The sequence below is a fragment of the Oncorhynchus keta genome, chromosome 7 (assembly GCF_023373465.1).
Source record: "Oncorhynchus keta strain PuntledgeMale-10-30-2019 chromosome 7, Oket_V2, whole genome shotgun sequence".
In the NCBI taxonomy this organism is placed as follows: Eukaryota; Metazoa; Chordata; class Actinopteri; order Salmoniformes; family Salmonidae; genus Oncorhynchus; species Oncorhynchus keta.
This window is the reverse complement of record NC_068427.1, coordinates 31,367,044-31,439,132: the sequence shown is the minus strand read 5'-3', so window position 1 is coordinate 31,439,132 and position 72,089 is coordinate 31,367,044. Positions and strand designations below refer to the sequence as shown.

Genomic DNA, 72,089 nt, shown 5'->3' with positions numbered 1-72,089 from the left:
TCTGCTGCCATATGTCTGGGTTTTCTGTTTAACAAAAATATTGAGTGGAGGGGGAGCCAGGCCATTAAGGATCTTGAATACAAGACATGCGTCGGTGTATTGCACAAGATTTTCCCAACTCAAGAGCTCATGTTTTCTAAGGATGTGACAATGATGATGGCTATTGGGCTTCCTATCAAGCACTTTGAGAGCCTGTTTGTAGACAGACTGAATAGGTTTTAATGTTGTACAGCAAGCTTGGGCCCAACTAGTCAAGCAGTATGTTAAGTGGGGGAGTATCATAGATTTGAAGTACAGTTTTGCTACCTCTGTAGTCAAACAATTTCGTATAAATCGGAAATTAGCTAGATTGAATTTAGTTATTTGAATGACCTTTTTCACATGCTTTTTAAAACATTAGGAACTAACTGATTTGAACTAAGTGATTGGATTAGTTTAGAAAAATGTATGTAGTTTATCTTTGTGTAGTATACGATAAATCAGTCAATGTACGTGCACAAACATAGATATTGAAACAAACAATTCTAAAATGTCAACTTGTAATAGAGAATGCTGGGAAGTAATAATCAACGTAGTTTTGGTTCAAAGTGATGTGTATGTGTTTCAGGCCCCTGTATTAGAGTAAAACTAGGCCCTCAAAATAAGGTCTTAAAGACGTATAGTATGATGATAAATATATATACATTTATGATAGCATTCACTTAGGATCTCAATGTCTACTGTGGAATGGCACCGGAGAGGATGGTTGATGTTTTACGTGCTCCTAACCAACTGTGTTATTTTGTTCATTTTTTTGCGTTGTTTGTAACTTATTTTGTACATAATGTTGCTGCTACTGTCTCTTATGACCGAAAATAACTTCTGGACATCAGAACAGCGATTACTCACCACGAACTGGTAGAAGCTTTTTCCTTTAACGATTCCGACTAGAAGGATATACTGCTTTCCCGGGAACAGGCCCAAATCCCCATCATTTGCGTGAAGAGGTAGGTGAGCGAGTAAACCCCCACTGCCATCCATTCTATTGGTAATCATGCAATCATTGGAAAATAAAAATCGATGACCTACGAGCAAGATCAAACTACCAACGGGACATTAAAAACTGAAATATCTTATGTTTCACTGAGTCGTGGCTGAACGACGACATGAACAACATACAGCCGGCAGGTTTTACACTGTATCGGCAGGATAGAACAGCAGCCGATGGTAAGACATTATATCCTGTTGTCGGAATACAACAGGATATAATGAGGACTGCATGAAATATGTCTTGTATGTAATGAACATTTTAAAAAAGGGACTGATCTTGCGATATATTTTGGTTGTTTTCTCTTTTTTTTCATAAAAAAATTAATACATTTAACAAACAATTGAATCCCATGAACTGAGCAGGCTGGTCTGACTAAGATTGTGCTGTTATTATTTATATTAATATTATCTATTATTGTTACTATACATATTTTTTCCTGACTGTTTTCCATGTACCAAGTTTTTTTTTTTTTACGTGTTATTCTTAGGTTTCATTACATACAGTCGAGAAGAACTACTGAATATAAGATCAGCGTCAACTCACCATCAGTACGACCAAGAATATGATTTTCGCGACGCGGATCCTGTGTTCTGCCTTTCAAACAGGACAACGGAATGGATCCCATGCAGCGACCCAAAAAAACGACTGAGAAAAAGAGGGAAACGAGGCGGTCTTCTGGTCAGACTCCGGAGACGGGCACATCGTGCACCACTCCCTAGCATTCTTCTCGCCAATGTCCAGTCTCTTGACAACAAGGTTGATGAAATCCGAGCAAGGGTAGCATTCCAGAGGGACATCAGAGACTAACGTTCTTTGCTTCACGGAAACATGGCTCACTGGAGAGACGCTATCGGAGGCGGAGCAGCCAGCGGGTTTCTCCACGCATCGCGCCGACAGAAACAAACATCTTTCTGGTAAGAAGAGGGGAGGGGGCGTATGCCTTATGGCTAACGAGACATAGTGTGATGAAAGAAACATACAGGAACTCAAATCCTTCTGTTCACCTGATTTAGAATTCCTCACAATCAAATGTCGACCACATTATCTACCAAGAGAATTCTCTTCGATTATAATCACAGCCGTATATATAACCCCCCCCCCCAAGCAGACACATCGATGGCTCTGAACGAACTTTATTTGATTCTTTGCAAACTGGAATCCATTTATCCGGAGGCTGCATTCATTGTAGCTGGGGATTTTAACAAGGCTAATCTGAAAACAAGACTCCCTAAATTTTATCAGCATATCGATTTCGCAACCAGGGGTGGAAAAACTGTTACTCTAACTTCCGCGACGCATATAAGGCCCTGCCCCGCCCTCCTTTCGGAAAGGCTGACCACGACTCCATTTTGTTGATCCCTGCCTACAGACAGAAACTAAAAAAAGAAGCTCCCACGCTGAGGTCTGTCCAACGCTGGTCCGACCAAGCTGACTCCACACTCCAAGACTGCTTCCATCACGTGGACTGGGATATGTTTCGTATTGCGTCAGATAACAATATTGACGAATACGCTGATTCGGTGTGCGAGTTCATTAGAACGTGCGTTGAAGATGTCGTTCCCATAGCAACGATTAAAACATTCCCTAACCAGAAACCATGGATTGATGGCAGCATTCGCGTGAAACTGAAAGCGCGAACCACTGCTTTTAATCAGGGCAAGGTGACTGGTAACATGACCGAATACAAACAGTGCAGCTATTCCCTCCGCAAGGCTATCAAACAAGCTAAGCATCAGTACAGAGACAAAGTAGAATCTCAATTCAATGGCTCAGACACAAGAGGCATGTGGCAGGGTCTACAGTCAATCACGGACTACAAGAAGAAAACCAGCCCAGTCACGGACCAGGATGTCTTGCTCCCAGGCAGACTAAATAACTTTTTTGCCCGCTTTGAGGACAATACAGTGCCACTGACACGGCCTGCAACGAAAACATGCACACTCTCCTTCACTTCAGTCGAGGTGAGTAAGACATTTAAACGTGTTAACCCTCGCAAGGCTGCAGGCCCAGACGTCATCCCCAGCCGCACCCTCAGAGCATGCGCAGACCAGCTGGCCGGTGTGTTTACGGACATATTCAATCAATCCCTATACCAGTCTGCTGTTCCCACATGCTTCAAGAGGGCCACCATTGTTCCTGTTTCCAAGAAAGCTAAGGTAACTGAGCTAAACGACTACCGCCCCGTAGCACTCACTTCCGTCATCATGAAGTGCTTTGAGAGACTAGTCAAGGACCATATCACCTCCACCCTACCTGACACCCTAGACCCACTCCAATTTGCCTACCGCCCAAATAGGTCCACAGACGATGCAATCTCAACCACACTGCACACTGCCCTAACCCATCTGGACAAGAGGAATACCTATGTGAGAATGCTGTTCATCGACTACAGCTCGGCATTCAACACCATAGTACCCTCCAAGCTCGTCATCAAGCTCGACACCTGGGTCTCCACCCCGCCCTGTGCAACTGGGTACTGGACTTCCTGACGGGCCGCCCCCAGGTGGTGAGGGTAGGCAACAACATCTCCACCCCGCTGATCCTCAACACGGGGGCCCCACAAGGGTGCGTTCTGAGCCCTCTCCTGTACTCCCTGTTCACCCACGACTGCGTGGCCACGCACGCCTCCAACTCAATCATCAAGTTTGCGGATGACACAACAGTGGTAGGCTTGATTACCAACAACGACGAGACGGCCTACAGGGAGGAGGTGAGGGCCCTCGGAGTGTGGTGTCAGGAAAATAACCTCACACTCAACGTCAACAAAACTAAGGAGATGATTGTGGACTTCAGGAAACAGCAGAGGGAACACCCCCCTATCCACATCGACGGAACAGCAGTGGAGAGGGTAGCAAGTTAAGTAATATATAAGTTCCTCGGCATACACATCACAGACACATCACAGACAAACTGAATTGGTCCACTCACACAGACAGCATCGTGAAGAAGGTGCAGCAGCGCCTCTTCAACCTCAGAAGGCTGAAGAAATTTGGCTTGTCACGAAAAGCACAAGCTTCTACAGATGCACAATCGAGAGCTTCCTGGCGGGCTGTATCACCGCCTGGTACGGCAACTGCTCCGCCCACAACCGTAAGGCTCTCCAGAGGGTAGTGAGGTCTGCACAACGCATCACCGGGGGCAAACTCCCTGCCCTCCAGGACACCTACACCACCCGATGTTACAGGAAGGCCATAAAGATCATCAAGGACATCAACCACCCGAGCCAATGCCTGTTCACCCCGCTATCATCCAGAAGGCGAGGTCAGTACAGGTGCATCAAAGCTGGGACCGAGAGACTGAAAAACAGCTTCTATCTCAAGGCCATCAGACTGTTAAACAGCCACCACTAACATTGAGTGGCTGCTGCCAACACACTGACACTGACTCAACTCCAGCCACTTTAATAATGGGAATTGATGGGAAATGATGTAAAATATATCACTAGCCACTTTACACAATGCTACCTTATATAATGTTACATACCCTACATTATTCATCTCATATGCATACGTATATACTGTACTCTACATCATCGACTGCATCCTTATGTAATACATGTATCACTAGCCACTTTAACTATGTCACTTTGTTTACATACTCATCTCATATGTATATACTGTACTCGATACCATCTACTGTATCTTGCCCATGCTGCTCTGTACCATCACTCATTCATGTATCCCCTTACACTGTGTATAAGACAGTAGTTTTGGAATTGTTAGTTAGATTACTTGTTGGTTATTACTGCATTGTCGGAACTAGAAGCACAAGCATTTCACTACACTCACATTAACATCTGCTAACCATGTGTATGTGACAAATACAATTTTATTTTATTTGTTATCAATTGGAGGCCAAGGGTTTGCATTAGGACGCAAAGGTGTGTCATGAGTCAGGGAGATGGTCTGATGGTCTTAGTGACAACAGACCTAGATATGGGGGAGGTTTTAGCTGGTGGAATATTAGGACAATTGGAAATTTACAAAGTTGCAGCTACAGTATGCTAAACAGTGCAAATTATTATGGTACAGCTATACATACGGACACTTAATAATCATGGTGCTTTTTAATGGTAAGATTACAAACATTGGTTGTGGTAAGTATAATTAAACTTGTGTATCATTACGGTAAGTGGGAAAATAAGTATAGCAAGTTATAATTGTAATGGCTTAGCAGATCATAAAAAGAATATACATTTTTACATGGCTAAAAGAGAAACATTATAATATCTATTGTTTACAGGAAACTCATTCTACAAATATAGATGAAGTTGGGTGGAAAAGGGACTGGGAGGTAGAAATATATTTTTGTCATGGTCAAAATAACTCAAAAGGGGTGATTATACTAATTAATACAAATTTTGATCCGATTGTGCAAACAGATCCGCAAGGAAGATGGATTCTTTTAAATATGCTATTGGACCAAAAACAGATCTCATTCTAAAAACAAAAATCATTCTACAAACTATCACTCTCAAGCACTTAAGGAGCTTACAAAGTTCATGGATACATTAGAACTACTGGATATATGGAGGTTTAAAAACCCAGAACTAGAGAGATATACATGGAGGAGGCTTTATCAAGCTATCCGTCTTGATTACTTCCTCGTCTCATTCCTGTTGGCATCAAAAGTTTTTTTAAAGTATTAATAGGAGACTGAATGCGATCGGACCACCATCGAATTGGCCTCCATATAACTCTTACAGAATTTCCACGTGGACGGGGATATTGAAAATTTAATCAAAGCCTATTGGATGACAATTTGTTCTTAACTAAGACAAAATAATGTTTGTACAACATAGGTACAGCAGATCCCCTTGTTGTATGGGACACTTTCAAATGTACTTTTAGAGGCCATTCAATATAATGCTCATCATTAAAACCTGGGTTAATGCCTGGTTATTGTTTTTAAATGCCTTCCTAACCATCTTCAATAAGCATGCCCCATTCAAGAAATTTAGAACCAGGAACAGATATAGCCCTTGGTAAAGGTGAAATAAATAAAATAAATAAAGAACAAAAGCAGTTTAGGTCAAAAGAGATTAGACTAATAAAGGAAATAGAGGAAGTAACAGAGCAGGTAGATGGTAATGGAAACTGTACTATAGAGACACAAAATAGGTTGGAGGAAAAACAAAATGGAGGTACTTATTCAAGAACGATCAAGTGTAATGTATTACAAAAATAAAGCAAATTGGATGGAAAATGGGGAAAGATGCATTTTTGAATCTTCAACACAGAAATTCTACCAAAGAGAATTTACAGAAACTCGTTACAAATGATTGTTATCCATGATTCACAAAATGATATTATGTAAGATGACTAGTTTTTTCTTAAGTCCGCAATCTGGATCCCTGCACAGTCTCATTGAAGATTTTGATCACTTTTCTAGCCTCTCTGGATTAAAACCTAATTATGACAAGTGTACCATATTACGTATTGAATCATTAAAAAAGACAGTGTTTCCACTACCTTGTAGTAGTAAATTGTAAATATAAATGAACTTACCTCAATTAATTTCAATAGAAAGTTAGCAAAAATAGATACGATTTTGTAACCATGGAGAGGTAAATACTTGTCTATTTATGGAAAAATGACATTGATGAACTCTTTCGTCACAGTTTACTTACTTACTAATGGCACTGCCAACTCCAGATGATTTGTTTTTAAAATTATATGAGCAAAGAATATTGCATTTGATTTAGAATGCTAAGCCAGACAAAATTAAACGTGCCTATTAATATAATAAATTATTTTGGGGGGCTAAAATGATTAAATATTAAAGCTTTAAACCTCTCACTTAAAGCTTCACTCATACATAAGATATACTTTGGAGAACCATTTTGGGTTTTCCAGTAGATTGTTAAGTAAAGTTCATCCTTTGTTAAAACATTTTTTTTTTCCGTCATACAGATTAGAACTTCACATTGCAAAGTAATTGAAAATTAAATTCTTTAAAGTATCACCCTTTCTTAAACAAGCCATATAAAACTGGTTACAATTTCAGTTTTATCCTCCAGAAAAGATAGAACAAATATTAGAACAAATATTACAACAAATGTTATGGTTGAACTCAAATATATTGATGAATAAAAAACATTATTTATGGAAAAAACGTTTTAAAATGGTATTATATTTATTAATGATATTATGAGTAGAATTTGAGGAGTTATATCACAAATGCATTTATCGAAAATATATGGGAATATCTGCTCAATCCAAATTTACAAACAACTGATTGCAGCAGTTGGAAGGCAAGTGGAAAAGGGAGAAGGTAGGGAACTTGTTTGCCCGCCATATATTAAAGATACAAATTGGCTGAAAGGAATTGGCAGAAATAGAAAAATATACCAGTTTCATCTGAGGACAAAAATGTTGACAGATGCAATATAAATGGGATGAGATTTGCGATGTACCAATTCCATGGCACATAGTTTATGAGCTGATACAAAAAAATTACACTTGACTCAACACTTAAGAGTTTTTCAATTTAAACGATTGTATAAAATTCTCCTCATGACACAAGGTGAGACCCAGATGCTGACACAGGAGGCAAATAGTTGGAGTCTAACAATGTTTATTAATCCAAAAGGAGAAGGCAAGAGAATGGTCGTGGACAGGCAAAAGGTCAAAACCAGATCAGAGTCCATGAGGTACAGAGTGGCAGACAGGCTCGTGGTCAAGGCAGGCAGAATGGTCAGGGTCCCGAAACAGGCAAGGGTCAATAGATCATTTGTTCTGGTATTGCCCCTATGTAGCTTGTTTCTAGTCACAGGTTCAGGAATGGTAAAACATTTTTTTTTTTAAATCACAACATGCTCTTAAAATTAACCTTACAAATAACAGTAGGGTGATCTGGAAAGCCATAACCAGTCAATAAATAATTTAATAATACTTGTAGGAAAGGTTTTCATCTTTAGCTCACAATCTGTAGATAATATCCGATGAGAAAGATTCAAACATTTTGTAAAACATCAAAGCACAATTGAAAAATATATGGCACATGGAAACAAAACAAGGGTGGTCTATGGTGATAGGTGGGATGGGCTGAGAGTGGCAGAGGGTTGGGATTAAAGATTATATAATGTATTGTTGTTATACATAAAAGTACCATGTATGTCAAATGTATAGGTAAAATGTATGTTTTTGTAGCAAAAAAAGCAGTAAAAAAAACTAAGATATTTGTCCTCCGAAGAGAGGTGGTGGAGGGGTTAGAAAAAAGACAAGGGGTGATGGTCTATGTGTATTTGTAAACAACAGCTGGTGCACGATATCTAAGAAAGTCTCAAGGTTTAGCTCGCCTGAGGTAGAGTATCTCATGATAAGCTGTAGACCATACTATCTACCTAGAGAGTTTTCATCTGTATTTTTTGTAGCTGTCTACATACCACCACAGATCGATGCTGGCTCTAAGGCCGTATACAGCCATAAGCAAACAGGAAAACGCTCATCCAGAGGCGGCGCTCATAGTGGCTGGGGACTTTAATGTAGGGAAACTTAAATACGTTTTAGCAAATTTACACCGGCATGTTAAATGTGCATCCAGAAGGAAAAAAACTCTACACCACCTTTACTCCACACACAGAGACCCATACAAAGCTCCCTCTTGCCCTCCATTTGTCAAACCTGACCATAATTCTATCCTCCTGATTCCTGCTTACAAGCAAAAATTAAAGCAGGATGCAACAGTGACTCGGTCAACAAAAAAGTGGTCAGATGAAGCAGATGCTAAACTACAGGACTAATTCTTCCGATGGCATTGAGGAGTACACCACATATGTCACTGGCTTCATTAATAAGTGCATCGATGATGTCATCCCCACAGTGACTGTACGTACATACCCCAACCAGAAGCCATGGACTACAGGCAACAACCGCGCTGAGCTAAAGGGTAGAGCTGCCGCTTTCAAGGAGTGGGACTCTAACCCGGAAGCTTATAAGAAATTGCGCAATGCCCTCCAACGAACCAACAAACAGGCAAAGCGTCAATACAGGACTAAGATCAAATCGGACTACAATGGCTCTGACGCTCTTCGGATGTGGCAGGGCTTGCAAACTATTACAGACTACAAAGAGAAGCACAGCCGCGAGCTGCCAAGTGACACGAACCTACCAGATGAGCTAAATTACTTCTATGCTCACTTCGAGGCAAGTAACACTGAAACGTGCATGAGTGCATCAGCTGTTCCGGACGACTGTGTTATAACGCTCTCCGCAGCCAATGTAAGACCTTTAGGAAGTGTCTTCACTGACATTTTCAACCTCTCCCTGTCTGAGTCTGTAATACCAACATGTTTCAAGCAGACCACTATAGTCCCTGTGCCCAAGAACACTAAGGTAACCTGCCTAAATGACTACCGACCCGTGGCACTCACGTCTGTAGCCATGAAGTGCTTTGAAAGGCTGGTCATGGCCCTAGACCCACTCCAATTTGCATACCGCCCTAACAAATCCACAGATGATGCAATCTCTATTGCACTCCACACTGCCCTTTCCCACCTGGACAAAAGGAACACCTACAGCTGAAGTCGGAAGTTTACTTACACTTAGGTTGGAGTCATTAAAACTTGTTTTTCAACCACTCCACAAAATTCTTGTTAACAAACTATAGTTTTGGTAAGTCGATTAGGGCATCTACTTTGTGCATGACACAAGTTATTTTTCCAACAATTGTTTACAGATTATTTCACTTCTAATTCACTGTATCACAATGCCAGTGGGTCAGAAGTTTACATACACTAAGTTGACTGTGCCTTTAAAGAGCTTGGAAAATTCCAGAAAATTATGCCATGGCTTCAGAAGCTTCTGATAGGCGAATTGACATAATTTGAGTCAATTGGAGGTGTATTTGTGGATGTATTTCAAGGCCTACCTTCAAATTCAGTGTCTCTTTGCTTGACATCATGGGAAAATCAAAAGAAATCAGCCAAGACATCAGAAAATAAATTGTGGACCTCCACAAATCTGGTTCATCGTTGGGAGCAATTTCCAAATGCCTGAAGGTACTACGTTCATCTGTACAAACAATAGTATGCAAGTATAAACACCATGGGACCACGCAGCCGTCATACCACTCAGGAAGGAGACGCGTTCTGTCTCCTAGAGATGATCGTGTTTTGTTGCAAAAAGTACAAATCAATCCCAGAACAACAGCAAAGCATCTTTGGAAGATGCTGGAGGAAACAGGTACAAAAGTATCTATATCCACAGTAAAACAAGTCCTAGATCGACCTAACCTGAATGGCCGCTCAGCAAGGAAGAAGCCACTGCTCCAAAGCCGCCATAAAAAAGCCAGACTACAGTTTGCAACTGCACATGGAGACAAAGATCATACTTTTTGGGAGAAATGTCCTCTGGTCTGATGAAACAAAAATCTAACTGTTTGGCCATAATGAACTTCCTGGTAGGGTAGCCATGAGATAAAAAGTACTTTTCAGAATGACCGTTCAGGAACTTTAAAGCTGTGTTTTTTGACACAGGAGAATTTGCTCTGTGCTATACCTTTGAGAACACAAGAAACATGCACACAAATATTTTCCAGGTTGCTGTATCAAAGGATATAATTCCATCAACACCCACCAGAGGTCAGACTTAAGTAATGACAAAGTGAAGGACCATGTTTCCGGATATAGAGCTGTTAACTTGATCCAGTTTAATTCAATCAGTACGTTTAGCTGTCCTCCTAACATAGTTGATTGATTTGTTGATTGATTGATTGATAGCTGATGAATTCTGTGGGTAAAGTTCATCCTACTTACCTCCTACTGCCTTGGAGTTGCCAGTGAGACAGAGGAGTGAGAAGAGCAAGAGCTGCAACCTCTGACTCCAACCCATAGCTTAAACAAAGAGACACACAGAATCACTTGTGAGTTTTAGTGTAACGGCGTTCTTCGTTTGTTGAAAGAGAGTCGGACCGAAATGCAGTGTGGTGGTTACTCATGTCTTTAATGAATGAATCGCGGTTCATGAAATAACTGATACAAATACAAAACAACAAACGGAACGTGCAAACTAATTACAGCCTATCTGGTGAAACTACACAGAGACAGGAACAATCACCCACGAAATACACAGTGAAACCCCGGCTACCTAAATACGGTTCCCAATCAGAGACAACGAGAATCACCTGACTCTGATTGAGAACCGCCTCAGGCAGCCAACCTATTCTACACCCCTACTCAGCCGCAATCCCAATACCTACAAAACCCCCAATACGAAACACCACATTTAAACCCATGTCACACCCTGGCCTGACCAAATATATAATGAAAACACAAAACACTATGACCAAGGCGTGACATTTAGTCACACATTTACATAATAGACTCAAACAAACTATCAGAATCTTCAGCAAGTGAAGTGATCAGACACACAAAAGTACCATGCTTCTTTCTGACCATCCACTTAATCCCTTACTTGTCAACTGAATGTCTGTCTCCCACACAAACACACTCCACCACTACACAGATTATCCAGTGTTAAATCAACACAGAGAGTGTTAAATTAACACCCTATAGACATTGGAAAGTGTTAAATTAACACACTGCTTAGTGTAAAGAATATATATATATATATATTTATTTAATACCCCAGTGTCTATCCTGTCAAGTGAATTGTAGTTACAGCACTATCCATGACTGTATCTGTTAGTGACAGAGACATAGTTGTTGCATTCATCCATTTTCAGTCCAATAGCCTTCACCAAATGAGATCCTTAGTGAATATGTCATCATAAATTGTTTTATGTTTAACTGCAAGTCAGTTAAGAACAAATTCTTATTTTCAACAACAGCCTAGGAAAAGTGGGTTAACTACCTTGTTCAGGGGTAGAACAACAGATTTCTACCTTGCCAGCTCAAGGATTTGATCTTTCAACCTTTCGGTTACTAGTCCAACGCTCTAACCACTAGGCTACCTGCCGCCCATTTAATGTTAAGGGCCTACACTCTGAACATAACAATTAAATGTTGAATTAACACTCATTGTTGTAAAATAACCCCAGTGTTGGTGTTAATAACCAGAGTTGAACCAAAACCACGCCCATCATAATCACATTTCACAGCGTGCTCTATTTCAGGTTGATTTTAAGATTTTTCTCAATATCTATGTTTTTTTAATGTACATTGATTAATTGATGTTATGCTTCTCAAATACAAATGTCATATATTTTCTAAACTAATCCGATATGTTACTGAAATGATTGTTCCAATTTAGATGCATTAGGTAGTCTCATATTTCAGTTTTCCCACCCTGGCAGTCATTCTGAATGCAGGTTGTGGGTGATATAAAATTCAGAAGGTTGGATATCCCCATTCCGGCTTTATTTCTACCAGAATTAGACATCATTTTGCAAGCCAGCATAATGTGACAGGTTATGTGATTATCTAAACATGGGTTAATTTAACCATCAGATGGGTTTTTATTCACTTTCTTTCTGGGTTGACCAAGCAGCCTGGTCTTTTTATTGAAATTATGGGCAAATGGGTTAAGTGCCTTGCTTAAGGGCACATCGACAGGTTTTTATCTAGTCGGCTAGGGGATACGAACCAGCGATCTTTCAGTTACAGCGATAAGGCTGTGCCTTGACAGAAGCACTACAGGATGTGGAGTCAAGAGTGCTAGTAGGCGCCAGAATCAAATCTACATCTGTGCTCCCATTTGCCCATGTTTCTTGGAGATCATTTGAATGGTAACATTTTGTGATATTCAACTCGACCTGTGGTATAAGCACATTCATACAGTAACTGTTTCATAACACCTCAAATGAAAGTCACTATACTGAAGGTGTTTGTGCACACACTATAAAGCCATATGACAAGGTTATGACGTCCGTCATTCCATTCAATTTAATAATGTGACACAGAGGTTGGTAAAATGACAAAACACCCTGTTATAACATCTGGTATGTAGACTCTTATGTAGCATGTAATAACATATGACAAAAGTTGTCTTGCAGACTGTATAATAGCAGTTGTTACTAACAGTTGACATTAGAGAATATGACAACAGGATGAACAGTCATCTATAAAACCCATTATTAACTAGTTGTATTACATCTTATGCCGTTACTCACTACTATTCAAAAATACTTATGACAGCTTTTGACATTTGGCATAATGTGTAATATAGCTGTTATAAAGGCTTCATCAATAAGGACACATACAGTAAAGTGTTGACCGAAATGTCTGATTAACGGTTTTAGTCAACCAGCTACAGTAACAATTTCAACCCATTGAAATGGATGGTGAAAAAGCACTCTAGTGAGAGAAGTACAGCATTATGATGGTTGTAGTAAGTCATTTCTTTACTGGACGATCGCCAAAACCGGCATAGGGGAAAATGAATCAATGGTGTCACCCACACGGTGTCAATGTAATTATTCATATCTGACATGATTGACCTCTCACAATGAATCTGATGACTGATGTTCAAGACGTGAATGACTTGAGACAAAACAAAGTGAAGATTTGGAGTGATAAACTCAGCAGAGTGCAAATCAAAATAATGCAACTCACAAAAGACCATAACAGAGAAGAACATCAAGACAGTACAAAATATACAATTCAAAAAACACAAAATGTCAATTAACTGACTGAACCCTAGTCAACACTTTACTCAGATGTCAACCACACACACCACGAAGACATACTTTTTAGCAGGTTACTCTTTAGTCATCATGCAAGGCCACAGCTCTGCACGCTGTCTCTGCAACACGTGCATGGTCCATGCTTTTTACTCCATGATCACACAGAGTACTAACCAACAACAACTATCACATTCCTAGCACTATAGCAACGCACATGGTAAGACAAGATAAGGTTCATCTTCTGTCACTTGCACACATAGCACAACAGTAATTCATTTGTGGATGGTGTCCAAACCTAACGCAAGTATCTCCAAGCATATAAATGACAACATGAAGCATGCCGTTTATGATAAGAGTTATAAAACCAGGAGGGAGTTCCTCAAAATCCTGAAACTTCAAAGGATGTATTTGTTGGATCCTGTGTTTTACATTATAGCCATTACCATATATATGATTGAATATTATCTGCTGTTGGCTTGTGTGGATGTATGTATGTGTTATGCAACATAGCTGACTTGAAACATTGTTAAAAGCTTCAGGGCCATGGGCCTTTCTCATGATGGAAAATTACAGAAGACAGGACCTATGCAATGAGTTCAGAGCGTGGGGTTGCAGAACAAGCAGTGTTTTGTTAGATAACAGGAGCCAGGTGCGAGATAACGGTATCGAGCATAAGCGCATGGATGTTCTTCACAGCAACATTTACATCTATCAACAGAAGCGCCAAGAGGCGGGGACCCGTCTGATCGCCTGCAATAGGCTGAGCAAGTTTAAACCACGCCCAGTCTCTACTCTGACAGGCCGGCTCGGAAGCCGGAACTACTACTGCCATCAGGGTATATTATAATATCTTTGTCAGGAACAAGTCAGTTCTCTGTTTTGCCCTGCGAGGTGGGACAGAGAGCCCGTATATATGAAAATTGCATTTACCACTTATTGTTTACATTTACATTTACATTTAAGTCATTTAGCAGACGCTCTTATCCAGAGCGACTTACAAATTGGTGCATACACCTTATGACAACCAGTGGAACAGCCACTTGCATCTAAATCTTGTTGGGGGGAGAAGGATTACCTACCCTTACTTACCCTATCCTAGGTATTCCTTGAAGAGGTGGGGTTTCAGGTGTCTCCGGAAGGTGGTGATTGACTCCGCTGTCCTGGCGTCGTGAGGGAGTTTGTTCCACCATTGGGGGGCCAGAGCAGCGAACAGTTTTGACTGGGCTGAGCGGGAACTGTACTTCCTCAGTGGTAGGGAGGCGAGCAGGCCAGAGGTGGATGAACGCAGTGCCCTTGTTTGGGTGTAGGGCCTGATCAGAGCCTGGAGGTACTGAGGTGCCGTAGCTAATAAAAAATACATAGTAAACAATCGGTGACTCATTGTCATATTTATCCTGATACCAGATTCGAATTGACGCAACTCTATCAGATCTAACAAGAAACTAATGGTTAAAGCTGGAATCCTTAGACGCTACATCCATTTTTGAACTTGTATATGAATGATATACTGTATACCCATTGACTCTTATAGGATATAACTTATGAATCCTACATGAGCTTAGTTCAACTGTCGTACACCATCAGAACCAAAATACAAGCTTGTTTTACTCCAATGTTCGTAAACAATGTAAATGGAAACATCGTGGATGGTCAGTGCTTGCATCCATAGCGGTGTCTATGAATTTGAGAGTCTATATTTCTCCAGGCCCATCCCTCAGGTGCGGGGACCACTTTGTTTTTGATTCAATCAAGGATTCTAGCTTTAAAGTAGGATTTTGGGATTGTAATTTGAGAAAATGTCCATAATATATCTGCAGTAATAGTGGAACGATAGTGTTTCACAGTATAACTTACTCGCCATTGTTGTGACTGGCTGTGATATTCGCCTATTGTTTTCTCCCGCCGGAACGACATCTGTTGTCAAAATGGGAAAGCTGTTCTGACTTTGTGGCTATGTTATCTAGTAGAAATCCCTCTGTCAATTCCTGGTTGTAAAGATACACTGTTCGCTCAATTTCTGTTCATGTGAGAAAACAAACACGAAAATAGTGTAGGGGATCTATAGATATCTACTAGCACAATAGCAGATACCCATAGACTTCCACTAATTGCCTTAACGCAAGTGAGCATTGGCTTACCTCTTACCTCTATCTTCCTTCATACTGGACACATAAAAATGGTATCCACGAGTTCATCTGCCTCTGGGGAAGTAGATAAAGGACCTCATTGCCAAAATATAAAAGTATCCTTTTAAGGCCTGCAGTGTGAACAAGACTTGAGAGCCTCCAGGCAGAGCTGCATAAATGGGGACTAGCTAATGAGCCATTGCAATTTAGACACACGAGCCCCATGGTGGAGTTGCTTCTCCGTGAGGACCACAAACTTTACTGAAGACACTGTGTTGTGGTAGCCAGGTGGACCTCATGACATCGCTGCAGGACCATTCAAAAATCTATAAAGTTTCACTTTTTATCAGAACTTTTAACATGCTGTTAATCCTTCCTCATGTCTACCTTCATGCTACATAAGCCCAAGTGTACCAATAGTTTGCAGTAACAATTGCAATACTTACATGAATCCATGTATTTTAGAAATGATAAACCCAAGGTCCTCCTCTTCACTTTGTTTCACACTGAGTGGTTTCAGGCTCGCGGAAGTGTGATTTTAAGTTAGATTCTTCAGTTTGGCAAGACAATGCTGGAGAATGTTTTCTTGAGGTGTGAAACAACCTCAGCTGGAATTTCCCCCATTGGATTTTAGAGTCCCCAGTACTCCTAACCACACTTTCTTTGAAATGGCCTACGATCACATTGGATTACAGTAAAGCAGGTTACCAGTCACAGCCAGTCTACCTGTATGTAAACTAGACATAACAGAAGAGCTTGGACGCAACCAACTTGTGCAAATCGCCACACCATTTCTGGGAAGTTTCAGGACTGTGCTTTAATTAATAAATCATAAGGTGTTTGTTAATAGTCAGCTCACCATTTAGAAAACATTTAATATTAAATGCCAGTAAGCTGTTCATAAATACTTTGGCCTCATAACAAATAACTGCTTCCATAAATATTAGTTTAAACACATAGCTTCTCATTGGAGGATTAACAAATCTGAAAAAAATATTTAAAAAATCCGAAATAAAGGAACATTGGTGGGAACATTTTTTAAGTGTAACGACGTTCGTCTGTTGAAGGAGAGTCGGACCAAAATGCAGCGTGGTGGTTACTCATGTTCTTTAATAAAGAATAGACGATACATGAAATAACTAATATATACAAAACAACAAACGGAACATGAAAACTTATACAGCCTGTCTGCTGAACAACTACACAGAGACAGGAACAATCACCCACGAAAACACTCACAGAATATGGCTGCCTAAATATGGTTCCCAATCAGAGACAACGAGAATCACCTGACTCTGATTGAGAACCGCCTCAGGCAGCCATAGACTACGTCGACGCCCCACAAAACCCCAAGACAAAAAACACACCACAATAACCCATGTCACACCCTGGCCTGACCAAATATATAAAGAAAACACAAAATACTAAGACCAAGGCGTGACATTAAGTAGACAAATAAAGACATCAAATACATTGTATAAAATGTACTGGGCTCTCTTTATTAAAGCTCTCTCACAGATGTGGTGTGTATGTACAACAGTGGTAAATTGTGTGTGTGGTGTGTGTGTTTGAGTGGCTCTGCCAATATGTTCAGAATAAATACTCTTAACTGTGCATTTTACAACATTAATCGGCAGGATGATCAATCATCATCCCAGAGGATCAGTCTTCCAAAGTCTGATTCAAGAATATTTCATGGAAATGTGTTGTGAGAGGCAGATACAACATTTATACTCTCCATGGTATCAGAAGTCCTTTCATTCAACATATTTCCTCCTTATGTCTATCACTGTCCTCCAAAGCCCATCAATCCCATCACAAGTTCAACAGGCTGTTCTTCTCTGGGCACCTCGTCCTCATGCCCCTCACTGGCATATAATACCTCAACTCCTTCCAGAAGGGTGAGGACAAGAAAAGAGAGGGTGAGGAGAGAGGGGGCGAAGCCTGCTCCCCTCTCTTCTCCGCCACCTCTTTTCTCCACCTCCCACACCTCAACCCTTTGGTCCTCCTTGTCCTGCTACTCTTCCACCAGCAGACGGCACCCTGGCGCTCCCGGAGGTGGCGCACCGACTCAGGGAAGAGGGCCAGCTGTGTAGGAGTGACCTCCTCCAGCTCCACAAGGACCACCTTAAGGGAGCCCTCCAGCAGGGCATGGTGCATGGCCGTCTGCCTCTCGAAGCTATGCCAGGCCTCCAGGACACCGCTGCTGTCACTGCAGAATGTAGAGCCAGAGTAGACCAGGAGGAGACACCGGCTGGCCAGCATGCTCTCCTCTACAGCATCTAATACGGCTAGAGGGAGAGGGGGTCAGGGAGGAGAGGAGGGAAAGGGGGGTCAGGGAGGAGAAGAGGGAGAGGGGGGTCAGGGAGAAGAGGGAGAAGGGGGTCAGGGAGGAGAAGAGGGAGAGGGGGGGTCAGGGAGGAGAAGAGGGAGAAGGGGGTCAGGGAGGAGAAGAGGGAGAGGGGGGGTCAGGGAGGAGGGAGGAGAAGAGGAAGAGGGGGCAGGGAGAAGAAAAGGGGGAGGGGAAAAGAGAGGAGGGAGGAGAAGAGGAAGAAAGGGAGCAGGGAAAATAGTTATTAAAACATTGTTTAACCATTAAGATGGTTTCATAAGGTCTTTATGACTTCAAAAAGATTCCACATGTTTCATCATCATGCTACATGTGTACTAATGCCAATGCTAAGATCATCTTGTGGAACCTGGAGCCCCAGGGTCGAACCGAGATGTCTTACCTTCCCCTGGTAGGCTGTCCCGGCCCAGTATGAAGAGCCTGTAGCCACACCTCCCCTCCAGAACCTGGGGCAACGTGTGGAGGGCAAACATCTCTGCCTCTCCACAGGCCCTGCCCCCATCCCCAAACAGACGGGGGTACGCCACGTACGCATCATACAGCTTCCCATCAGAGTCTGCCACATGCAGGACAGACACAGGTAAAACAAAATAGGTGTGTTAGTGCTGGGCTGGAGCAAATGTCTCCACAAACCTGCCTAACAGAGGAGGCTTGGTTATTAATGACATCATAGCCTATTCAGTGCCTCGTTTGAATCTTCCTCTGTTTCCTCTGTTATGGAAAATGCAGTGCTTGCATACTGCAGCTGTGGGATGTGCTACAGTACCTTGCTACATTTAATACTGATTTTACTTGTGGTCAGGTGGGGAGTGGGAAACAAGCAATGCAACATTCATGTGTGTGGGTTTAAGTGTGGGCCTGGGGGTTTGTGGGGAGACATGCTGTATGTGCATGACTGTCTGTATCTGGTGTAGAATGTATGTTTATGCAAGTTTCCATTTTGTGAATGCACAGTATGCAATGAGTCTGCAGATAGTGTGTATGTGTCCGTGCGTGTGTGCGCATGTCTGCGTGTGCGTTCTCAGGTATGTTTCTATTCATCTTTCCTTGAGTGTACTTGGGCAGTATATGTGCGATAAACTGTCTCTCATTGTGTACCTGTGTTTGGGTAGAGAAGCGGGAACACCCTCCTTAGCGACAGCACAATGTCAATCTTGAAGCGATGGTAAATCACAACACTAACAGTAAACACCAATACCAGACTAGTCAGTAGTACCCCAATAGGGAACAGGTTGTTTGGATCTGTGCAGAAAAAGAGAGAAGATAGCATTTATAACAGTTTTTACCCAAGGTCAAGCTGACTGGCTTTAATTCTTCAAACAGTTTTCAAAAGTGGTGAGGTTGCAGTTGTTATAATACACTATCAAAACAAGAGTAAATGGCCAGAATAATATGTGTGTGATCTCTTTTGAAAATTGTTTATGTTATCTTCCAGAAAGTGTTGTGTTACCTGTAGGCTGTAGTGTGAAGGAGGCAGAAGGACTGCCTCTGTCGCTGGAAACCTTACACGTGTAATGGATGGAAAAGTCTTCCTCTTCCACCGTCAAGAAATTCAAATTACGCTCCAACCATACACCCTTCTCTTCTCTCCACTCCCTGGTTTAGGGGGAGGGGAAGAGAGGGAGAGAAGACAGACAAGTTCCCCCTTGTGAACGCACACTCAAACCATCACGGCCACAGTTCACAAAATAGCAGTGTGTGTTATCTTAAGTTCCATTCAAAGCAAGCACTACTGTGTGTTCAGGTATATGGGTCCTATTGTAATCTTAGCGCTGTACCTGATATGGTACCAACAGTTTAGATACTATATAGTAGAACATCTATCTGGATGAAACAGAATACATGTAAAGACCAACGTCAGAGTAGAGAAGCAGGTACGGGGAGTAAACATTAAATAAGGAACAGACATGGACCAGCATCAACACACAGATAACATAACAATATATGACAGGGGAAAAGAGCTGGGGGACTGACAGATATAGGGGAGGTCATAACACAGGTGATTGAATCCAGGTGAGTCCAATAATTTGCTGATGTGCGCGATGAGGTAAGCAGGTGTGCGTAAGGATGGTGGCAGGAGTGCACAGTGCTGGGCAGCCTGGCGCGAGAGAGTGGCAGCAGGCGTGACAAGTGCCATGAAAAAGTATTTCAGATTTTCTCTATTTTTGCATATTTTTTATACTGAATATTATCAGGTCTTCAAACAAAACCTAATATTAGATAAAGAGAACCTGAGTGTACAAAAATAATATATATACTTATTTCATTTATTTAATTAAAGTTATGCAAGTGTGAAAAAGTAATTGCTCCCTTACACTCTATAACTCATTGTGCCATCTTTAGCTGCAATGACTGCAACCAAATGCTTCCTGTAGTTGTTGATCAGTCTCTCACACCGCTGTGGAGGGATTTTGGCCCACTCTTGCATGCAGAATTGCTTTAACTCAGCGACATTTGTGAGTTTTTAAGCATGAACTGCTCGTTTCAAGTCCTGCCACAACATCTCAACTGGGACAGGTTTGGAATTTGACTTGGCCATTACATAACTTCACATTTGTTGCATTTGAACCATTTTCATGTAGACTTGACTGTGTGTTTAGGATCATTGTCTTGCTGCATGACCCAGCTGCGCCTCAGCTTCAACTCACAGACAGATGGACAGAAAGTTGTTCAGGTTCTGAGGCACAGGGGAATTGGGTGGTGCATAACTTTGATCATATTTGTAACTTTTATTTGTAAACTCAAGTTCCCTTTATCTAATATTAGGTTTTGGTTGAATATCTGATAACATTCGGTATCAAAAATATACAAAAAAAGAGCAAATCAGAAAGGGGGCAAATACTTCTTCATGGAACTGTCGAATTATTACATTGTGTATTGTGATGCTGTTGTGTTGTCTCAACCTACCTTTCTGATTCCTGAAAGATGCGCTTTGAGACCATTTTGGAAATTGAGTTCTCTCTAGAAATCCAATTCAAATTTGCACAGTGTTTATTCCCCACACTCGGGACAAACACCCGACACATCTTACTGAAGGAAGAACCTAGGGGACAAACATTGAATTCTTTATTTGCATCATGAATTAAAAGAACTCTACAAACTCATGCACACACACACACACACACACACACACACACACACACACACACACACACACACACACACACACACACACACACACACACACACACACACACACACACACACACACACACACACACACACACACACACACACACACAAAGATATGCACACACATATACAGTACATGTTCTATAGTGGCTTACTCACCCAAATCTGCTTTGATGATCTCATTGGCAGGTTCAACCACTTTGGGCTCCAGGCAATACTCCACTGAAATGATGACAATGATTCAAAAACATCATAGACAGACAGAAATATGCAGTCACATGACCCTATTGAAAAGTGCCCTTTCTAAGCTCTCACAGAGCAAAGTTTCAAAGCAGCCTCTATGAAATCATAACCTCTGATTCAGGGGCATGTACTGTACAGTGTCTTCAGAAAGTATCCACACTGCTTTACCTTTTCCACAATTTGTTGTAGTACAGCTTGAATTTAAAATGTATTACATTTAAATATTTGTATCACTGGCCAACACAGTATCCCATAATGTGAAAGTGGAGTTATGTTTTTCAAAGTGTTTACAAATTAATAAAATATTTAAAGCTGAAATGTCTTCAGCCAATAAGTATTCAATGCCTTTCTTATGGCAAGCTGTTGCATGGACTAAGTTCTCTAAGTTGCATGGACTAAGTTCTCTAAGTTGCATGGACTAAGTTCTCTAAGTTGCATGGACTAAGTTATCTAAGTTGCATGGACTAAGTTCTCTAAGTTGCATGGACTAAGTTCTCTAAGTTGCATGGACTAAGTTCTCTAAGTTGCATGGACTAAGTTCTCTAAGTTGCATGGACTAAGTTCTCTAAGTTGCATGGACTAAGTTCTCTAAGTTGCATGGACTAAGTTCTCTAAGTTGCATGGACTAAGTTCTCTAAGTTGCATGGACTAAGTTCTCTAAGTTGCATGGACTAAGTTCTTTAAGTTGCATGGACTAAGTTCTCTAAGTTGCATGGACTAAGTTCTCTAAGTTGCATGGACTAAGTTCTCTAAATTGCATGGACTCACTCTGTGTGCAATAATAGTGTTGATCATGAATTTTGAATGACTACCTGAAATCTTGACCCCACATATACAGCACAATTACATGTAAGGTCCCTCAGTTGAGCAGTGAATTTCAAACACAGGTTCTACCACAAAGACCAGGGAGGTTTCCCAATGCCTTGCAAAGAAGGGAAACTATTGTTAGATGGGTCAAGTAAAAATAAAGCAGACAGTGAATATCCCTTTGAGCATGGTGAAATAAGTTCAGGAGTAAAATTAATTACACTTTGGATGGTTACAGTTTGGATGGTGTTTCAATGCCTCCTTCTGTAGCACAGTTGGTAGAGCACGGCGCTTGTAACGCCAGGGTAGTGGGTTCGATTCCCGGGACCACCCATACGTAGAATGTATGCACACATGACTGTAAGTCGCTTTGGATAAAAGCGTCTGCTAAATGGCATATATATATATATATTATTCAATACACCCATTCACTGCAAAGATACAGGTGTCCTTCTTAACTCAGTTGTCAGAGGCAGGAAACTGCTTAGGGATTTCACAATGAGGCCAATGGTGACTTTAAAACAGTTATGGACTTTAATGGATGTGATAGGAAGAAACTGAGGATGGATCAACAACATTGTAGTTACTCCACAATTACTGACCTGATTGACAGAGTGAAAGGGTGGAAGCCTATACAGAATAAAAATATTCTAAAACATGCATCCTGTTTGCAATAAGGCACTAAAGTAAATCTGCAAAGAAAGTGGCAGAGCAATCCACTTTTTGTCCTGAATACAAAGTCTTAGGTTTGTGGAAAATCCAATGCAACACACAACTGACTACCACTCTCCCTATTTTCAAGCATAGTGGTGGCTGCATCGTGTTATGGAAATGCTTGTAATCGTTAAGGACTGGGGAGTTTTACATTATAAAAAAGAAATGGAATTCAGCTAAACACAGGCAAAATCGCGGAGGAAAACCTGGTTCCGTCTGCTTTCCAACAGGCACTAGGAGATCAATTCACCATTCAGCAGGTCAATAACCTTAAACACAAGGCCAAATCTACACTGAAGTTGTTTACAGTGAATGTTCCTGAGGAGCCGATTTACAGTTTAGACTTAAATCTGCTTGAAAATATATGGCAGGACCTGACAAGGTTGTCTAGCAATCATCTGTAACCAGTTTGACTTTCACTGTCTCTGTAATGGCTGTGGTAAGGATTGGGGGTATATGGTAATAATCTGATCCTAGATCTGTGGTTAAGGACAACTTTTATGAGCTGTGCCAACAATACTCACCGTCCACCATGCTGTTGATGGTCTCTGAGATCCTGCCGCTGAACCCTTCCAAGTTAAAGGTCATGGTGCAGGTGTAGAACACATGATCCTCAAGGGTGACCACTTCTACTCGGAGAAACTCCATAGTTCTGTCACGGACATAACTAAACCTGTTCCACAAGGGATCATCTTCCACAATGGGTTCACAGCCCTGACAGGGTTAAAATAGAAATGTACACTGAAAGGTAGTGGTAATGGAATATGGCTTATTGTACAAAATTAATACACAATTCAATTACAGATAAGTTCTGATAATGTCTTACCTTAGAAGACCAACTCTCATAACAATTCAATGCAGTACAATGTGTGAGAGAAATGAACAATGAAAGTGTATATAGTGTGTCTGAAGTAACATTGTCTGAAACGTAGTCACTAGTAGTAATAACCCTACATTCCTATAGTTTTAAACACAAATTAAGCATACATAGAAATGGACTGAATGACAGAAAATAAAGATTTCAAACAGGCTTTCCAGCATTGTCAAGCATGAGACCAGAAATCCGCCATGGCATTTCTGACACATCAGACCCTTTTTCCATTGAGGCCCCGACATTGGCCCAATTTCTTTCCTTGAGGCCCCCAAAAGGCCCGTTTTTTGTCTCTGTGGCCCCCATTCTTAGACAGATAATTCTAATTCTGTACAAAAAAAACAAAAAAAGTTAGGCGATCCCATTGGACCAGCCCATTCGGTATTTTCTCAAAATGCCAGATGGCTAGTCCGCCCCTGCTGTCAGGCGTCCCCTCTCAACACTCTCCTATTGCACTGCACTGTCTGTTTACCCCATTGGACTCACCTTGTACCACTGGATGGAGTAGGTGTCTACTTCCCTGATATGGTCACTCAATGGGCAGTTCAGGAAAGAGGTGGCTGTGTTGGTCAGGACCTGTTGGGCCTTTTCTGGTCGACCGCATTCTTCTGGGTTGGTGTGGTTCACAATCAGTAAGGCAACCTTCTTGTAGCACTCAGAGGGTAGTCTGTTATCAAAGGTAACATGAAAGATTTACACCACACACTCATATACACACATATACACACACAGCAGACAAATGTATAGCCCCTACCTCACAACACACTCATAGTCTCCAGCATCTTCCATCGTGATGTTAAAAATCCAAAGTGTCTTCCCCCGCACCAGAGTCTTTCCTGTCTCCCTGGTCAGCTCTGTCCTAGTCCTTAGGTAATACCATGATATGTTAAAGGGGATGCTGCGGTTGTCAGACACGTTGAGGTCCAACAGGGTGGATGTCAACATGGCAGCATCACCGGAAACTGAAAATACCCACTCAGTTTCTCGTCCTTTGTCCACACAGAGCTCTGCACACAAAGAGTATATAGAGTAAAGACAAACATGCAGTACAGGGACTGTTTGAGGACCACCATCTTATTTAACGAGTCCACGTCTTAAAGAACAGAATATGTTGGGGAAATGATGCACACCAAAAAAGTTTGCAATTATTACGCGAGTCATGTAGCATGCATAGACAGAGTTTTTACAGAGATGGTCTTTCAAAATATATCTCTTCACAACAAATTCTCCAGTGTTCATTTTTTTATTAACACTATAATGGTGTTAAATCAATACTGAAATGTTTTGAGTCTATGGACCCATAGACACCAGAGTAGTGTTAAATGAACACACTGATTAGTGTAAAGCCTTATTCAAATATTTCCCACAGTGCCTTGCCTTTCGAGCAAATTGTTGAGTTACCACCCGTGACTGTATTTTTTTGTGACAGAGACATAATTGTTGCATTCATCCATTTTTTGTCCTGTAGACTTCAAAAAGTAAGATCCTAAATTAATATGTTGTCATAATTTTTTTTATATTTAACACAATGGCATATGTATTTCATAAGGCCTTATTTTGAAGGCATAGTTTTAACCAGATACAGGGGCCTGAAACTCATACACGTCACTTTGAACAAAAACCATGCCCATCATCATATTTCTCAGCATGCTCTATTGCAGGAATTGTTTGTTTCAATATCTGTTTGTGCAGGTACATTGGTACATTGATTGATTACGTGTTTGTAGCCCATTAGCAACAAACGTAAACCTTTTATTCTGAGAGTGTAATACAAGGGCCTGAAATCCATGTTTTTACAAGCCACATCAGGCCTGCAAATCACAGTATGCTGGCTTACAATGTGATGTGTAATTCCTATTGAAATCCAATCAGTGGGTGGAGATCCAACAGTTGGAAAATGAATTCACCTGCAACCTGCATTCAGAATGACTGTCAGGTTTAGGAACATTAGGAACTAACTGATTTGAACTAAGTGATTGGAATAGTTTAGAAAAATGTATGTAGTTTATCTTTGTGTAGTATACGATAAATCAGTCAATCAATGTACGTGCACAAACATAGATATTGAAACAAACCATTCTAAAATATCAACCTGCAAAAAACAGCATACGCCGGTGATAGTTTTGGTTCAAAGTGATGTGTATGAGTTTCAGGCCTCTGTATTAGGGTAAAACTAGGTCCTCAAAATAAGGCCTTACGAAAGACATATGGTATTGTGTTAAATCTATATATTTTATGATAACATTCACTAAGGATCTCATTTAATACTGGGTGAACTCCATATGACTGAAAATGGATGAATGCAACAACCATGTCTCTGTTAATAACAAATATTGTCATGGGTGGTAACTACAATTTACTCAGAAGGCAAGACAATCTGGGAAATATTTGAATAAGGCTTTACACTAAGCAGAAAGTTGATTTAACACGGTTCCGGTTTTTATATGGGGTCCACAGACAACACTTTCAGTGTTGATTTAAAGGTCATGAATAGTTCAAAGGAAGTTTTTCATGAAATTGGATGATATTTGAAGGAAACCAGATCAAATTATGATGATCAAGGTATGAAAAATGACTTTAGATTCTACATTGATAAAGTTTGATCATAAAGTTACTGGTCCCCTCCCCCACGTCAAACACAGATGAATTATTTAGGTAACAACATGCCATCATGTTAACTTATTTTAATACACCAATGGTACTCTACCATGATATTCTCTTACCTAATTTAAATAACTATAATCTTTTAACCAACATCGGAGAAGACATGTTTGCAGAGGGGCATGGTTTATATAGCTAGATAGCTAATCTACTGGTGCCAAAATGTGACTGAATGGTGTCAGAAAATATAATTACACGTTTACCCTATTAATCTATGGCAAATATTCTTATATTTTTCCCCTTTCATGTTTGTCTGATATTAGCTAGTTACTGGCTAGCCAGGTCTTCAGCCAGTATGGAACAAATGGGGGAAGGGTAGTTTAAAACTGCACGCAGATATTTGCAGTGTCGCTTTATAAAATTATATAATTCCATTTACACCCACCAGAGGTCAGACTTAAATCAAGACAAAGTGAAGGACCATGTTTCCGGATATAGAGTTGTTAACTTGATCCAGTTTAATTCAATCAGTACTTCTAGCTGTCCTCGTAACATGGTTGATTGATTTGTTGATTGATTGATGGCTGATGAATTCTGTGGGTAAAGTTCATCCTACTTACCTCCTACTACCTTGGAGTTGCCAGTGAGACAGAGGAGTGAGAAGAGCAAGAGCTGCAACCTCTGACTCCAATCCATAGCTGAAACAAAGAGACACACAGAATCACTTGTGAGTTTTAGTCACACATTGACATAATAGACTCAAACAAACTATCAGAATCTTCAGCAAGTGAAATGATCAGACACACAAAAGCACCATGCTTCTTTCTGACCAACCACTTAATCTGTCAACTGAATGTCTGTCTCCCACACAAACACACTCCACAGCTACACAGATTATCCAGTGTTAAATCAACACAGAGAGTGTTAAATTAACACTGAAAGTGTGTACCCCGATAGAGACGGGAACATTTTAAATAAACACACTGCTAGGTATAAAGCCTTATTTTTTATTTGTTTTTACTTTTTCCTCGAGTGCATTGCCTTTCAAGTGAATTGTAGAGATACAGTACTATCCGAGACTGTATTTGTTAGTGACAGAGACATGGTTGTTGCATTCATCAGCTTTCCGAGCAGCTAACCGATCGCTGCAGCTGTACATAGCACATCTGTAAATAGCCATCCAATCTACCTACTTCATCCCCATAATGTTTTTATTTACTTGTCTGCTCTTTTGCACACCAGTATTTCTACTTGCACATCATCATCTGCACATCTATCACTCCAGTGTTAATTTGCTAAATTGTAATTACTTGCTACTGTGGCCTATTTGTTGGCTTACTTCCTCACGCCATTTGCACACATTGTATATAGACTTTGTTTTCTTTCTATTGTGTTATTGACTGTACGCTTGTTTATTCCATGTGTAACTCTGTGTTGTTGTTTGTGTCGCACTGCTTTGCTTTATTGTGGCCAGGTAGCAGTTGTAAATTAGAACTTGTTCTCAACTAGCCTACCTGGTTAAATAAAGGTTAACTAAAAATATATATATTTTTTCAGTCCAAGGGACTACACCAAGTGAGATCCTGAGCAAATATGTTATCATAAATTGTTTATTATTTATCACAATACAAAACATTATTCATATGGCATAATGTTAAGGGCCTACTCTGAACATAACTAAATGTTGAATTAACACTCAGTGTTGTAAAATAACCCCATCGTTGGTCTTAATAACCAGAGTTGAACCAAAACCACACCCATCATAATCATATTTTACAGCGTGCTCTATTTCAGGTTGATTTATTAAAAATTGCAAGTACAATAATTAATTCATGTTATGCATCTCAAATATATATGTGATACATTTTCCAAACTAAGCCGACGTGTTACTTGGATTTATTGCGCCAGTTACTGAAATGGTTGTTCCAGTTTAGATGGTTTAGGTCAGGTATTCCCAAACTGGGGTATGTACCATGCCATTGGGGGTATGCCAAATATAAATGTGATTCACATTTTCAAACAGTCCGTTTATATTTTCCAACGGGGCTGTGCATTTGGGTGAGGTTTGTTTCTCACCTTAGTAGCCTTGATTTCACTGCCAAAAATCAAAAGCGAAATAACAACACAATGTCAAATACAGGTAGCCTAGTCAAATAATTAACATCCAATCACATGAACCTTTACTCTCTCGCGGGAATTCCGATAACGGTCCGTATGCAGCCAACTGCGCTGGTGCTCATTCTGTTTGCTAGAAAATGGATAAATGGTTAAAAAAACAAGGTCCGCGTCCATAGAGACACATACCAGCATTACTACACCTGCACCTGTCGACAACACAAGTTGTTCTGCTTCCACGAGCACATCCAATGCTAGCATCAGTAGTTCTCCATTTGTTGTTAGCCCAGCTAGCATGGACACTGACAGTTGTGAATCTGATGCAGCCGAAGATACTGTCTGCACGGAGCAACAGACAGGGACGTTGGACCATTGAAGAGGCGCAAATATGATGGGAACTACATTGATTTGGGGTTCACTTATATTGGGAGTAGTGCCTTTCCTCAGCCACAGTGTGTCATATGTGCAAAAGTACTATCTCACAACTCGATGAAACCTTCACTCTTGCACAGACATTTAGAAACAGAACATGCCAAACTTAAAAAATAAGCCACGGGAGGTTTTGAGCGAAAATTAAGATGACTTTCGAGTAGTAAGACATGTATAAAAGCAACAGATATCATTAATAAGAATTTGTTCTTAACTGACTTGCCTAGTTAAACAAAGGTTAAATAAATTAAAACATTTAATTGACAGTGTGGGAGAGTAACCTTCATTCACTTTCCTCTATGCCAGATGTGGTGATCGTCTACTAATGACTATAATAAGCTTAATACTGTACTTCTCTCGGTGCATTCCCACCATCCATTTGAATAGGCAGACATTGTTACTGCAGCTGGTTGGCTGAAGTCGTTAATTGTCCATTTCGGGAACACTTTACTGTAGGTGTCCTTACGAATGCATTCATGAAGCCTTTTTAACAGCTGTGTTACACATTATAATATTTGTCATAAGCTGTCATGAACAGTTTTAAATGGAAATGAGTTGCGGCATTAGATTATATAAAACTAGTTATAATTGGTGTCAAAGAGGACTGTTCATCCTGTCATATGCTCTAATGTCAACTGCTACACAGTCTGCATGACAACTTTTGTCATATGTTATTACATGCTACATAAGAGTCTACATACCAGATGTTATAACAGGGTGTTTTGTCATTTACCAACCTCTGTGTCACATTATTAAATTGAATGGAATGACGGACGTCATAACCTTGTCATATGGCTTATAGTGTGTGCACAAACACCTTCAGTATAGTGACTTTCATTTGAGGTGTTATGAAACAGTTACTGTATGAATGTGCTTATACCACAGGTCGAGTTGAATATCACAAAATGTTACCATTCAAATGATCTCCAAGAAACATGGGCAAATGGGAGCACAGATGTAGATTTGATTCTGGCGCCAACTAGCACTCTTGACTCCACATCCTGTTGTGCTTCTGTCAAGGCACAGCCTTATCGCTGTAGCCTAGCAGTTAACAGCGCTGGGCCAGTAATTGAAAGATTGCAGGTTCGAATCCCCAAGCTGGTGAAAAATTTGTTTGTTCTCTTGAGCAAGGAACTTAACCCTAATCACTCTGGATAAGAGCGTCTACTAAATTACTAAAATCTAAAAATGTAAATGCATATTGCCAATGGCACATCAACCAGAATAGACATTATGTTGTTACACAATATAAAGCAAAGATAATGAAATTCTACTCCATGTAGACGCAGAATGTACATTTGATATCACTCTCATTACAAGTGGACATAAGTAGTCTGACACCACAGAGTTGATAACTTAGTTAAGTACAGTCGGGAAGTACAGTTCCCGCTCAGCCCAGTCAAAACTGTTCGCTGCTCTGGCTCCCCAATGGTGGAACACACTCCCTCACGACGCCAGGACAGCGGAGTCAATCACCACCTTCCGGAGACACCTGAAACCACACCTCTTTAAGGAATACCTAGGATAGGATAAAGTAATCCTTCTCACCCCCCCCCCTTAAAAGATTTAGATGCACTATTGTAAAGTGGCTGTTCCACTGGATGTCATAAGGTGAATGCACCAATTTGTAAGTCGCTCTGGATAAGAGCGTCTGCTAAATGACTTAAATGTAAATGTAAATGTAAATAATAACAGCTGTTATACAGTTATACACCTCCACTGTGAAGTGTGTCTGTCAGATTTAGTATAATCTGGCCAGTCAACCAAACATCCCCCTTGATAAAAAGTCAAGCTTGTATTGAAGGAGGGAATTGAAAAGTCCAAGAGACCATCATGTTTCAGGAGAAGACCCAGATGCAGACAGTGTCAAAGTAACAAAAGTTTATTACTAGAACAGGGGGCAGGCAAAACGACAGGTCAAGGGCAGGCAGAGGTCAGTAATCCAGATCAGAGTCCATAAGGCACAGAACGGCAGGCAGTCGCGGGGTCAGGGCAGGCAGAGTGGTCAAAAAACGGGAAAACAGAAACTAGAACAAGACAGGAGCAAGGGAAAAACACTGGTAGGCTTGATGAACAAAACGAACTGGCAACAGAGAACACAGGTATAAATACACTGAGGATAATGGGGAAGATGGGTGACACCTGGAGGGGGATGGAGACAAGGACAAAGACAGGTGAAACAGATCAGGGTGTGACAGAGTCAAGGCATGCAGTGAGACCAGCTGAGAACAGGAAGCTTAGCTTTCACAACCCTGACCTCATGACTCTTACGCCTCACAGGATCATCACTCCAGGGATAGCCAACCCTGTTGCTGGACAGCAACTGGGGTTGCAGGCTTTTGCTAAATCACACCTGATGTTTGACATTTTACTGCACTATAAGGATCTAATAACGCAAGCAATTCGCTGCACCCACTTTAACAACTACTAAACTGTCTATGTGAGCAATAAACTTTGATTCGATTTTTGATTAAACTAATCAGTCCTAGTGAGCAGCTAGCAGAATCATGTGTTCTTGTGAAGGGTTTGAGTGCAGCAAGGTAGTTCTCCCAGGTTAGGTTTGTTCACCCCTGGTGATCATTTTCATTCAACTAATAGCAGTCTTTCTGTGGTGGAATGTGTCTGGCCCTGCTCCAGGTATGAGGTATTAGCTCGCCTACCTGCGTGTCACGGGCTGTGGTGGTTGACTACCGTCACGGGCTGTGGTGGTTGACTACCGTGGTGACTCCTGTAGTCAAATATTTTTTGTTTTCCGTGAAGGCCTGCCCCAAATTGTCTCTACACAGAAATTCCTCTATGGACTTCACCAAGTGAGATCCTAAGTGAATATGTTATCATTCAAATTGATCTATTTAAAGGTATTGGACAGTCAAAATCATGTTTTCCATGAAACTGGATGACATTTGAAGGAAACCAGATCAAAGTATGATGACCGAAGTATGAAAAATGACAATTGATTCTAGATTGATAATGTTTGATCATAAAGTTACTGGTCACCTCCCCCATGTCAAACACTTGGATTCATTATTAACGGGACAAGGTGACATCGCCTTCAGTCTCATTTTAATGAACCAATTGCAACATTTAAAAAAATGCTGCCTTGTAACCAACTTTGGAGAAGGCATGTTTACATAGGGATGTGGTATATAGCTAGATACCTACTCTACTCGTGCCAAAATGTGACTTTAGGGTGTCATCAAATATAAAAGTTTACCCTGTTCATCAATGGCAACAATTCTTATATGTTTCCCCTTTCATCTCTGTCTGGTGTTAGCTAGTTACTGGCTAGCTAGGTCTTCAGCTAGCATGGAACAAAGGGTGTAGGTGTCATTCAAAACTCATGTCTTTTAAAAAAGAGCAAGTTTGGTTTTGGGGACTCTGGGTTACTGAGATATGACCGAGCGGGTCAAATCAGAAGACTGGAGGCTTGACCTAGTAGGGGTGTGGTTTCAGGAAGTTATTATTGGCCACCCGTGAGAGTAAATGTAATTTCAGTTAATCTGTTCTGTTGAATTGCTAACTATTTTTTAGCTTTAATTAAGCCTACATAAGTATATGAGTTCCTTAAAAGCCTATGCAAATCATAATTGGATATCCCCAATGGGATAGTAATAATAATGTTTTTAAAAATGTATTAGATTATGTGATGTGGAATAACTTTCAAGTAAAATGTTAAGTTGCAGTGTACAAAATTAACATGTCCAACAGGAATGACATTTACTCTCACGGGTGGCCAAAAATAACTATCTAAAAGCCACATCCCTAATAAGCCACACCTCCTGAAAATAATCTATGGATTATGTTAAAAAAGACCGAGCTGCTTGGGCAACCAGAAAGAAAGTGAATAAAAACGAATTTGATAACCCATGTTTGGATCATTTGAAAAACCCAACAAAGTGGGTTATTCAGGCAATCTGTCACATTATGCTGGCTTGCAAAGTGATGTGTAAATCTGATAAATATCCAGCAATAATGGGGATATCCAACCTGAATTTTAGATCACCAGCAACCTGCATTCAGAATGACTGCCAGGGTTGGGAAAACTGAAATATGACACTACCTAAAGCAGTGGTTCCCAACCTTTTTATAGTACCGTACCCCTTAAAACATTCAAACTCCAGTTGCATCCCCTCTAGCACCAGGGTCAGTGCACTGCGATCATTGTAAGTCTGCCATACGCACACTATATGATACATTTATTAAATATAAGAATGAGTGAGAGTTTTGTTACAACCCGGCTCATGGGAAGTGACAACGAGCTCTTATAGGACCAGGGCACAAATAATAATGTAATAATAATCAATAATTTTATTGAACCATCTTACATATACAACCTTATTTGTTCATTGAAAATGGTGAGTAACTCACCACAGGTTAATGAGAAGGGTGTGCTTGAAAGGATGCACATAACTCTGCAATGTTGTGTTGTATTGGAGAGAGTCTCAGTCTTAAATCATTTTCCACACACAGTCTGTGCCTGTATTTAGTTTTTATGCTAGAGAGGGCCGAGAATCCACTCTCACACAAGTACGTGGTTGCAAAGGGCATCAGTGTCTTAACAGCGCTATTTGCCAAGGCAGAATACTCAGAGCAAAGTCCAATCCAGAAATCTGGCAGTGACTTCTAATTAAATTAAATTTTCACAGAACCGCTTGTTGCAATTTCGATGAGGTTCTCTTGTTTAGATATCGGTAAGTGGACTGGAGGCAGGGCATGAAAGGGATAATGAATCCAGTTGCCTGTGTTGTCCATTTTGGGAAAGTACCTGCGTAATTTCACACCCAGCTCACTCAGGTGCTTCGCATTTGACATTTGACATTGTTCGTAAGCTTGAGTTGATTTGCACACAAAAAAAACATACAATGATGAAAAGACCTGTGTGTTGTCCTTGTTAATGCAGACAGAAAAGAGCTCCAACTTCCTAATCATAGCCTCAATTTTGTCCGACACATTGAATATAGTTGTGGAGAGTCCCTGTAATCCTAGATTCAGATCATTCAGGCGAGAAAAATCATCATGCAAGTGGTCAAACAAGTGAAAATTATGGTCATTAAAGAAAACTTTACTCTCATCTCTCAATTATAAAACGTGTCAATACTTTCCCCCTTGATAAGCAGCACAATTCTGTATGTTGTAAAAGCGTTACATGGTCGCTGCCGATATCAGGGGCCTTGCTATAACAAAGTCAACCATTTTCACTGTAGTGTCCAAAACGTCTTTCAAGCTGTCAGGTATTCCCTTGGCAGTTAGAGCCTCTTGGTGGATGCTGCAGTGTACCCAAGTGGCATCGGGAGAAACTGCTTGTTTAACCCCTTACCGCTCCACTATGTCTCCCTGTCATTACTTTTGCGCCATTAGTACAGATACCAACACTTCTTGACCACCAAAGTCCATTTGATGTCACTAAGCTTTCCAGTACATAAAAAAGATTATCTTCTGTTGTCCTGGTTTTCAGTGGTTTGCAGAAGAGGATGTCTTCCTTCACTAACCCTCCATAAACGTAAAGGACTTGTACCAGGAGCTGTGCCAGGCCCGCCACATCTGTTGAGTCATCCAGCTGTAACGCATAGAATTCACTGTCTGGTATGCGAAGCAATAATTGTTTCAAAACATCTCCTGCCATGTCACTGATGCGTCGTGAAACAGTGTTGTTTGATGCAGGCATTGTCTGTATAGTTTTTTGGGCCATTTCCCCCCAGCATTGTCCCAACCATATCCGCGACAGCAAGAATAATTAAGTCTTCCACAATATGGGGCTGTGCCTGTGCTAGCCACCATATAGGATGCTTCTAGCTCCTTCTTATTTTTTTTAATTTTACCTTTATTTAACTAGGCAAGTCAGTTAAGAACACATTCTTATTTACAATGATGTCCTACCCCAGACAACGCTGGGCCTATGGGACTGCAAATCATGACCGGTTGTGATACAGCCTGGAATCAAACCAGGGTCTGTAGTGATGCCTCTAGCACTGAGATGCGGTGCCTTAGACCACTGTGCCACTCGGGTCCCTCATATCTGACATGATTGACCTCTCACAATGAATCTGATAACTGATGTCAGAGAGGTGAAGCCAAAACAAAGTGAAGATTGAGTGTAAAATAAGATAACACAACTCATAAAAGAACATAACAGAGAAGAACATCAAGACAGTATAGAGAAGAACATCAAGGTGCAACAAAATATACAATTAAAAAAACACAAAATGTCAACTAACTGATTGAAACATAGTCAACACTTTACTCCGAAGTCAACCACACAAGACCAAAAATTCCACCTACTTTTTAGCAGGTTACTCTTTAGTCCTCATGCAAGGCCACAGCTCTGTAAGCTCTCTCTGCAACACGTGCATGGTCCATTGTTTTTACTCCATGATTATACAGAGTACTAACCAGCAACAACTATCACATTCCTAGCACTTAGCAACACACATTTTTCTACCTTTATTTAACTAGGCAAGTCAGTTAAGAACAAATTCTTATTTTCAATGACTGCCTATGAACAGTGGGTTAACTGCCTGTTCAGGGGCAGAACGACAGATAGTAAGACAGATAATGTTAATCTTTCTGTCACTTGCACCCACAGCACAACTTCTTGACTGAGGAAAAGAGGAATTAATTTGTGGTGGGTGTCCAAGTCTTCAAAACAATGTTCTCTAAGTCCTGTCTGTCAAACACCTCAATTTCCTCGATAATAATCATATTTGCTTGTAAATACAACTCCTCAACCACTAGAGGTTGTGTATACGTGTGGTCTAAGATTTGCTTGGTGACACTCAAACTTTGCTGTCAAATTCAAATTTGATAAACACCAACTTTTGCGGGAAAATTCTGCACAGGCAATGTTTATAATATTTTTTGTGCATATGCACCATTCATAAATGAGGCCCCAGAACAGGGAGTTCCTCAAACTCCTAATAAGTTAAAGAATATGGATTTTAGAATAAAATAATGTTTAAACTTGGAATCTTTAGTTGCTATGTATAAATTCAAAATATATACCCACTGATTGTTATAGAATATAACTTATGAATCCCTCATAAGCTTAGTTAAATTGTTGTACGCCATCAGAATCCAAAATAAAAGCTTGCTTTATTCCAATGTTTGTAAACAATGTAAATGTAAACAAACACTATATAGCCTCAAAACATGGTTAAAACTATAATTGTACTATGATGGATGGTCAGTCTTCGCCTGCATAGCTCTGTCTATAGCTCTGGATAAGAGCGTCTGCTAAATGACTTAAATGTAATGTAAATGTATAAATTTGATAGTGTTTACATTTCTCCAGGCCAATCCCTCATCTTTTTACAAAAACACGGGTTGGGTTACCACTTTGTTATTGTTTCAGTTAAGGATTCTAGCTTTAAAGTTATATCTCAAGTTATCACTGGTTAACCTCTGCAGGATAGTTTACTGCCATTATTTTTTGCATTTGACGCTTCAGTCACAAGAACAGAGATTTTGTCCTCAGCTATCTTCCCCGCAGGGACCCGCACGGTAGCAGTTGAAAAATTGAGGAAAGCTGAGTGCCCTCCAAACTCATCACCAAGCTGGGGATCCTGGGACTGATAACCTCCCTCTGCAACTGGATCCTGGACTTCGTAATGGGACAGCCCCAGACCCCAGGTGGTGAGGGTAGGCAACAACACTTCCGCCATGCTGACCATCAACACAGGGGCCCCTCATGGGTATGTGTTTAATCTCCTACTGTATATCTTGTTCACCCACGACTGCATGGCCACGCACAACTCCAACACCATCATCAAGTTTGATGGCGATGAGACAACCTACCGGGATTAAGACAGAGACTTGGCATTGTGGTGCCAGGACAACAATCTATCCCTTAACCTCTTGAGACTCTAGGGGCAGTATTTCATTATTGGATAAAAAAAACGTGCCCGTTTTAAGCCCAATATTTTGTCACGAAAAGATGCTCGAAAATGCATATAATTGGCAGCTTTGGAAAGAAAACACTCTGACGTTTCCAAAACTGCAAAGATATTATCTGTGAGTGCCACAGAACTCATGCTACAGGCGAAATCAAGATGAAACCTCAAACAGGAAATGAGCAGAATTTTTGAGGCTCTGTTTTCCATTGTCTCCTTATATGGCTGTGAATGTGCCATGAACGAGCCTAAGCTCTCTGACGTTTGTCCAAGGTGTCTGCAGCATTGTGACGTATTTGTAGGCATATCATTGGAAGATTGGCCATAAGAGACTACATTTGCCAGGGGTCCGCCCGGTGTCCTTTGTCTAAATTGGTGCGTAATCTTCAACTGGAGACATTTTCCATTGAGATTCAGAGGAGAACGCACACTTCCACGAACGATATATCATCGAAGAGATATGTGAAAAACATGTTGAGGATTGATTCTAAACAACGTTTACCATGTTTCAGTCGATACTGTGGAGTTAATTTGGAAAAAAGTTTGGCGTTTTGACGAATGAATTTTCGTTTTTTTTGGTAGCCAAACATGACGCAGAAAACGGACCGATTTCTCCTGCACAAATAATCTTTGTGGTGGAAATTTCCTCTATTTACCAAATCATGGGAGCAAACCACACACACACGTCAGAGTTAGTTATAAAAGTCCATCTTTAATTATATGAGCTCTATCACAATCCTGTGACTCTCAGATAAATTCAGTGTCTCTCAGTGAATTCTCTGAGAGCCCCCTTACAATGCAACTGAGTTCCTTTAATAGCAAAGACACACATAGTCAGACAGCATAGACATAATTCATCGTTCAGCTTTGTCACCTTTCCCAAACCCCAGAACCATAAACCAAATCCTCCATATCAACAGGCATATATCAAATTGTCATTTAGATACAACCAACCTAAAATACAACCTCCTGGACAAACTCACGGAGAGGAGAATGAGGCTATAGGTTAAGATAGAAACAACATTGGAGGGAGCATAGAATGATTCCAGACACTGCCACCCTTCTTTCCCCACAATAAAAAGGTACATTTACACATGATGACACTTTGACCTCTCCCCTCTCAGTGGCCCATGCAACTTAGTTTTGACATTGAACAGATAACTGCAACCTCGCCACAGTATTATACAAAAATACCATTCTGATGAGAAGTAACTTACACACATTTGATGAATATTAAACATCTTACAAATGTTACCAACAAATTCTGATCCTTCCACGACATCTTTCAGGAAAAACGGAACATTTGCTATCTAACTGAGAGTCTCCTCATTGAAAACATCCAAAGTTCTTCAAAGGCAAATGATTTTATTTGAATGGTTTTCTGGTTTTTGTGAAAATGTTGCCTGCTGAATGCTAACGCTAAATGCTAACACTGGCTATCAATAGCTATCAATACTGTTACACAAATGCTTGTTTTGCTATGGTTGAGAAGCATATTTTTGAAAATCTGAGATGACAGTGTTGTTAACAAAAGGCTAAGCTTGAGAGCTAGCATATTTATTTCATTTCATTTGCGATTTTCATGAATAATTAACATTGCTTTATGGTAATGAGCTTGAGGCTGTATTCACGATCCCAGATCAGGGATGGCTCGACGCAAGAAGTTAACGTCAGTAAGACCAAGGAGCTGATCGTGGACTACAGCATAAAGAGGGGAGAACACGGCCACATCCACATGGATTCGGCTGTAGTGGAGCGGATTGAGAGCTTCAACTTTCTTGGTGTCCACATCACTAAGGACTTACACTCAAACACCCTCACAGTCGTGAAGAGGGAAAGACAGCGTCTCTTCCCCCTCAAGAGGCTGAAAAGATTGGTCATGGGCCCTCGGATCCTCAAAAAGTTCTATAGCTGCACCATCGAGAGCATCTTGACTGGCTGCATCACAGCTCTGTAAGGCAAATACACCGCCCTCGAACGCAAATCGCAACAGAGGTCCTGCCATCCAGGACCTCTACAGTATATCAGGCAGTGTCAGAGGAAGGCCCGAAATATTGCCAAAGATTCCAGTCACCAAAGCCATAAACTGTTCACTCTGATACCGTCCAGCAAACAGTGGTCGAACCAACAGATTCCGAGACAGCTTCTACACCCAAGACTTAAGACCATGAAATAGCCATAAGATTGCTAAATAGTTAATTAAATGGTTACCCGTTTGGATATCCACACTTACCCTATCTTGCTCTGACTCTATGAACACTTAGGCCGTGTCTACATTTGACACTTACATGTGACTTCTGCAATCAGAATACGAGATCCCATTGAAAAGATGTGTCTAGATGCACAAAAGATGCATTGTGATGTGATTGTGTTCAGATCTGTCTGACCACCTCAGGAGGAAGTCAGGGATGCATTGTGTGTGGATTTCTCCTCAGTCTGGACAAATTCATGCTACCGAAAGTGCATACAGTGGGCAACATCATCAGCACGTGCCCACAAGTCTCCATAAAACGTGTGTTTTGTGACTGAGAGGTAGCTTTTCATTATAACGTTGGAGGAAATACATTCCAAGCGTATGTTTGCTGGCATCATCAATGCTAGCCAGCAAGCTAATATTTAGAAAAACATTTTTCTGTTTCGCTACAATTATGCTAACCTGTTTGCAATCCCTTTAGCATTGCTTGCTAGCTAGCTACAGAGGTTAGCAAAGCTTGTCACCTACATCAGTTACAGTTGAAGTCGGAAGTTTACATACACTCAGGTTGGATTCATTAAAACTTGTTTTTCAATCACTCCACAAATGTCTTGTTAACAAACTATAGTTTTGGCAAGTCGGTTAGGACATCTACTCTGTGCATGGCACAAGTAATTTTTCCAACAATTGTTTACAGACAGACTATTTCACTTGTAATTCACTGTATCACAATTCCAGTGGGTCAGAAGTTTATATACACTAAGTTGACTGTGCCTTTAACCTGTTAAGTCGACCCTCTACTTTTTCGAACATTCTGTTAAAAATCGCGCAACATTTCAGCGCCCTGCTACTCAGGCCAGGGATATAGTATATGCATATGATTAGTATGTGTGGATAGAAAACACTGTGACTATAACAGAACGTGCGTTTCATCGAAAAGTGCAGGAAAATCTGATCACTGAAAATGGAAATAAATATCCTTGCGCTACTTCCAGGAATTGTTCAAAGTGAACCAAATTAAATGAGGCTGAGGTTGCAGTGCCTACAGCTTCCACACGTTGTCTAGAGTCTTGTCATTTGATTCAGCTTTGATTCTTGGTCAAACCGAATCAAGGGAACCGATTCCCTCCGGTCTCCGACCGGATGTTTTGGTCGAGCTCTCTCCAGACATTTTTTCGAGACGGACACCTATAGAATTGACATCGCCTCCTGATGAATTTTATCGCTTATTAACGTGTACTAATACCTAAGGTTGCATTACAAAAGTATTTCGAAGTGTTTTGTGAAAGTTTATCGTCAACTTTTTGAATGTTAAAAAATTACGTTACGTTATGAAACGCTATTTTTTTCCGTTTATCACACAGTCTTCATAGATCGATATCTAGGCTATATATGGACCGATTTAATCGGAAAAAAGACCCAATAGTGATTATGGGACATCTAGGAGTGCCAACAAAGAAGATGGTCAAAGGTAATGAATGTTTTATATTTTATTTGTGCGGTTTGTGTAGCGATGACTATGCTAATTATTTTGTTTACGTCCCCTGCGGGTCTTTTGGGGTGTTACATGCTATCAGATAATAGCTTCTCATGCTTTCGCCGAAAAGCATTTAAAAAATCTGACTTGTTGCCTGGATTCACAACGAGTGTAGCTTTAATTCAATACCCTGCATGTGTATTTTAATGAACGTTTGAGTTTTAACTAATACTATTAGCATTTAGCGTAGCGCATTTGCATTTCCAGAGCTCTAGATGGGACGCCTGCGTGCCAGGTAGGAGCAAGAGGTTAAACAGCTTCTGGAAAATTCCAGAAAATGATGTCATAGCTGTAGAAGCTTCTGACAGGCTAATTAACATAATTTGAGTCAATTGGAGGTGTACTTGTGGATGTATTTCAAGGCTACCTTCAAACGCAGTGCCTCTTTGCTTGACATCATGGGAAAATCTAAAGAAATCAGCTAAGACCTCAGAAAGAAAATTGTAGACCTCCACAAGTCTGGTTCATCCTTGGGAGCAATTTCCAAACGCCTGAAGGTTCCATGTTCATCTGTACAAACAATTGTACGCAAGTATAAACACCATGGGACCACGCAGCTGTCATACCGCACACGAAGGAGACGCGTTCTGTCTCCTAGAGATGAATGTATTTTGGTGCAAAAAGTGCAAATCAATCCCAGAACAACAGCAAAGGACCCATTGAAGATGCTGGACGAAACAGGTGCAAAAGTATCTATATCCACAGTAAAAAGAGTCCTATATCGACAAAATCTTGAAAGGCTGCTAAAGCAAGGAGAAGCCACAGCTCCAAAACCGCCATAAAAAGCCAAACTATGGTTTTCAACTGCACATGGGGACAAAGATCGTACTTTTTGGAGAAATGTCCTCTGGTCTGATGAAACAAAAATAGAACTGTTTGGCCCTAATGACCATCATTGTGTTTGGAGGAAAAAGGGGGAGGCTTGCAAGCCGAAGAACACCATCCTAACCGTGAAACATCATGTTGTGGGGGTGCTTTGCTGCAGGAGGGACTGGCGCACTTCACAAAATAAATGGCATCATGAGGTTGGAACATTATGTGGATATATTGAAGCAACATCTCAAGACATCAGTCAGGACGTTAAAGCTTGGTCACAAATGGGTCTTCCAAATGGACAATGACCCCAAGCAAACTTCTAAAGTTGTGGGAAAATGGCTTAAGGACAACAAAGTCAAGGTATTGGAGTGGCCATCACAAAGCACTGACCTCAATCCTATAGAAAACTTTTGGGCAGAACTGAAAAAGTGTGTGAGAGCAAGGAGGCCTACAAACCTGACTCAGTTACATCAGTCCTGTCAGGAGGAATGGACTAAAATTCACCCAATTTATTGTGGGAAGCTTGTGGAAGGCTACCTGAAACATTTGACCCAAGTTAAACAATTTAAAGGCAATGCTACCAAATGCTAATTGAGAGTATGTAATCTTCTGACCCACTGGGAATGTGATGAAAGAAATAAAAGCTGAAATAATTCATTCCCTCTACTATTATTCTGACTTTTCACATTCTTCAAATAAAGTGGTTATCCTAACTGACCTAAAACAGGGAATTTTTACAACTGAGTTTAAATGTATTTGGCTAAGGTGTATTCCCACTTCAACGGTAGCTACTGCCATCAAGTTGTTGTTCTGTTAATATAACAATTTTTCTGAATCCACCGTTTGCAGAATGCATACTGGCATTTGTGGGAAAAGGGAATCTGGACAATATGTGGACATGGTGGACACATTTAAATGCAGCTGTAGTCACATGACGTGTTCGGAATTCCATTCCAGAACTCCATGATCAGAATACAAAAACTGCATTAACTGTCGAGTCTAGACACGGCCTCACAAGATTATGCATACACATTTAATACACCAGGCATCATCAACTAGATTTGAACGCAAGAATTCCAAATAGATGTGATATTTGACTAAAACAATCATTTGTATACAATCACATATTTATTATGCAAGGGAATACTTGGGAACAGATTTCCAAAATTCAAATCACTTGGAGCTGATTTGCTGTTGTTCTTACAGTCTATTATGTACAACAATTTATATACAGTACATGTATACCAGTCATAATTTGGACACACCTACTCATTCAAGGATTTGTCTTTATTTTTACTATGTTCTATATTGTAGAATAATAGTGAAGACATCAAAATTATGAAATAACACATATGGAATCATGTAGTAGCCAAAAAAGTGTTAAACAAATCAAAATATATTTTATATTTGAAATTCTTCAAAGTAGCCACCCTTTGCCGTGATGACAGCTTTGCACACTCTTGGCATTCTCTCAACCAACTTAATGAGGTAGTCACCTGGAATGTATTTCAATTAACAGGTGTCCCTTGATAAAAGTTATTTTGTGGATTTTCTATCCTTCTTAATGCGTTTGAGCCAATCAGTTGTGTTTTGACAACGCAAGGGTGGTATACAGAAGATAGCCCTATTTGGTAAAAGACCAAGTCCATATTTTGGCAAGAACAGCTCAAATAACCAAAGAGAAATGACAGTCCATCATTATTTTAAGACATGAATGTCAGTCAATCTGGATCATTTCAAGAACTTTGAAAGTTTCTTAAAGTGCAGTCGCAAAAACCATCAAGCGCTATGGTGAAACTGGCTCTCATGAGAACCGCCACAGGTAAGGAATCCTCAGAGTTATCTCAGCTGCAGAGGATAAGTTCATTAGATTTACCAGCCTCAGAAATTGCAGCCCAAATCAATGCTTCACAGAGTTCAAGTAACAGACACATCTCAAAATCAACTGTTCAGAGGACACTGAATTCATGGTCAAATTGCTGCAAGGAAACCACTACTAAAAGGACACCAATAGTAAGAAGAGACTTGCTTGGGCCAAGAAACATGGGCAATGGACATTAGACCATTGGAAATCTGTCCTTTGGTCTGATGAGTCCAACTGTGAGATTTTTGGTCCCAACAGCCATGTCTTTGTGAGAAACAGAGTAGGTGAATGGATGATCTCCGCATGTGTGGTTCCCACCGTGATTCATGGAGGAGGTGTGATGATGTGGGGGGTGCTTTGCTGGTGACACTGTCTGTGATTTATTTAGCAATCAAGGCACACTTAACCAGCATGGCTACCACAACATTCTGCAACTATATGCCATCCCATCTGATTTGTGCTTAGTGGGACTATTATTTGTTTTTCAACAGGACAATAACCCAACACACCTCCAGGCTGTGTAAGGGCTATATGACCAAAAAGAGAGTGATGGAGTGTTGCATCAGATCACCCGACCTCAAACCAATTGAGATGGTTTAGGATGGACCGCAGAGTGAAGGAAAAGCAGCCAACAAGTGCTCAGCATATGTGGGAACTCCTTCAAGATGGTTGGAAAAGCATTCCAGGTGAAGCTGGTTGAGAGAATGCCAAGAGTGTGCAACGCTGTCATCAAGGCAAAAGGGTGGCTACAGTACTTTGAAGAATCTAAATTCCAAAATATATTTAGATATGTTTAACATTTTTTTGGATACTACATGATTCTATATTTGTTATTTCATAGTCTTGATGTCTTCACTATTATTATTCAATGTAGAAAATAGTGAAAATAAATAAAAACCCTTGAATGAGTAGATGTGTCCAAACTTGACTGGTAATGTGTGTATATATTCAGTGGGGAGAACAGGTATTTGATACACTACCGATTTTGCAGGTTTTTCTACTTACAAAGCATGTAGAGGTCTGTAATTTTTATCATAGGTACACTTCAACTGTGAGCGACGGAATCTAAAACAAAAATCCAGAAAATCAAATTGTATGATTTTTAAGTAATTAATTTGCATTTTATTGCATGACATAAGTATTTGATCACCTACCAACCAGTAAGAATTCCGGCTCTCACAGACCTGTTAGTTTTTCTTTAAGAAGCCATCCTGTTCTCCACTCATTACCTGTATTAACTGCACCTGTTTGAACTCGTTACCTGTATAAAAGACACCTGTCTACACACTCAATCAAACAGACTCCAACCTCTCCACAATGGCCAAGACCAGAGAGCTGTGTAAGGACATCAGGGATAAAATTGTAGACCTGCACAAGGCTGAGACGGGCTGCAGAACAATCGGCAAACAGCTTGGTAAGAAGGCAACAACTGTTGGCGCAATTATTAGAACATGGAAGAAGTTCAAGATGACGGTCAATCACCCTCGGTCTGGGGCTCCATGCAAGATCTCACCTCGTGGGGCATCAATGATCATGAGGAAGGTGAGGGATCAGCCCAGAACTACACGGCAGGACCTGGTCAATGACCTGAAGAGAGCTGGGACCACAGTCTCAAAGAAAACCATTAGTAACACACTACACCGTCATGTATTAAAATCCTGCAGCGCACGCAAGGTCCCCCTGCTCAAGCCAGCGCATGTCCAGGCCCGTCTGAAGTTTGCCCATGACCATCTGGATGATCCAGAGGAGGAATGGGAGAAGGTCATGTGGTCTGATGAGACAAAAATAGAGCTTTTTGGTCTAAACTCCACTCGCCGTGTTTGGAGGAAGAAGAAGGATGAGTACAACCCCAAGAACACCATCCCAACCGTGAAGCATGGAGGTGGAAACATCATTCTTTGGGGATGCTTTTCTGCAAAGGGGACAGGACGACTGCACTGTATTGAGGGGAGGATGGATGGGGCCATGTATCGCGAGATCTTGGCCAACAACCTCCTTCCCTCAGTAAGAGCATTGAAGATGGATCATGGCTGGGTCTTCCAGCATGACAACGACCCGAAACACACAGCCAGGGCAACTAAGGAGTGGCTCCATAAGAAGCATCTCAAGGTCCTGGAGTGGCCTAGCCAGTCTCCAGACCTGAACCCAATAGAACATCTTTGGAGGGAGCTGAAAGTCTGTATTGCCCAGCGACAGCCCCGGAACCTGAAGGATCTGGAGAAGGTCTGTATGGAGGAGTGGGCCAAAATCCCTGCTGCAGTGTGTGTAAACCTGGTCAAGAACTACAGGAAATGTATGATCTCTGTAATTGCAAAAAGGTTTCTGTACCAAATATTAAGTTCTGCTTTTCTGATGTATCAAATACTTATGTCATGCAATAAAATGCGAATTAATTACTTAAAAATCATACAATGTGATTTTCTCGAATTTTGCTTTAGATTCCGTCTCTCACAATTGAAGTGTACCTATGATAAAAATGACATACCTCTACATGCTTTGTAAGTAGGAAAACCTGCAAAATTGGCAGAGTATCAAATACTTGTTCTCCCCACTGTATGTATATATAAAAATTTAATCTATGGGCCAAATTCAGCCAGTGAGCCTCCAGTTTGGGAACCATGATATTCACACGCATTACATACTCACACATAAGTAACACACATACCGACAACACAAACACAGCTATACCAACACAACACAAACACACACACACTTTTGCACTCATCATAGCTTAATCGTTGGGACCACAAACCTTACTATAGACAGTCTGTTGTTTAAGCAAGGTTGGGTTCATGGCATAGCTGCTGGACCATTCTGGATAATGCTTTACTTTATTATCAGAACTAATTTGAAACATGCTGTTAATCCTTCCTAGTGGCTACATACACAAGCCCAAGTCTACCAATAGTTCGTAGTAACATTTGCAGTACCTATATGAATACATTTACCTTAGAGATTATAAACCCAAGATGCTCCTCTTCACTTTGTTTCACACGGAGGGGTTTCAGGTTCGCTGAAGTGTGATTTTAAGTTAAACTCTAGGTTGACAAGACAATGTTGTGGGTAGTTTTCTTGAGTTGTGAATCCTCAGCTGGATTTTCCCCCATTTGATTTGAGAATCCAGTCATAACCAAACAGAGGTACAGGAGTGAGACAGAAGATGTATGATACCCACACCTTTTAGGGGCCCTGCCTTCTCTCTTAGAGCTAGGAAGTGACTTCTACCTCAGAGATTCACAGGAACATCATGTAGGTGCACTTCTTGGAACCTATTGTGCAGTCACAACCACAGGTGCACACAGACTCTTGCTCAAACACTTAGGTGTAGGGAAACCATGCAACCACCAACTTTCTCTTATTTTCGTCTCTTGTTTTGGTTTCATTTTAGTCTTGCTGATCTCAATGGAAGTAGGTCAACTTAAATGTATGAATCGAGCAATAGATAAAACACTACCCAAATAATGTTTGTATATGGGGCCTCCCGGGTGGTGCAGCAGTTTAAGGCACTGCATCGCTGTGCGACAGGCGTCACTACAGATCCGGGTTTGATCCTGGGCTGTGAGACCGGGAGACCCATGAGGCGGCGCACAATTGCGCCAGAATCGTCCGGGGTAAGGGAGGGTTTGGCCGGCTGGGATGTCCTTGTCCCATCGCGCTCTCGCAACTTCTCCGGGGACATGCATGCTGACTTCAGCCGCCAGCTGTACGGTGTTTCCTCCAACAAATTGGTGTGGCTGGCTTCCTGGCTAAGCAAGCAGTGTGTCAAGAAGCAGTGCGGTTTGGCTGGGTCGTGCATAAGGCATAATGCTATGCTAGGCTATCGATAAACTTACACAAATGCTTTTCTTGCTTTGACTGTAAAGCATATTTTCAAAATCTGAGATGACAGGTTGATTAACAAAAGGCTATACTGTGTTTGAATATATTCTACTTGTGATTTCATGAATATGAATATTTTCTAGTAAGATTTTTTGTCTGTTGCGTTATGCTACTTAGTGTCAGTTGATGACAATTCTCCCGGATCCGGGATGGGTAGTTACAAGAAGTTAATGCAACCGCTATGTCAGATTTTTTAAAAACTTTACGGAAAAAGCATAATCTGAGATCGGCGCTCAGAGCCCAAACCAGCCAAAGAAATATCCGCCATTTTGGAGTCAACAGAAGTTAGAAAAAACACTATAAATATTCATTTACCTTTGGTAATCTTCATCAGAAGGCACTCCCAGGAATCCCAGTTCAACAATAAATGACTGATTTGTTCCATATAGTTCCAAGTCATTTAGGCACTTGTTGTTAGCGTGTTCAGCCCAGTAATCCATCTTCATGAGGCGCGAGCACTTCGTCCAGACAAAAACATGTTCCGTTACAGGTCGTAGAAACAAACCAAACGATGTATGGAATCAATCTTTAGGATGTTTTTAACATAAATCATCAATAAGGTTCCAACCAGAGAATTTCATTGTCTGAAGAAAAGCACTGGAACGAGAGCAAACTCTGTTAGGAGCGTGCGTCACAAGCCTGAGACACCCTGCCAGACCACTGACTCAAAGAGCTCTCATGAGCCCCTCCTTTATAGTAGAATCCTCAAACCAGTTTCTAAAGACGGTTGACATCTAGTGGAAGCCCTAGGAAGTGCAACTTCATCCATATCTCACCGTGAATTCAATAGGGACTGGGTTGAAAATCGACCAACCGTAGATTTTTCACTTCCTGTTTGGATTTCTTCTCTGGTTTTTGCCTGCCGTTTGAGTTCTGTTATACTCACAGACATTATTCAAACAGTTTTAGAAATTTCAGAGTGTTTTCTATCCAATACTATGCATATATTAGCATCTGGGACAGAGTAGGAGGCAGCTCACTCTTGGCATGCTATTCATCCAAAAGTGAAATGCTGCCCCCTATCCCAAAAAGGTTACACCTCTATAGTCAATACACGGGCGTAAACCTCCATCCTTCTTCTTCACAAAAAAAAAACTCGGAGGTAGGTGAAGTGGAATGCCGAATGTATCCCTGTCCCAGAGATTCGGTGACATATGTTTCCATCGCCGCCGTTTCCTCCTGTGACAGAGGATACTAGTGACTCCTGGGAAGTGCTGCGTCTACCAGGAGATTTATCGCACAATTCACCCGTCGATGGGGTGGTAGTTGAGTCGCCTTCTTTTTACAATCGGCATATTCAGGAGGGATGTGCATGGTGGAGACGTGGTTCGGACTCTCCACCGCTGTTGCCCCTATGGAAACACGTATACACCTCCCTAAACACTGCCGTGACCATCCCTTGAGAGCCTTCTGTTGCCACAAAATAGTGGGGTCATGATAAGCCAACCAGGGAAGCCCCAACACCACAGGAGAATCGATCAGTAAGAGACTAATTCTCTCCTTATGACCCTCTTGCGTTATCATACATAATGGAGCAGTGACCTCCCTAATCAGGCCCGACCCTAAAGGACGACTATCTAAGGAATGTACAGTGAAGGGAAAATCAACAGGGACAATGGGGATCCCTAAACTAAGAGCAACCGAACGGTCAATAAAATTCCCAGCTGCGCCTGAATCTACTAGCGCCTTATGCTGGGAATGCGGGGAAAACTCAGGAAATTATATAGATATACACATGTGCACAACAGAAAGCTCTGGGTGAGTTGGGTGCATACTCACCTGGGATGATCCACCAGTGCCCTGCCTGCTGCCTCGACTTCCTGGGGGACCTCTCCAGCACCGACCAGCAGTGTGTCCTCTGCAGCCACAGGTAGTGCAAGAAACAGCCCCCCTTCCGGTCACCCTTAGAGCAGAACCTCCGAGCTCCAGAGGTGTAGGATCGGAGGTGCTAGGAGATGGAATGGACGGACCCCGATCCAGACGTCCAAGGGTGGCCAACAGGTTATCCATCTGGAAGGATAAATCCACCAGCTGGTCAAGGGTAAGGGTGGTGTCCCTGCAGGCCAGCTCCCGACGAACGTCCCCACGTAGAATACAACGGTAATGGTCGATCAGGGCCCTCTCATTCCATCCCGTGCTGGCAGCCGGGGTCCTGAAGTCCAGTGTGAATTCCTGTGCGCTCCTCATCCCCTGTCTGAGATGGAACAAGCGTTTCCCCGCCGCTATCCCCTCAGGTGGATGATCGAAGACCGCCTGCAAGCGACGGAGGAAATCGTCATGGCGTACCGACGCTGTGTCTATACCTCCCCATTCAGCGTTGGCCCACTCAAGCGCTTTCCCCGACAGACAGGAGATGAGGGCGGACACACTCTCGTATCCCGAGGGAGTTGGGTGGACGGTCGCCAGGTAGAGCTCCAACTAGAGCAGGAACCCCTGGCACCCGGCAGCCATACCATCCTATTAAACAATTTAAAGGCAATGCTACCAAATACTAATTGAGTGTATGTAAACTTCTGACCCACTGGTAATGAAAGAATGAAATGAAAGAAATAAAAGCTGAAATAAATCATTATCTCTATTATTATTCTGACATGTCACATTCTTAAAATAAATTGGTGATCCTAACTGACCTAAAACAGGTAATTTTTACTAGGATTAAATGTCAGGAATAGTGAACAACTGAGTTTAAATGTATTTGGCTAAGGTGTATGTAAACTTCCCACTTCAACGGTAGCTACTGCCATCAAGTTGTTGTTCTGTTAATATAACAATTTTTCTGAATCCACCGTTTGCAGAATGTGTTCGGAATTCCATGCCCAGAACTCCATGATCAGAATACAAAAACGACATTAACTGTCGAGTCTAGACACGGCCTCACAAGACTATGCATACACATTTAATACACCAGGCATCATCAACTAGATTTGAACGCAAGAATTCCAAATAGATGTGATATTTGACTAAAACAATCATTTGTATACAATCACATATTTATTATGCAAGGGAATACTTGGGAACAGATTTCCAAAATTCAAATCACTTGGAGCTGATTTGCTGTTGTTCTTACAGTCTATTATGTACAACAATTTATATACAGTACATGTATACCAGTCATAATTTGGACACACCTACTCATTCAAGGCTTTTTCTTTATTTTTTACTATGTTCTATATTGTAGAAAAAATAGTGAAGACATCAAAATTATGGAATAACACATATGGAATCATGTAGTAACCAAAAAAGTGTTAAACAAATCAAAATATATTTTATATTTGAGATTCTTCAAAGTCGCCACCCTTTGCCTTGATGACAGCTTTGCACACTCTTGGCATTCTCTCAACCAACTTAATGAGGTAGTCACCTGGAATGCATTTCAATTAACAGGTGTCCCTTATTAAAAGTTAATTTTTAGAATCTCTTTCCTTCTTAATGCGTTTGAGCCAATCAGTTGTGTTGTGACAACACAAGGGTGGTATACAGAAGATAGCCCTATTTGGTAAAAGACCAAGTCCATATTATGGCAAGAACAGCTCAAATAAGCAAAGAGAAATGACAGTCCATCATTACTTTAAGACATGAATGTCAGTCAATCGTGAACATTTCAAGAACTTTGAAAGTTTCTTAAAGTGCAGTCGCAAAAACCATCAAGCACTATGATGAAACTGGCTCTCATGAGGACCCACCGCGAAGCACGGGGGTGGCACAATCATGTTGTGGGGGTGTTGTGTTGCAGGAGGGACTGGTGCACATCACAAAATAGATGGCATCATGAGAAAGGGAAAATGATGTGGATATATTGAAGCAACATCTCAATATATCAGTCAGGAAGTTAAAGCTTTGTTTGCAAATGGGTCTTCCAACGGACAATAACCCCAAACATACTTCCAAAGTTGTGGCAAAATGGCTTAAGGACAACAAAGTCAAGGTATTGGAGTGGCCATCACAAAGCCAATCCTGTCGATCCTCAATCCTATAGAAAATGTGTGGGCAGAACATAAAAAGTGTGTGCGAGCAAGGAGGCCTACAAACCTGACTCAGTTACACCAGCTCTGTCAGGAGGAATGGGCTAATATTCACCCAACTTATTGTGGGAAGCTTGTGGAAGGCTACCCAAAACGTTGGACCCAAGTTAAACAATTTAAAGGCAATGCTACCGAATACTAATTGAGTGTATGTAAACTTCTGACCCACTGGGAATGTGATGAAAGAAATAAAAGCTGAAATAAATAATTCTCTCAACTATTATTCTGACGTTTCACATTCTTAAAATTAAGTGGGATCGTAACTGACCTAAGACAGGGAATTTCTACGAAAATTAAATGTCAGGAATTGCGAAAAACTGAGTTTAAATGTATTTGGCTCAGGTGTATGTAAACTTCCGACCTCAACTATGTGTATATATATATATATAAAACAATTAATCCATGGGCTAAATTCGGCCAGTGGGCCACCTGTTGGGGAACCAGGATATACACACACATTCACATACATTACATATGGACACATATGTAACACACACACGCATACCGACAACAACACAAACACACATACACACACACTTTTACACTCATTATATGCTCCTGCTACTCTGTTCATTATTTTACTCTTATTATTCTCTATCCTGATGTCTAGTCACTTTACCCTGCCTTCATGTTAATATCTAGCTCAATTACTCAATTACTCAATTACTCCACATTGATCTGATACCAGTACTCCCTGTATATAGCTTCATTGTAGGGATCACAACCCTTACCATAGTCAGAATGTTGTGGTAGCAAGGTGGGCCTCATGACATAGCTGCTGGACCATTCTGGATAAAATTTTGCTCTATTATCAGAACTAACTTGAAACCTATTGTTATTCCTTCCTAATGGCCACATACATAATAAGCCCAAGTGTACCAATAGTTTGAAGTAAAAATTGCAGTACCTATATGAATACATTTACCTTCTTAGAGATGATAAACCCAAGATGCTCCTCTTCACTTTGTTTCACACTGAGGGGTTTCAGGTTCGCTGAAGTGTGATTTTAAGTTAAACTCTAGGTTGACAAGACAATGCTGGGGGTTGTTTTCTTGAGGTGTAAAACCTCACCTGGATTTTCCCCCATTTGATTTGAGAATCCCCAGTCCTAACCAAACAGAGGTACAGGAGTGAGTCAGAAGATGTAGGATACCCCCGCCTTTTAGGGGCCCTGCCCTACTTCTGTCCTAGAGCTAGGAAGTGGCTTCTACCTCAAAGATTCACAGAAACATCATGTGAATGCACTTCTTGGAACCTATCGTGCAGTCACTCAACCATAGGTGCCCTTTAACTCTCGCTCAAACACAAACACACAGCAGTTAATACTCAGGTGGGTGGGGGGGAACTATGCAACAACCAACTTTCTCTTATTGTCATCTCTCATTTGTTTGATTTTAGCCTTGCTGATCTCAAGGGAATAGGTCAACTTAAATGTGTGAAACCAGCAATAGATCAAATACGACTCAAATTAAGTTTGTATATGGGATCTCCCTAGTGGCACAGCAGTTTAAGGCACTGCATCGCTGTGCTAGAGGCTTCACTACAGATCTGGGTTTGATCCAAGGCTGTTATGCAGCCGGCTGCGACCGGGAGACCCATGAGGCGGCTCCCAATTGGCCCAGTATCGTCCGGGTTAGGGGAGGGTTTGGCCAGCTGGGATGTCCTTGTCCCATCGCGCTCTAGCTACTTCTTGTGGCAGCCGGGCGCATGCACGCTGACCTTGGTCACCAGCTGTACAGTGTTTCCTCTGAAACATTGGTGCCACTGGCTTCCGGGTTAAGCAAGCAGTGTGTCAAGAAGCAGTGCGGCTTCTCCCGAGTCAAGAGCGTAACTACCAATTGGATATCCCAATAATTGGGGAGAAAGGGGGTAAAAAGTATGAGGGGGGAAAAAGTTTTGTATATGCATTTGCATTTACTGGCACTTTTGGCATTTACTAATTTTACAAAAATAATTTTCAAATTCTTTCAGGAACCATAAAATGGTATTGGCTGTGGACATTTTATTTGACAAGACATGGATTTATGTAACGGAGATGCAGGGAGTCAGGAAGCAGGTGCAGTAGGTGAGTTTAATAATAAAGAACATGGAGAGATGGAAAACAAGAGTAGCGTCTGGACAAAAAAACAGAACCAATACTGCCTGATGAGTGAGGCTACAGAGTGCTAGGCAAAGAGGGAGTAATCAAGTTAGTGATGAAGTCCAGGTGTGCATAATGATGGGACGCAGATGCGTGTAATGATGGATGGCCAGGACCGGTGTTTAGTAAACCAGCAACTTTTCCCAAAACACCTTCTGCATGATGTCATTACCATCTCATCATAAAACCTTTAATTTTTAAAGCTGGAAAAACAATGTTTTTTAAAACTATTTGTCTATAGGATTTGGTACTACAAAATTAATAAATAATACATTTGATTCCTTAATCCATAAATATAGGCCTATGCCGACTCTATTTCTAACATTTTTTACCTTCTGATGGTAATGACCTGGAAATCGTTATTACCTACACAGTTTGTGGTGCCAATCCCAGTGTCTGTAATGACAAATTGAACCATTTTGGGATTTAACTGCCAGGCCATAAGATTTACTTGGTTAAATTTTGATGAATTATCATTTGTTATCATTTGAACGAATTCCAACCACAACATAATGAAACATAATATTTTAAATATAAGCAAATCTAGATTAGTAATAGCCATTGCTGTAATGGCGCAGAATATAATCTTATCTTGACATATTCAAAGTGACTTTTCTTGAAGGTGGTGGTAAATCCAGTAGAAAGGGTGCTGAAGCGCGTAGTGTGTAAAATAATCTGTCCTTCGTTGCAACACTCACTACAGAGTTCCAAACTTCCACTGGAAGCAACGTTAGCACAATAAATGTTTGTCAGAAGCTTCATGAAATGGGTTTCCATGGCTGAGCAGCTGCACAAAAGACTAAGATCACCATGCGCAATGTCGAGAGTCGGCTGGAGTGGTGTAAAGTTCCCCACCATTGAACTCTGGAGCAGTGAAACGTGTTCTCTGGAGTGAGGAATCACGCTTCCCCATCTGGCAGTCCAACAGACGAACGCTACCTGCCCCAATGCATAGTGCCAGCTGTAAAGTTTGGTGGAGGAGGAATAGTGGTCTGGGACTATTTTTCATGATTTGGGTAGGCCCCTTAGTTCCACTGAAGAGAAATCTTAATGCGACAGCATACAATGGCATTCTAGAAATGTCTGTGCTTTCAACTTTCATCATGACAATGCCCCCATGCACAAAGCGAGGTCCATACAGAAATGTTTTTTTGAGATCGGTGTGGAAGAACTTGACTGGCCTGCACAGAGCCCTGACCTCAACCCCGTCGAACACCTTTAGGATGAATTGGAAAGCTGACTGCGAGCCAGGCCTAATCGCCCAACATCAGCACCAGACCACACTAATGCTCTTTTGGCTGTGTAGTAAAACGCCAAATGGATCTACCTCCTGGTCCTCGCCTACTGAAATACTGGATTGGGCAAAGCCACCAGAAGACGACTCAAGCCAACCAACTACTGAACCTGACTGGTGTCAGGAAGAATCACCCTCTGCCTCAAGTGACACCTCTGAATGGGAACAGCTGATAGACTCATTGCTGATAGAGTGAGGGCACTGTCATGAACAGAGGCCCATATGCGCACTGTAAGAAAAGTGTTTCCTCATTGTTGCTAGAGTAATGGGCTCTGTCATAACCAGAGGCCCATATATGCACTGTAAGAAAAGTATTTCCTGTTGTAAGATATGTCATCACCCTCTCTGCTCTGAGGGAATGGGAGGAGCAGCAGATCGGGTGCAGAGAATCAAAAGGTATATAAAGAGACATTTGCCATTACTTTGGCGCTGACTTCTTGAATTCTGAATTAATTTAGGCAACCATTTGACTTTGGGTAAATTGACACCTGACTCAAATTACTTAAAAGATTCTAACTTGTTGGATCTGAGAAGTGACTCTCCGATATACCGTTTAACTATCGATCAGCTGTTTTGTCGCTTTGCGCCAGGTACGTGGGTGCTGATGCAAATATATCCAGAGAGTTCTCTGTAGCCTCTCGATTGAGCTCAGCATCTCGACCTCGTTGCGAGCCACTGACACTGCGGTAGTTCAACGGGGTTGAGAGCACTCTAGTCCTTAAGGTTATCCCTTGCTTTCTCTTATGGATGTCTGAATTGACCCTGTGGTTTTGCGCCAGGTACGTGGGTGCTGATGCAAATATATCCAGAGAGTTCTCTGTAGCCTCTCGATTGAGCTCAGTATCGCGACCTCGTTGCGGACACAGACTTTTTTGAATATTCCATTTGGGGCAGGGAATCACCAGCGGGTTCTCTCATCCGAGCCAAACTTGAATCTCTCAATTTAGTAAAGCACCGACTCCAAGTCAACCTCTCAGCCAGTAGAGGGGAGTCGCTACTAACTAAATTCTTAACAGAACTCTGACCGATTGAAACTCTGCTCCCAATCTCGTGGGTCTCCTCGTCATCTCTCAAAGGTAATTAAATAACTATTACAAGTATTTAATATAGAGATAAGTGTTATCATTGTACCAGGCATTTTATAAGAGCATTAAGTCAATTGCATGTTTTTGATTAACGCTGTGTGTGACCGAGTAACAATTGTGTATTTTAAAGTGTGTTTGATTGTAAAAGACAAAAATCAGAGTGTTTTCAAAAATAAACGGTAGTCTTATTTTGTCTCCATGTAAACGGTTCTCTCAAAGACAGTTAACGGCACGGGAGATAACAACTCTGACACTCCCCGCTACCGGGACACTGGAAACGGAGATCAGTACTCTATGACAGAATGAGTTACTATTAAAAGACAAAGAGGAAGGTGTGTCCAGTAGTGATTCATTTAATTGTCTTAACGATCTATCTAAGTTTTATTTACCAAGCGATACATAGCCGACGGGCAGAGTAGTGAGTTGACTAAAGGTCCTCACACTTTAAACTTTAAACTAGATACATCACAGAGGGGAAACACTCAACCACAGGGAAATCATATAGAGACTGGTAGGACTAGTGCTTAATAATAACTCAAGGACCAATTAGTGGTGAAACAAAGAGTCTAGAGGATAAAGGTGGGGTTCACACATCCCAGCTAGAGCTAGACCGTTGAGAGTGACAAGGCAAAAGACCTCTCTACGCGGACAACGCTTCGATATAGAAAGAGAGGCAGGGCTACGCGAGCGGTCCTGGTTATACCGAGATAACCTGAAGTACCTATAGTGCCCTGTCCAATCCAGGGAACGGGACGCTAACCATCTCTAGCAACCCCGCTGCCGGCCAAGGGGCGGGGCTGAAGGTTTCGTATCGCAACAGCTGAATGGAATCAAGTCCCTGCAGCAATGTTCCAACAAAGCCTTCCCAGTTCCAACAAAGCCTTCCCAGTTCCAACAAAGCCTTCCCAGTTCCAACAAAGCCTTCCCAGTTCCAACAAAGCCTTCCCAGTTCCAACAAAGCCTTCCCAGTTCCAACAAAGCCTTCCCAGAAACATATAGGCTGTTATAGCAGCAAAAGGGGGAACAACTCCTCATTAATGCCCATGATTTTGGATTTTGATGTTCGATGAGCAGGTGACCACATACTTTTGGTCATGTAGTGTATGTTTGTGAAACATTGTTGCATTTAAACTTAAAATCTCCAGTTACTTTGTGTGCTAAATGTGAAATGTTTTTTGCAATGGGAAGTAATAGTTGTACATTTAGATTGGCCTAATGGTTGTACACTTAACCTAATGGTTGTGTTTTTGTATTGTTATGATTGGGACCTACTGGCTTATTATGTTCGAGTGAATCGACCGCTGTCTTTCCATCGGCCCTATTCAGTGGTGCAGTGGTGCCAGGAGAAGTGGGTCCTGTGAAGGAAAGGTGCCCTGTGTGAAAAAATCATATGTTTTCCTATATATTTTTCAGATTTTCACTCTCAAAATCACACTTTTTTAAAATAAAAAAGTCCATAACAATGCTTTAACCACATCAGGACACCATTATTGAAGTCTGGGGAAAAATCTAAAATATTTTTGCGTGGGTGTAGTTTCCCTTTAATTAATTTCAGAAAAACAAATGACCTCCCCATTGACACAACTCAGCATTATATCATTCTGTCAGGTAGACCTACATTGCAGTCAACATTTAATTGGAAAGTTTTTTGGGGAAACCCTTTAGAAATGTTAATGCAAACAGTGCATGGTGAATGGATTGCACATGTCAAATAACCTACGAACCAAGACTAAGGACAAAACTTGTTCAATGCCTTATTTGCATACCCCATGTTGCCTTAGTTAGCATTTACTGGTAGATATAATACTTAGAAACATATTTCCTACCTACCGGATACCGATGTGATTCTTCTGTGAGCTGCTCCATGCAACAACCAGTTAAGAGCTGAATGCTCTTGCTGCCTGCAAATGATATTTCACTGAAACTCAACTATATTTGACATGCTTTGTGATTGTGTAGGCTACTTTGTGCATGATTTCTCTATTGTACTACATAATTAACAAGTCATATACCTCCACTACACTACTTTCATACGCAACAGAAGGGATTAAAACATGAAATGCAAAACAAGATAATGCGACTCACAAAAGAACGTAACAGAGAAGAACATCAAGGCAGTACAAAATACAATTAAAAAAACTTGAAATGTCACCTACCTGACTGAACCCTAGTCAACACTTTACTCAGAAGTCAACCATACACATCACTAAACACCCTCGAAAATTCCACTCCTGGGGTTGACACAGTTGACCTTTTTTAGCAGGTTACTCATGCAGGGCCACAGCTCTGCACGCTCTCTCTTTAATAGTGCATGGCCAATGCTTTTTACTCCATGATCATACAGAGTACTAACCGGCAGCAACAACTAACACATTCTTAGCCTACATTAATGATATAGTCATAAATGAATGATATACTGTCTACCCATTGACTCTTATAGGATGTAGGATATATCTTATAGGAATCCCTAATGAGCTTAGTTCAACTGTTGTACACCATCAGAACCAAAATACAAGCTTGTTTTACTCCAATGTATGTAAACAATGTAAATATAAACAAACACTGTATAGCCTCAAAACATGGCTAAAACTCAAATGTTGATATCATGGATGGTCAGTGCTTGCATCGATAACTGTGTCCATGAATTTGAGCGCTTACATTTAATAATAATATATCTGATGTAATAGTATAATGATAATGTTTCACAGTATAACTGTACTTACCCACCAGTGTTGTAATTGGCTGTGATATTCGCTTTTTGTTTTCCCCATAGACTTTGTGTCTATATTATCTAGTGGAAATCGCTCTGTCAGTTCTTGGTTGCTAAATTCGACACTGTTTGCTTAATTTCAGTTTATGTGAGAGAAGATACAATGAATAGTGTAGGGAATCTATGCTAGCAGATACCCATAGACTTCCAGTCATTGCACTAATGCGAGTTAGCATTGGCTTGTGAAACTACCTCTAACTTCCTTCATACTGGACACATAAAAATTATATCCACAAGTTCTCTGGGGAAGTAGATAAAGGGCCTCATTGCCACGATCCTGAAGTATCATTTTAAAGCATTCAGTGTGAATAAGGCTTTAGAGGGCCTCCAGGCAGAGCTAAATGGTGGGGGCTACTTAAAGAGCCAGGACAATTAAGACACAACATGAGCCCTATGGTGGAGTTGCTTCTCCGTGAGGACCACAAACCTTACTGAAGACATTGTGTTGTGGTAGCCAGGTGGACCTCATGACATACAGTGCATTCAGATGGGAGTAATTTCCAAATGCCTGAAGGCACCACGTTCATCTGTACAAACAATGTATAAACACCATGGGACCGTGTGCAAGCAAGGAGGGCTACAAACCTGACTCAGTTACACTAGGTCTGTCAGGAGGAATGGGCCAAAATTCACCCAACTTATTTTGGGAAACGTTGGAGCCAAGTTAAACAATTTAAAGGCAATGCTACCAAATACTAATTAAGTGTATGTACACTTCTGACAAACTGGGAATGTGATGAAAGAAATTAAAGCTGAATTAAATTATTCTCTCATTTATTATTCTGACATTTCACATTCTTAAAATAAAGTGTTGATCCTTAGTGACCTAAGACAGGGAATTTTTACTTCGTGTCACATATCAGTTTGCAAAAATGTAAAAAATAAAATATAAAAAAAGATGATATTTTATGCTTTCTTGAGGCATCTCCAAAAATCTCAGTGCTTTCTGTCGTGGAGGGGCAGCCAGTGGAAAATACAGAGGGTAAGGGTTGATAATCTTCTCCACTATTGCCGTGATTGTGTCAGTGTAATATCACTCAATGGGGACACTACATCACCACAAAATCTACATGGAGAGCTTGAAAGTTTAAGCCCCCTTGGGTGCTGCCATAGATTTACATTAGAAGTCCCCATCCAAAAGACTCAAGGTCATTGGTCACAGATAAAATTACGTCAAATCACATTACAGCTACCGTAGCTTTGATTGGACTGATCATGTCAACGTCATACTTTCAAAATCTTAGCTAGCAAGCTAGACAAGCAGTCATCATCGTGAATCACGTTGACAATCTACTGGCAAATTCTTTTCCATCCTTGTCATATGAAGAGAAATCATGGATAAACATATCAGTGCTCATCGGCCAATTAACATAAACATTACACAACAAGTTGGACATCGCAAATTCAACAATGAGTGGTTTGGAAGGAATCATTTACTAACTACAAGCGTTGAAAAGCAATCCCTATTTTGCTTCCCCTGCCTGCCTGCCATTCGGTGGAGAGGGTGTGTGGTCCAAGTCTGAGTTTAAAGCTTTTCCCAGCTTAAAATGATAAACATTCACATGCAACACCATGGGCCAGAAAAGGTTGAATACGTTGGCCATGCTGTCAAGCCAGCATGACATCTGCCACGTTCAAAACAACTGGGAACTCAGAAAAAACTAACTCCGACTGGGAAAATACGTTTTGAACGGTCATACAACTTGGAATTCCAAAACGGGAACTCGGGCCTCTTTCTAGAGTTCCTAGTTGTTTTGAAAGCACCATAAATCCAGAGAATGTCAGACCTTGATGACAAAGTTTGATGGCAAAATTTGCCCACAAGAAGGACCGCCGCGCCACATTCCTGTTCAAGTGAGCATAGCATAACTGTGAGTCCAAAAATGTCTTGTATGCTGCTGCATAAATTATGTAATATGCCAGGGAGATATGTCTATTGTATCTAAGAAAGTCATTCTAAGTGTATGTTGTGTAATAAGCTGTTAGTAACCCATGTACCTCACCCTAATAATTTTGTCTCTTTCTCCCTCATAACTTAGCCTACTGTTCTGACTTGGTAACTGCTGGACAATTCTAAAATCTATAAAGCATGACTCTTTTATCAGAACTAACTTTAAACCTGCTGTTAATCCTTCCTAATGGTTATCTTCATGCTACATATTAAGCCTAAGTGTACCAACAGTTTGCAGTAACAATTAAAATACTTCCATGAATCTATGTATCTTCTTGGAGATGATAAACCCAAGGTGCTCCTCAGGTTGACTGAAGTGTGATTTTAAGGAAGATTCTTCACTTTGACAAGACAATGCTGGAGAATGTTTTCTTGAGGTGTGAAACAACCTCAGCTGGATTTCCCCCCATTGGATTGTAGAATCCCCAGTACTCCTAACCACACTTTCTTTGAAATGGCCTACGATCACATTGGATTACAGTAAAGCAGGTTACCAGTCACAGCCAGTCTACCTGTATGTAAACTAGACATAACAGAAGAGCTTGGAGCTTGGAGCTTCTCCAAACCAACACACACACACCATTTCTGGGAAGTGTCTGGGAAGTTTCAGGACTGTGCTTTAATAAATTATTTAAGCTATTCGGCTCACCATTTATAAAACATTTAACGATAAATGTCAGTAAGCTGTTCATAAATACCTGGATTCATACAAATGTGTTTAAAATGTATTGATTATCTCAATGGATGATTCCTAAATCTGAAAATATATTCTTTCAACAATTCTGAATAAATAAAGGAACATTTAGGTGGGAAATTGTTTTAAGTAGATAAAGACATCAAATAAATGATATAGAATGTACTGGGCACTCTTTATTAAAGCTCTCTCACAGATGTGGTGTGTATAGTCGTGGCCAAAGGTTTTGAGAATGACACAAATATTAATTTTCACAAAGTCTGCTGCCTCAGTTTGTATGATGGCCATTTGCATATACTCCAGAATGTTATGAAGAGTGATCAGATGAATTGCAATTAATTGCAAAGTCCCTCTTTGCCATGCAAATGAATTGAATCCCCCCAAAATATTTCCACTGCATTTCAGCCCTGCCACAAAAGGACAAGCTGACATTATGTCAGTGATTCGTTAACACAGGTGTAGACATGTGTGTTGACATGGACAAGGCTAGAGATCACTCTGTCACGCTGATTGAGATTGAATAACAGACTGGAAGCTTCAAAAGGAGGGTGGTGCTTGGAATATTTGTTCTTCCTCTGTCAACCATAGTTACCTGCAAGGATACATGTGCCGTCATCATTGCTTTGCACAAAAAGGGCTTCACAGGCAAGGATATTGCTGCCAGTAAGATTGCACCTAAATCAACCATTTATCGGATCATCAAGATCTTCAAGGAGAGCGGTTCAATTGTTGTGAAGAAGGCTTCAGGGCGCCCAGGAAAGTCCAGCAAGTGCCAGGACCGTCTCCTAAAGTTTATTCAGCTGCGGGATCGGGGCACCACCAGTACAGAGCTTGCTCAGGAATGGCAGCAGGCAGGTGTGATTGCATCTGCACGCACAGTGAGGTGAAGACTTTTGTAGGATAGCCTGGTGTCAAGAAGGGCAGCAAAGAAGCCACTTCTCTCCAGGAAAAACATCAGGGACAGACTGATATTCTGCAAAAGGTACAGGGATTGGTCTGTTGAGGACTGGGGAAAAGTCATTTTCTCGGATGAATCCACTTTCTGATTGTTTGGGGCATCCGGAAAAAAGCTTGTCCGGAGAAGACAAGGTGAGCGATACCATCAGTCATGTGTCATGCCAACAGTAAAGCATCCTGAGACCATTCATGTGTGGGGTTGCTTCTCAGCCAAGGGTGTGGGCTCACTCACAATTTTGCCTAAGAACACAGCCATGAATAAAGAATGGTACCAACACATCCTCCGAGAGCAACTTCTCCCAACCATTCAGGAACAGTTTGGTGACGAACAATGCCTTTTCCAGCATGATGGAGCACCTTACCATAAGGCAAAAGTGATAACTAAGTGGCTCGGGGAACAAAACATCGATATTTTGGGTCCATGGCCAGGAAACTCCACAGACCTTAATCCCACTGAGAACTTGTGGTCACTCCTCAAGAGGCAGGTGGACAAACAAAACCCCACAAATTCTGACAAACTCCAAGCATTGATTATGCAAGAATGGGCTGCCATCAGTCAGGATGTGGCCCAGAAGTTAATTGACAGCATGCAGGACAGATTGCAGAGGTCTTGAAAAAGAAGGGTCAACACTGCAAATGTTGACTGTTTGCATCAACTTCATGTAATTGTCAATAAAAGCCTTTGACACTTATCAAATGCTTGTAATTATACTTCAGTATTCCATAGTAACATCTGACAGAAATATTTAAAGACACTGAAGCAGCAAACTTTGTGGAAATTAATATTTGTGTCTTTCTCAAAACCTTTGGCCGCGACTGTATGTACAACTGATTTTTTAAAAACAGGTAAAAATGGCACCTTATGGAACAGCAGGGACTGTGAAGAGATACACACGAAGGTACAGACACACACATATGCATACATTGTAATATTGTTGTATGGTGGTATTATACATTTTGTATTGTACATTTTGTGTTTGCAAATAAATTCATTAAAAATCCTACAATGTGATTTTCTGGATTTCTTTGTCTCATTTTGTCTGTCATAGTTGAAGTGTACCTATGATTAAAATTACAGGCCTCTCTCATCTTTTTAAGTTGGAGAACTTGCACTGGTGGCTGACTAAATACTTTTTTGCCCCACTGTATGTAGTGGTGTAATAATGTATATGGTGTACTGTTATCTTTTGTTTTATATGTAATGTAAGTGCTTTTATGTGTTTGGAACCCAGGAGTGGCTGCTGCCTTGGAGGCAGCAAATTGGGATCCCCGATAAATACAAATACAAATCCTCAAAAAGGTGCTACAGAGGGTAGTGCGTACGGCCCAGTACATCACTGGGGCCAAGCTTCCTGCCATCGAGGACCTTTATACCAGGCAGTGTCAGAGGAAGGCTCTAAAAATGGCCAAAGACTCCAGCCACCCTAGTCATAGACTGTTCTCTCTGCTACCAAACGCCAAGCTGTACCAGAGCGCCAAGTCTAGGTCCAAAAGGCTTCTTAACTCTTAACTCTTATTTTTCTTGAAACTACATTGTTGGTTAAGGGCTTATAAATAAGAATTTCATGATAAGGTCTATTGTATATTTTCCCAACTTCAGTTTTATTAACTGCTCTGTATTAGTAGTAATGGTAGTTGTAGTGGTAGTAGTAGACTAAGACAGTGGGTATAACAGCTTACATATAAGTTATTTTCCTCTTCCCTTTGATATCTTCTGACATCATTACGTTTGCTTTATGAACATGCATGTTATACTGTCACACTGAGTAAAATAAAACAGTAGATTGAGAAATTCAGTTCCCTTACACACCGGAAAGATGCAATAGAATTCAAGACAACAGTGATTTAAGAACGGAGGAGTTTAATGGGAGGAGCTATAGGAGGACAGGCTCGTAATGGCTGGAATGGAATTTATGGAACTGAGTCAAACATGGTTTCCATATGTTTAATGCCATTACAATGCGCCTGTCCTATAGCTCCTCCCACCAGCCTCCTCAGTTTGAGAAGCATTGTGTGTGTGTATGTGGATTATTGCAAATTCAACTTAACTCCCTTAGCTGTGTGTGTCCATGTGCGTGCGTACGTGAGACCATGTGCATGTCCACATGGTGAGTAAACTGTTTTTTTTTTCTTCTTTTTTTTCGGTATCATACGCCCATCAAATCCCCCAGGATCCTTGGCAGGTGAATGACCACACACACACAGTGCCTTCGAAAAGTATTCAGACCCATTGACTATTTTCAAATTTTGTTACGTTACAGACTTCTAAAATGGATTAAATAGAAGAAAATCCTCAGTAATCTACACATAAACCTGTTTTTGCTTTGTCAGAAGATAACGGGAAGAGGAAAATAACATATGTAAGCTGTTATACCCACTGTCTTAGTCTACTACTACCACTACAACTACCACTACTACTAATACAGAGCAGTTAATTAAACTGAAGTTGGGAAAATATAACTGTCTCAATTCCCTCAGATTACATTTGTACAGTACAAGCCAACACACAACCTAGTGCATCTTTTGTATGTACCAAATCAAATCAACTGTGTTAGTGTGTGCACATCTTGTTGTTACAGCCTGAACTCGAAATGGATTCAAATCCTTTTTTCATCTATTTCAACTCATCTATACACAAAACCCCATTATTACAAAATTAAAACATGTTTTTTGAAATCTTTTTTTGAAAACTGTAACTAGGCCAGTCAGGAACATTCAATGTTGTCTTGGTAAGCAAGTGTATATTTGGCCTTGTGTTTTAGGCCATTGTCCAACTGAAAGGTACATTTGTCTCCCAGTGTCTGTTCAAAAGCAGACCGAACCAGGTTTTCCTCTAGGATTTTGCCTGTGCTTAGCTCTACTGAGTTTATTTGTATCCTAAAAAACTCCCTAGTCCTTGCTGATGACAAACATACCCATAATATGATGCAGCCACCACCATGCTTGAAAATATGAAGTGGTACTCAGTGATGTGTTGTGTTGGATTTGTCCCAAACATAACACTTTGTATTCAGGACAGAAAAGTTCATTTCTCTGCCACATTTTGTGCAGTTTTACTTTAGTGACTTGTTGCAAACAGGCCTCCTTTTCACCCTGTCATTTAAGTTAGTATTGTGGAGTATGTACAATGTTGTTGATCCATCCTCAGTCCTCCAATCACAGCTATTAAACTCTATAACTGTTTTAAAGTCACCATTGGCCAAATGGTGAAATCCCTGAGTGGTTGCCTTCCTCTCTGTCAACTGAGTTAGGAAGGACGCCTCTATCTTTGTAGTGACTGGGTGTATTGATACACCATCCAAAGTGTAATTAATAACTTCACCATGCTCAAAGGGATATTCAGCGTCTGCTCTGCTCTGTATTTGTTGTAGAAAATATTTCTTACCATCAGGGACATACTATTGGATAATGATGACATTCTCACACTCTCCACTTCAATAATTCAGTCAGTCAGAGAAGGGACAAGACAAAAGACGACAGTAAATCTTTAAATTACTTTAGAGTTTATTCAAAGAGAAAAGACCTTCAGGAAAATACAAGACTTCCTGTCATACACAGAGAGCACATAAGTTAGAGTAGCATGGAAGAAACACTGGAGAAAAACACCCAAGCCTGACTGACATCCAAGACGGCAAGGAACGGACTTTGTCACTACAATGTCCCCACAATGCTGGGAACGACATTATGGGATCATCTGGAAAATCAAATGTTGCATGTGTATTCTTTGTGTTTTGAGTTGTTTGAGAAAAACAAAACAAAAAAATGCCATAATTTAGGATTATTGATAAATCATGTTCAATATAAAACAAGCTAAAAAAACAAATATCATGATACACATTAGTGTAACAAAACATTGCCTCTGTAAACATTGCCATTTTCTCAACCTAACATGAGCGTTATAATATTCAACCACTGCAAAGTACATAAACTATTGTTAAGCTTCTTAACTAAGTCTAAAACTTAATGCTTCAAGTGAGATCTTAAAAAAGTATATTTATCAACATAGTGGTTTCGTCATTCTTTTTACACTTTTAATGTTGCCATATTGGCACTTTTATAAATCAGCAAGTGACTGCTTTTCAGATTGCGAAGAAATTGTTGTCCGTCTTTCCATTAATAGAATATCAATAACCATAACCTTAATAAACTCACTTATGCCACTCATGAAGGCCTTGATGTAACCAAAAAGACATAGTGGGACAGTGCTGGGGGGGGCTATTCAACACACACACATACAGCATTGGGGTTCGCTTTTCAAACAGGTTTCTTTTTCCATATATAAAAAAGGTTGGCTTGTGAAACAATTCTGTGATGTATAATTTGCAGTGCCTTTCCCACAGCTCTACACACAATGAATGGCATGACTGTTAGTAGGAGAAAGACTCAACTCAGAGAGTGATTGACCCACTATGGAGTCTGACACACAGTTAGGGTAGAGAATCTGTCCCCTTGGGTGAAATAGCTTTGATCCATCATCACCATTAAACCACAGTTGTGTTCCTTGGGAAGAGTAGGGTAATCCTACTCAGGAAAATAATATTCATGTTGTTTGTCTCCATGGTTTAGGCAGGTCAGATACCCTGTCGTGAGAGAGTCATGGCAGGGAATATTGCAGTGTATTGAATAGTCTTCAGATGTACAGACTATACCCTTTAACAGTGAACAACAACACAAAATAATCTTCCCAAAGTGTGTTTCTGTGGTGAACACCTTCAGAGAGCTGTAGAATCACAGATGTCACCCATGCTCTGCTCTCCTCTGATTTGAAACAGTTGTTTTGATTTGCCTTCCATTAACAAGCTGACACATCACACTAGAAGGACAAGAAGGAGAGCTCAAGACTTCTTTATTGAGCCTGGCAATGTTTTTTTTAGAGTTAAACACTGAGGTCTAAAGCCCTGTTAGCGCATCAGGTTGATTAAGCTACTATGAGCAAACTGGCCCCACAGGAAACTACTGTAGCCTAGCAACTTCTCAACTCAGAGCTGTTAACGCTTAAGCCCCGATTCACTTTAAAACATTGAGTTTGTGAAAGGAGTCACAAACTAGTCTCAGAAACGATTCAGAATTGCCCCAAAAACCGACATCTTCATTAGAACCTCCATTGTTTAATATTCACTTGTGTCAACTTGAAATTGATCACTTGTGACAAGGAACAAAAATAAAATTATCATGCCTTTGACCACCACACAGTATATTTCTTTCTACATTCTTGACACTTAGTGCATTGCATTCATAAAAAGATACTCATGAAAAACAACAATAAAACGCCACCATTATTTCCATCCACAGTCTATGAGTCCATTGAGGTTTGCTGACCATGTGTAACCTTTCTGCTACAAAAACTTACATTGACACCCCTCTTCTCTCATCTATTATTGGCCCCTTTACTACCACACACATACTGTATATGACCTGAACCTTCTCCTCCACTCTCTTTTATTATATCTGTCTATTCACATCAGGACCATGTCCTCCATCCTGGACTCTGATGGTACAAGCCGGAACACAGCGTCATGTTGGACTGAGGATTCCACTAACATGACAATTGAAACTATGAATGATATTAAATTAATATTTATTATACATAGATACTATTTAAATGTTTTACCCACCCACTCTCTGACTCAAAGCATTTGAATGTTTTGTGGGTCGAAATAAAAGCAAAGAAAACTGGAGGCTATGTGCATTGTGATTTTTAAAACCAAGGTAAAATAAATATTAACTCCAAATACTTACTTTTTTTTAGGGAATCATAATAAAATAAAAACACTATTTCAAAGTCCATCTGGTTCAAATGTTTTTACATGAACCTGCACATTAAAATACGGTAGCTGTCCTAACTATCAACACACTCCAGCTGAGTCCTCTCAGATAACAGACTTACGGTAAAATGCATAGGCCCATCCCACACACTGTGTCATGACAGCATTGAGCCTAGAACCAATTGGCTCCCTTGCACAGCTTCTTTATTCCCACCTCCTCCCTGACTGACAGCTTCAACACCCCCCCCCCTCCCCTCCCCCCCCGCAGTCAGCAATCATTGGACCAAACAGAAAGACATTGACATACACTACTGTAGCATTAACACTGTATGCTCCGCCCCCTGCCCCTCCTTCGCTAAGGAAAGGAAGGGGAGGGGGACTCCTGAAATACGAGCAATAGGATGCACAGAGTAGTTAGTAGTAGACTTCAAGCCCATACCACAGTCGGGAACTAGGAACGACACACCCACACACACAGACACACACACACACACACACGCACACACGCCTTCAGGGCAACGGCCCCGCACAGGCGTGTGTCCACAACCTGTTGAGCACCAAAGTGGGGCAAACTGTTCACCCCCTTTCTTCACATTTTTTTATTTGATTTATAATCAATTAACTTCTTTTTTTTTTTTTTTACAATTCTCATATCTGGTATTCACGGCTGGGGCAACGTCATCTACCAGGTCGCAATTGTAAATGAGAACTTGTTCTCAACTTGCCTACCTGGTTAAATAAAGGTGAGAAAAAAAACAAGATGTTGTGTATCCTCAATATAGCACGATGCCCCGGGGCGAAGGTCATGATTATGTCGGAGGTGGTTGGCTTTTGACCGATGGCATCGTTGAACGTTGGGTAAACCGTGGTTGGTTGGTTTCCAGTGTAGAGGGGGTGTAGTCTCTCTACCAGCTGAGCAGAGAGGTGCGCCCCAGGGTCATAAAGTACACCTGGCTGGCTCCTCCGGATCGCACCGAGGCAAAGAACACCTGCGGATGGGAACACATGCACACACGCCAGTCAATAATGAAACAAATCAGTGACATCAGTAATGACCTTAGTGATCACTGTTTTACAGCCTGTGTTCGTAATGGATGCTCAGTTAAACGACCTGTCCTGATTTGTCAGACGCTTGCTAAAAAACTTTAATGAGCAAGCCTTCCTTCAAGACCCGGCCTCTGTAAATTGGTATAGAATCAGCTTGATCCCCTCTGTCGAAAACGCTTTGACCTTTTAAAAAAAATATTTTCAGTGGTATTGTTAACAAACACGCCCGCATAAAGAAAATGAGAATTAACAACAGGTTCAGCCCCTGGTTCGACGGTGATCTGGCAGAATTACTCCACCTCAAGAAGTCCATTTGGTGAAAGGCTTGGCACACGCATACTCAGGCTGACTGGCTCTAGTTCAGGAAAATTAGTAATAAGTACACTCAGGTGAGCAGTTCTCTCTCTGTGGGTCTAATCCCAAGAAGTTCTGGAAAACGGTTAAAGACCTGGAGCATAAACCCTCCTCCTCACAGCTGCCCATGTCCCTTAATGTTGATGATGTGGCTGTTACTGACAAGGAGCACATGGCTGAGCTCTTTAAATCACCACTTCATTAAGTCAGGATTCCTATTTGACTCAGCCATTGCCCGTCCAACATTTCCTCATCTCCCACCCCTTCCAATGCGACTAACCCCGATGCTCCTCCCTCTTTTTCCCCTGCCCCGCTACAAAGTTTCTCACTGCAGGCAGTCACTGAGTTGACTTGGCCAAAGCTTTTGATACAGTAGACCATTACATTATTGTGGGCCGACTAAGGAGTGTTGGTGTCTCTGAGGGGTCTTTGGCCTAGTTTGCTAACTACCTCTCTCATAGAGTGCAGTGTATAAAGTCAGAACATCTGCTGTCTCAGCCACTGCCTGTCACCAAGGGAGTACCTCAAGGCTCGATCCTAGTCCCCACACACTTCTCAATTTACATCAACAACATAGCTCAGGCAGTAGGAAGCTCTCTCATCCATGTATATGCAGATGATAGTCTTCTACACAGCAGGCCCCTCTCCGGATTTTGTGTTAAACGCTCTACGACAAAGCTTTCTTAGTGTCAAGCAAGCTTTCTCTGACCTTAACCATGTTCTGAACACCTCTAAAACAAAAGGTCATGTGGTTTGGTAAGAAGAATGTCCCTCTCCCTACTGGTGTGATTACTACCTCGAAGGGTTTAGAGCTTGAGGTAGTCACCTCGTACAAGTACTTGGGAGTAGGGCTAGACGGTACTATGTCCTTCTCTCAGCACATATCAAAGCTGCAGGCGAAGGTTAAATCTAGACTTGGTTTCCTCTATTGTAATCACTTCTCTTTCACCCCAGCTGCCAAACTAACCCTGATTCAGATGACCATCCTACCTACGCTAGTTTACGGAGATGTAATTTATAGATCGGCAGGTAAGGGTGCTCTCAAGCGGCTAGATTTTCTTTACCGATCGGCCATCAGATTTCCCACCTCACTTTATTCTATACTCCTCTGCAAAATGGTCATCTCTGTGTACCCGTCGCAAGACCCACTGGTTGATGTTTATGTATAAAACCCTCTTAGACCTCACTCCCCCCTATCTGAGATACCTACTGCAGCCCTTATCCTCCACATGCAACACCGGTTCTGCCAGTCACATTCTTTTAAAGGTCCCCAAAGCACACACATCCCTGTGTCACTCTTCTTTTCAGTTCGCTGCAGCTAGCGTCTGGAAAGAGCTGCAACAAACACTCAAATCTCCATCTCTTCATTCAAAGACTCAATCATGGACACTCTTACTGACAGTGTGGCTGCTTTGCGTGATATATTATTGTCTCTACCTTCTTGCCTTCTTGTGCTGTTGTCTGTGCCCAATAATGCTTGTACCATGTTGTGCTGCTGCCATGTTGTGTTGCTACCATGTTGTTGTAATGTGCTGTTTCTACAATGCTGTGTTGTCATGTGTTGCTGCCATGCTATGTTGTTGTCTTATTTTGCTCTTTATGTAGTGTTGTGGTGTCTTGTCCTATATTTGTATTTTTAATCCCAGCCCCCATCCCCGCAGGAGTCCTTTTGCCTTTTGGTAGGCCGTCATTGTAAATAAGAACTTAACTGACTTGCCTAGTTAAATAAAGGTTAAATAAAATAATTAAATAAAAACATCATCGGTTAGTTAACACTGCCACAAAGTCACAACTGTTGGACATGTCTCCATGCTGCTGTGCTGTTTGTTGCTACTTGGCTACCTACCAACCTTTTGGTTTTTACATTTACTAACCGTTTAATCAAAATCTGCATTTAATACATTTACCAATGTCTTAGTTTTTACCTCGCTCAACTATTTTCATTCAACTTTTTCACCCCGGACGCTTTATCTGGACATGGTTCTACAGGACTTCCACCAGCCAAAGCTAAATAGTAATATTAACACTATGACATTTAGCAGTAGCTGTACTCATAATATATAGGACAACTATCGCCCGCCTTATGGTGAGGATAGCTGTGTTGCCAGCACAGCTTCAGACGCAATCATTAGGCAAGGGTAATTTAAGTGTAGGAAAGGATGAAACAGCATCTGTGCCACCAGTAAGTAGAGATAGTAGTATAAATATCCCCATACAGTACCCGCAGCCGGACAATTTTCTGGAAAGAAATGCTGTCGGCATACTCAACAGGTGTCGCTCATTCAGCCGACAGAAACTTTCAACCGGTTTTCCCCATTAAGCATTGACTCAGAGTCAGAGGCCGAGCCTTCTCAGGTCTCTCCTCCACCCGCTACAGGGTCTGAGCTGCCGAAGCCACCCATTATTAGCTCTGACAAATTGAAAACCCTAGTCATTGGCAACTCCATAACCCGCAGTATTATACTTAAAAATAATAATCCAGCGATCATACACTGTTTACCAGGGGGCAGGGTTACAGACGTAAAGGCTAAAGCTAAAACTGGCGAGCGTAGAGAGTATAGGGATATTGTTATCCACGTCGGCACCAACGATGTTAGGATGAAACAGTCAGAGGTCACCAAGAGCAACATAGCTTCAGTGTGTAAATCAGCGAGAAAGATGTGTCGGCATCAAGTAATTGTCTCTGGCCCCCTACCAGTTAGGGGGAGTGATGAGCTCTCACAACTCAATCGCTGGTTGAAAACTGTTTTCTGCCCTTCCCAAAAGATAGAATTTGTAGATAATTGGCCCCCTTTCTGGGACTCACCCACAAACAGGTCCAAGCCTGGCCT

The 72,089-nt window shown here is 41.1% G+C and overlaps 2 protein-coding genes across 8 annotated transcripts in view; both read right to left on the bottom strand.

Moving 5' to 3' along the window:
- Nucleotides 1-16,831: 16,831 nt before the first annotated feature.
- LOC118386308 (interleukin-1 receptor type 1-like) lies at nucleotides 16,832-46,486 on the bottom strand. The gene is made up of 11 exons (XM_052522579.1): nucleotides 46,249-46,486; nucleotides 27,080-27,157; nucleotides 24,613-24,865; nucleotides 24,345-24,525; nucleotides 23,512-23,701; nucleotides 21,383-21,445; nucleotides 20,999-21,134; nucleotides 19,542-19,687; nucleotides 19,190-19,333; nucleotides 18,474-18,647; nucleotides 16,832-18,032 (listed from the first exon to the last, which is right to left on the bottom strand). The coding sequence occupies exons 2-11, from the start codon at nucleotides 27,153-27,155 to the stop codon at nucleotides 17,557-17,559; spliced, it is 1,839 nt and encodes a 612-aa protein (XP_052378539.1). The 5' UTR covers nucleotides 27,156-27,157; nucleotides 46,249-46,486; the 3' UTR covers nucleotides 16,832-17,556.
- Nucleotides 46,487-65,578: 19,092 nt separating this feature from the next.
- The window catches only part of LOC118386305 (mitogen-activated protein kinase kinase kinase kinase 4-like), a 111,738-nt gene continuing 105,227 nt past the window's right edge, over nucleotides 65,579-72,089 (bottom strand). For all 7 annotated transcript variants that reach the window (XM_052522578.1, XM_035773960.2, XM_035773955.2 and 4 more), the window contains one exon: nucleotides 65,579-68,846. In XM_052522578.1, coding sequence (XP_052378538.1) covers nucleotides 68,763-68,846 — 84 coding nt within the window. In that variant the 3' untranslated portion in view covers nucleotides 65,579-68,762. The remainder of the gene's footprint in view (nucleotides 68,847-72,089) is intronic.

Bases quoted from the DNA above. Each gene is read 5' to 3' on its own strand.
- LOC118386308 (XM_052522579.1), bottom strand. From the start codon at position 27,155: ATGGATTGGAGTCAGAGGTTGCAGCTCTTGCTCTTCTCACTCCTCTGT. The intron at 24,866-27,079 runs GTAAGTAGGATG...CTTTGTGTGCAG, and splicing joins CAACTCCAAGGTAGTAGGAG to AGCTCTGTGTGGACAAAGGA. The intron at 24,526-24,612 runs GTAGGGGCTATA...CTTTGATAACAG, and splicing joins GACTATGAGTGTGTTGTGAG to ACTACCCTCTGAGTGCTACA.